Source organism: Carica papaya, chromosome 8 (genome assembly GCF_054855325.1).
Source record: "Carica papaya isolate Zhongbai chromosome 8, ASM5485532v1, whole genome shotgun sequence".
Lineage (NCBI taxonomy): Eukaryota > Viridiplantae > Streptophyta > Magnoliopsida > Brassicales > Caricaceae > Carica > Carica papaya.
In genome coordinates this window covers 27,808,897-27,862,538 of record NC_142316.1, presented here as the reverse complement: position 1 = coordinate 27,862,538, position 53,642 = coordinate 27,808,897, and the positions used below count along the sequence as shown (strand labels likewise).

Genomic DNA, 53,642 nt, shown 5'->3' with positions numbered 1-53,642 from the left:
TTATTGTTTTTTCTTATATTGTTTCATAAATTCCACCGAGGTAAGTGGATGGTAAAGGGTTTTATTACTGATAAATGAGTTTATTGTGAATTATGCTCCATTGGTCTTTTTGTGTTTTCTACCCACCTTTACCTCCGTGACGGTGAGATATCGTGATGTTCTTACTGGGCTAGTGTAGCTCACTCCTTATTTAACCATTTCAGATCAGGAAGACATGGTTCCCGAGCCCGTTCCGCAAGAGGACGACGAAAGGGATGCCTAGAGACTCTGTAGTCATACTCATAACTTTATTTTCGAGTTTCTCTTTTAGTTAGTTTAATCTTTTATATTTTAAGCACGTTTTTGGTTTTCGTGTAAGGGATGTTAAATGAAATTTTGATCTCGCTTCCGCATTTGATATATTTAAATACTCATTTCATTTTAATATTTCCGGGGTCGTTACACAATCTCTTGTATTGCTTTAATTGGGAGGCACCGAAAGGCATGAAGAACTATGATATTAGTTTGGACGAACAAAGAGGTATTACTCTCTTTAAGAAATACCTTTTGAACTTGTGCTTGTTACTCATCCTTACTGTTGAGCTTCACTGTGAAAGAGTAATTAGTTTTCTATTTATTCCCTGAGATTATAACGCTACCATATATATGTGTGTGTACATATCTATATATATATTTGTGTGTATTATCTATGTAAAAATTTTATTGTAGATTTTTTTTATGGTAAATTATGAAATAAAAACTCTAGTTGCTCACTGTCACTAAAAAAATAGTCCTTTTCTATTCAGCATGCTTCAACTACTCTTTTACTTGAATTCAATTCTTACCAATTAATTAATGCCAAGAAACTTGGTTAGTTAATTAATTTGTTATGTGAATTTAGTTATTATTAATTTTATTTTATTATATTTAATAATTTATAACTTAAAAAGGACTTAAAATCATAGACACTGTTAAATATCATATCCAATAAATAGATAATACAATTCAATGCACATAACATACCATTATGCGATTAATTTCTCATATTTATTTTTCTGAAAAAAGAATTGTCTTTGTCATGAATACAGTACAAATTTATTAATTATTTAAAAAGGAAATTTATTTATGAGCCTTAAAAATGAAATAATTTATTTAATTAAATTATAACTATCATATAATTACTTATATTAATTAATTATTATCTCAAAAATGTGACCTTTGTTTTTTAATTACTAAATAAATTAATAAATCCATATAGAGGAAAAATGCTTGTGAATAACGTCATAAAATATATTATATATAAGAAATTAAATTATACTATTTCTGTATAGAAAATAATATATTTATGAAATATATTATATTTAATATAATATATTTATGAAATATATTATATTTAATATAATATGATGAATATGATATTGTATGTTTAGCTGTTTGAAATGAGACAATATGATGAATATCATATCTATATGCACTTTTCATTATGTGTTTAGCAATAAACGACCGAATATTATTTTTATAATTTAATATCTAAATTTATAAAATTTTATTAAACAAGAATTAGGATTCACAGTTGACAAAAATCCAACAAACTGTTTCTTATAATCATCTCAATAACACTTAGGTTTTAGTAGAAATAGAAAATAAAAAGAAAAATGAAGTCTATACTACGATTAAACAATATATATATATATATATACCAGTCACATTGATTTATTGCATATTAAAATATAAATTCTATGTTACACTTAAAAAAGATATATATGCGCATCTACAAAGCTTCAAAAATTCAAAACTTTAAATAATTAAATAATTTTTTTATGGCAAAACAGAATATAAAAAAAAAAAACTAGTACATAATAACTAGAAGGATATTCAAAATCAATTAAATTAAATAGTACAGTTATGAATATCTACAGAATCAACAAAAAAGTGGTAACCAAGCTCTGGCGGCCTAATCTCGAGCCAAATTCACTTAAAGATTGAGGAAAATGGTGACTTACATAAATAACCTCAAATTTTTCTATCCAGTCCTTATTAATCTCATGAGCTAAATTGGAATCTTAGGCTAAGTTTAAGTTGAGTTTAATGAATTTAAGTTTAGTGGAATTGCGATTTGGGTTTATGTTAATTGTATAGAGATGGATTGGATTTATTGATTTTATGAATTTAGTTTTAGGGCTCTGAATGAAAATATAAGTTTACTTAACTGATGATCTAAACTAAAGTTTTATTCACTTAGTTATTTTTAAAAAATTATATTTTATGTAAATTAATTAAAAATTTTAACCTAATTATTTTTCAGAAGTAAATAGTGGTTGAGAATTGTGATGTATAATAGTATTTAGCTGTGAAGTGGAAATAAAAATATAGCATTTAATTACTCAAAATGTGACATAAGGAATATAATTAAAGAGATTATTTAAAATAATATTTAAGTCGAATCTTGGATATCATATTTTTATTTAAATAATGATAAATCTTTTAAAACTTCACTAAACGATGGTTAATCACTCAGTGTAGTAAAGTAATATTCATTGAAAATTAGAGTATATCATTTGTTATTTAAACTTAACTATAAAAAGAATTAAAAAAAGGGATAAGATTCTAATTTGGATGTAAAAGCAATGTTGGGTACTGCACTGCAAACCCAAAATAAGAATAGAAAAGAGAGAGAGAGAGAGAGAGAGAGAGAGAGAAGATTTCAGATATGATCAAGTAAACTAATAGTTTCAGAAGGGGAAAAAAACAGAAAAAAAATGGATCCCACTTAACTTTTTCCTTTTAATATATTCCTCATGTGAGTGAACCTGAAAAAGAAACATGGGTACGACTTATATATATGTGTGTGTGTGTGTGTAATGGCAGGCAGCTTCTATCAATTCGATCACTTCATGGGCTATGTCTTAACAAATATGAGCCTGTCATTCTTGTAAAATTCTGCTCTCTCCTTATATCTTCTAAGTCATTCTTGTAAAATAATGACAAATGTATTATCTTATGCATTTGTTAAAATTTTTAGATGTGATATAAGACGAATAACTAATAATATATTTTATAATTAACATAAAGCAAAGCACTAATTTTGTAAGTTAAAAAGAATTTGATGCTGTAAATATTTATTTTGATATACTATCTACGATATATAAAAATATAATTTTACCTAAACTAGTTATTTTGAATATATCTTTATTTTGATAAAGAAAAGAAAACTGGAAACACAGAAACAAAAAAAAGTGGATGGTATCAAAAGCATGAAGTGAAGAAGTTTAGGTAGCTATGGATTCTGTTTGGTTTCCTCTTTTCCCCCTTGCTCTCCTCCTTATTGTTAACAAGACCTGACTGGAAGGTACCACCAAGACCTTTTAAGGTTCCCATAATAAGAAACTTACACTAATTTATTAACTTGTCTTACTAATCTTTATGAGATTTTTCCATAATATATGAGCCTTTCATGTTTATCAAAATTGCTTTCTACCCATTTTTATAGCCTCTTCTGCTGAAATTACAAAAGAAGTTTTTAGGATCTACAATCTTTAAATTTATAGCAGACCCAAGTTGATAAATAATCATAAATTTTCTTACAATTTATTAACATCGCTTATCCCCATATTCAGATTATTGGAGAGAGGTAAGAGAATTAATTGTTCTCAAAATTTTGTAACATCAAGAGAGTGCAATGGTTTTGATTCATTAGAGATAACGAAATTGGTCTTCTTTTAGATGTCATCTTGCAAGCAGCATCTTCTACAAATCCAATCAATCTTTCACTTCAAATATTTGCTTATAATGCTAGCATAATATTCATGATGGCTTTGGGCCACAGTTTTTGTGCCATTGATCATAACAAAGGTAGTTTTATTGTTTATTTCATGATATTAGTGCAAAAAATTACATTCCATACGTGGGTTGAATAATCGATAGAGTTAATGACAATCGCAAAAAGCTTGAAAGAATCTTTTCTAAACTAGACATTATCTTCCAAAACGTCATTTATGCCCATCTTCATCTAGAGAGGAACGACAAACAAAATAAAGATATTATTCATGTGATGATGAAATTAGACAAGGATAATGAAGATTGCTTAGCCAACCCATCCCTTCAAAATGATCATATGAAAGAATGCTCATGGGTTGTTGCATGTTCAATTATTATACCTTTCTTTATCATGCAGATTACTTTTACGTAAGGGGTTTTGTTATCTGTTAGTGTTGATTTTTATTGAACTCTACAGTGCAAATTAATTTACATGTCTTGATGTTGGTGTAATAGAATATTTTTCAACCATAGTTAATCGAATAAAGCAAGATGAGGAGAAGTTAATGAGAAGAATTTACAGTGCTGAAATTTGTTAAAATTGGTGTGATTCAAACGCGTCCAAATTTATGGAATCAAATCAGTAGAAATAATTATCAACTAATAAGTATATCAATAATAGTGTTAAATTTGATAAAATCTTTTGAATAGGATTCAATGGATTAATTGAAAACAAAGATATATCTCAAATTTGATGTAAAAATAATTATATCAATTTTTGAAGATAAAAATTTGTTCCAACTAATTTGTATATTAAACCTTTATATATAATATAATACAGCCACATATGACAAGTCTCAAAATGTTGAAATGGTTTTAAACAAAAAGAAAAAAAGTTGAACTGACAATAAAATTCTAATCAAATGTTAAAACGAGTAATTTCTTTTAACTAAAAGTAGGAGTTTTAATCAAGTTAGAATTTCGAAAAAAAAAAAAAAAGATTGTGTTATAGGAAATAAATAATATTTTTAGTGAATATATTTATTGTGTAACTAAAAAATACATTCTATATTACACTTAAAATACAAACCGAAGGGAAACCAGAAGTAATAAGTTACAAAATACATATATATTTGTGTTGAAAATCTGATATATAAAATTAAGTGGAGATATGTGGGAAGATTCTCTATATAATTTTTCAAGAACTCACGAAACTGTAAATAATTTTCTTTTCCAGCATTTATAAAGAAGTAACTCTCTTTTAGTTGTGCTTCTATATGAAAGTACTAATTATAAAATGCATGCCCGATATGAACTACTTGATAGATATATTAAATAAGAATTAGGATTCATAATTGACAAAGAATCCAGGAAAAAATATTTCTTACAGTCATCCTATAACTTCTGGGTTTAATAGAAATAGAAAATGAAAATATATATGTAAGTCAAAGAGGAAACAAAAAACTCAAATTTTAACATATTTAAAAGAAAACTAATTTAAAGTTGTAACTTTAATTACAAAATTGTAACAAAAAATAATTTTTAGACTCAATTTTTAGTAATTTTTTCGAAATTAACAAGCTTATAATTACTAAATTTGTAAGTAAATATATATATATATATATATATTTTATAGATGCGAATAGAAAATCAATGAAATATAAATAGTAGTAATTACCTCTAGTCGAGAACCCATGTTATGAACGCACTTAAGTTTTCAAGTTCCAGCTCTAGTTCTTATAAAATTCAATCCATGCTTTACTAATATAATTATAATTTTTTTAATTTAATGTAACTATTACTGTTAAAATCATTTTTTATTATTAAATCTATACTTCTTTATTGTGTAACAGACAAAAATGAAGTTTGTACTATACTTAAAAGATAAATATACGAGTCATATTGATTTATTGTATATCTAAAGAATAAATTCTATATCACAATTAAAAAGATATATATATATTGTAACACCCAAATTTTTTTTTTAATTATATTATTATTATATGAATATAATTATTATTTATGTAATTTTATATTGAATTTAATTTAGTTCATTTTTTTAATAAAAATAATAATAGTAATAATAATAATAAGGGATAAAAATTATTTAGAGATTTAATTGAAAACAATTTTGAAAAAAATAGGTAAAAATTTAGGTTCTGGAGGTATTTTTGAAGAACAAAATAAGAAACCGGTGGTCAAAACGTAATTTAGAAAAATTGTGCCACGTTAGCTGCCCGGTCAGCAGCCCCGGCCAACAGGGATACGCCAGGTGGATGACACGTTAACGCGAGAGGCCACGCGGAAGGGAGCCACGTGGGCGATCCGCGTGCGTGCGATCGAACGGTTGAGATCCGTTCCCGCGTGCACGGACGACCCAGATTGTATCGTGCACGGACAGCAAAGATTGAATCGCGCACGGACGGCCCAGGTTCATTCTCTATTTAATCGCGATCGGATGGTACAGATTAAAAGCGATGGACGGCTGAGATAAAAAATGGATGGGTATAAATAACGTCATCCGCACCCAAACCCTCACCCTAGTCGCCAGAGCCCCATGCCAGAGAAGACAGCCCAGCCACCGAGGAGCCGACCGCCGTACCGGAGCAATTTCTAGCTGCCAAACGAGGTAAAAATTCTATCCTTTGCTCAAAATTTGATTCTAAACCCACCTATGGTCAAATCGGAGCGAAATCACCGGCCAATTGGTCGGAAAACGCCGCTAAAGCCCAACGACGCCACCGCGGGGTGTCTCGATTTTTGCCTCCGATGAGGCCCTTCTCGATTCCCGTTCGATGTGATTTTTGTACCCTTGTGATCACCGTTTTCTCCTCTACAGGTTGACCGAAGAAAAACACCCAACCGCGACGTGAGCTGGAGGAGCCGCCGCACCGGAAAGCCCCACCGCCAGTAAGTTTCGATTTTTTGTATTTTTTCGGCCCACCGATGGCCCTAAGTGTGTTTTCTCATAGGAACCGATGCAAGTTTGGCCGAATTCGGTCGGAAACTGTCGAAAACAGCCAACCCGAGGTGGAGCCGCTGTGCCGAAATTCTGAAATTGGCCGAGTAGGCCCTGGGTATGATTTTTGAGTTATTTGGGACATGTGTAGGTACCGTAAGCGCGTTTCAGTTCCCAAAAAAAATTTAGGGAACTTAGGAACTGCCCGTAGGCGTAGTGAGAATCTAGTTTTCGACGTCAAATCAAGTATGACCCCTCACCCTATTTCCTATCATGGAATTGAAGTCTGAATAAATGATAATACTGTATTTTGTACAAATTAAGTAGATATGCATAATTAATTACGGTTGCTAATGGAGCCCAAACCGGACATATTTCTCTGTCAATTCTTATTTGATTTATTTTACAGTTTAAATGAATTGTGGTATCCGGTTTATTTATTTTATGATTTTGTATGCATGTATCACTGCTTACTTTACTACTATTTGATTTTGGGAATCTAAGATATGTTTGCTTTGTTGGATGCACGTTACTTGTGTATGTATTCATGTTTGAGTTGGTAACGAAGACTAAGGACAAAATGGAATGGGATGGGATTTGATAAATAGATAAGATGATAGCCTCACTAGATATCTTGGGAGATGGTGGACGGACCGAGTTCATAGGGAACCCTACCGTGAACGTTGTCTCATACTGGACGGGGTATGGAGACTTGGTCATTTTGCGCCTATACTGGACGGGGTATGGAGACTTGATCATTTGGCGCCTATACCGGACAGGGTATGGAGACAACCCACTTCACCCTTATACCAGACGGGGTATTGAGGTTTATTATTTTGGCGCTCATACCGGACGGGGTATGGGGACGGCACTGAAATTAAACTTGTTAAGGGGAATGGTTCACGTGTAGTGAGGACCCCTATGGATCTCCATGGATACTAGTAGGTTGATAAAAAGGGGCAATTGTTGTTTGATGATTTGAATATAAAAGTATGATATGTGCTATGTTACAGATTATATATGAATTCATAATATTTATAATGTTATTATTTTCGTATGTAGTTTTTATGAATCTCACTGCGGTAAGTGGACAGTAAATAGTTTAATTATTGATAAATGAATTTGTTTAAAATTTGTGCTCCATTAGTTGTTTTTGGTTTTCTACCAACTTTTGCTTCTGTGACGGTGATATAGTGTGATGTCCTTACTGGGTTAGTGTAACTCATTCCTTATTTAACCATTTCAGATCAGGAGGACCTGGTTCCCGAGCCCAATCCACAAGAAGACGGCGAGTAAATACTAGATACTTTATAGTTTCCTTTATTTTTCTTATTTATTGTATTTTCTCAAGAGAACTTATTCTGTGATATTGTTTAGTACTTTTAAGTTATTGTGTAAGAGATGTTAATCTTAATCTTTTATTTCACTTCCGCACTCAGATTATTATATGTATTTTCTTTTTAATTTTCGGAGCCGTTACATATATATATATATATATAGTCTATAAAGCTTCAAAAGTTCAGAATTTTAAATGATTTTCTTATAACAAACAAGAATACAACAGAGGAAAAGAAAAAAAAAATTAACACACATTAACTACAACAACATTCAAAATCAATTGAATTAACTAGTATAGTTACGAACGTGCCAAATCTACTTAAAGATGAAGAAAATTAATCTCGAGTTCATATATTTGACTTCAGAAATAACCTCAAATTTTTCTATGTACTCGTTACTAATCTCATGAACTAAATTGGTTTGTAGATAAAAGAAACGACTCCATTTGATAAGATTATATATATGTATATATTATATGTACTTATTATTATTATTTAATTAACTAAATCAAGTTTAATTTCTAACATTAAAAAAACTAATAGTTTCAGAAGAAAAAAAAAACAGAAAAAAATGGATCCAACTTATCTTTTCTTTTTAACGTATACCTCATGTGATTATATTCCTTTTCAAATTGATATGAAAATCTTCATAAATATGCTATGTGAGTGAAACTCGAAAAGAAACATGGACACGACTTGTATACATATATATATATATATATGTATGTATGTAATGTATAGTACGGAGTTAATTGGCTGGCAGCTTTTATCAATCCGATCACTTCGTGGGGCAATGTCTTTAGAAATATTTGCCTCTCATTCCTGTAAAAATCTTGCTCTCTGCTTATATCGAGTTCAAGAAACACGAACACTATATATATATATATATATATATATATATATATATATGTAATGTACAGTATGGAGTTAATCGGCAGGCACCTTTTGTCAATCCAATCACTCTGTGGGCCAATGTCTTGACAAATATGCGTCTTGACAAATATGCGCCTCTCATTCTTGTAAAAATCTTGCTCTCTGCTAATATCGAGTTCAAGAATCATGGATACAACTTGCACATATATATATATATATATGTATGTAATGTATAGTACGGAGTTAATCGACTGGCACCTTTTATCAATCCGATCACTTCGAGGGGCAATGTCTTGACAAATATGCGCCTCTCATTCTTGTAAAAGTCTTGCTCTCTGCTTAAAACGACAAGTCTTCTCTATTACCTCATGCATTTATCAAAGTTTTAAGATGTGATAGCAGGCATTAATTAGTAATATGTTTTATAATTAAAATAAAACAAATAACTAATATTGTAGATTAAAAAGAATTTAATATTTTAGATATTTATTTTTACATATTATCTACTTTATATAAAAATACAATTTTACTTAAACTAATACTTTTGAATTTTTTTTTTCTTTTGAAAAACCTCCAAACATGGAAATAAAAAGGATGCTTGGTAGCAAGAATACCATCTCAGAAGCAGAAAGTGAAAAAGTTATGTAGCTATGAACCTTGTTTTGTTTCCTATTTTCCTCTTTGCTCTCCTACTTATGGTATTGTTAACAAGGCCACAAAAGAGGAAGGTACCACCAGGCCCTTATAAACTTCCCATAATAGGAAACTTACACCAATTTGGCGATTTGCCTCACCGATTTTTGTGGGATCTCTCCATCAAATATGGGCCTCTAATGTTTATCAAAATTGGCTCTTTATCCACTTTTGTAGTCTCCTCTACTGAAGTTGCAAAAGAAATTTTAAAGGTACATGATCTTCACACTTGTAGTAGACCCAAATTGGTTAACACTCGAAGACTCTCTTATAATTTCTTCGATATTGGCTTCTCTCCATATTCAGATTACTGGAGAGAGTTAAAAAAACTAGTTGTTCATGAGATTTTTAGTATAAAGAAAGTGCAATCATTTCGATTCATTAGGGAAGATGAAGTTGGTTTTCTTTTGGATGTCATCTCCCAAGCAGCATCTTCTGCTGACCGAGTGAATCTCACACATCAAGCATTTGCTTATAGTGCTAGCATAATATTTAGGATGGCTCTAGGCTACAACTTTCGTGGCAGTGATCATGACAATGGTAGTTTTCATCGCTTGCTTAATGATGTTTCTAACTTGATGGGTGAATTCAGTGCAGAAGATTGCATACCATACGTGGGTTGGATCATCGATAGAGTTAATGGTCATCACAAAAAACTTGAAAGAGTATTTCATGAACTAGATACTATCTTCCAAAATGCCATTCATGTCCATCTTCATTCAGAGAAAAACCAGCAAAACAAAAACATTATCAATGTAATGCTAGAATTAGACAAAGATAATCAAGATCGCTCAACTGAACCATTCCTCGAAAGTGATCATATCAAAGCAGTGCTCATGGTATGTTGCTTGTTCAACTATTATATTTTTCTTTATCAAGCATATAACTTTTACATAAGGGGCTTTCTCACTTGTCAATGCTGATTTTTATAAACTATCTATCTTCTATAGTGTCAATCAATTTATATGTTTATGATAATTTTCTAACAGGACATCTTTTTTGGTGGAATTGACACTAGTGCAAATATTATAATATGGGCAATGACAGAACTTATTCGTAATCCCAGAGTGATGAATATCGCACAAAATGAAGTTAGAAGTTGCATTGAAAAGAAAGAAAGAGTTTCAGAAGATGATTTAGAGAAACTTCAATATCTCAAGTTAGTAATAGAAGAGACTATGAGAATTCACTTTTTAGTTCCTTTATTGACCCCAAGAGAAGTCATTTCTCATTTTCAGATAAATGGGTATGACATTTTTCCTAAAGACTTGATAATTATTAATGCTTGGGGTATTGCAAGAGATCCTAATTACTGGGATAAATCTGAAGAGTTTTTTCCAGAAAGATTTATAGATAATCCCGTTGATTATAAAGGACAATATTTTGAATTTCTTCCATTTGGATCTGGTCGAAGAATTTGTCCAGGAATGAATATGGGGTTAGCAATTATTGAGCTTGCACTTGCCAATCTCTTACATTGTTTTAATTGGGAGCCACCAAAGGGCATAAAGAACCATGATATTAGCTTGGATGAAGAAGGAGGTATTACTCTCTTCAAGAAGATGCCACTTGAACTTGTACCAATTGCCTATCCTCACTCATGAACTTCAATGTAGAAGAGTATCCTTGTGGCTATAATATTGCCATATATGTATTTGTACAAATACACGTGTGCTCATATGTATTTTCTAATGTTAAAATAAAAAAAAAAACTATTATTGTAGATGATTTGTTTTTATGATATATTATGAATTAAGAACTCTGGTTGCTCACTTTCACTTAAAAATGAAGTAATTTTTTTTCTCAGCAATGCAGCTACTTCAACTACTCTTTTATTTCAATTCAATTCTTACTAATTAATTAATATATAAAAAAACAAATCATACTTAATCTTAAAATAAATAAATGAATGATAAAGAAGCAACCCTACTGTGTACAGCAGTGACGTTGCATGCTTTGCTGGAAATGAGGCAATATGTTGAACAATTATATCCATATGCACTCTTCACTGTGTATTTAGCAACACATTAGTGGATATTAAAAGAATAATATATTTAGATAATAAGTCTTATTTTTTTCTATGGACAAGATTGAAGAATGCTAGATATATATATATATATATATATATTTTTTTTTTTTTTTCTTTTTCAGGTTTTTGAAAAGTATTTTTCATTATGTGGAGAATTTTGTATCGGCAATATATATATATATATATTGAATATACAACAATGAATATATCGTCACTTTTAGTGATAATATATCAAACTGCTAACTTTCAAATATACTTTTATTTTTTGAGACAAGACTTTCAATTCTTATTACTTCAATTATCTTTTGTCAGTTTACATTTATCACTCTAATCGCATGCATATCGAAAAATAATATAATTGCCTAACTTTTGAAACTTTTTCTAAAGAAAAGACTTGCAATAATTGGTTTAATTTTTGGAAGCCCCGAATAATAGAACTTGGCGTCAAGAGATCAATAAAACTTTTTAATTTACCACATAAAGGAGTACATTATTGTGTGTATCAATATATATATATATATGATATTATTTGAAGTCTTTCATCTTTTTTATTTTGTGGTAAGAATTAAATCATCCTAACTATATTTTTTTATTCCTCAAAATATTGTACAATAAAAATTCATAACTAATGTATTTCTCTCTAAATACTTAAAAAAGTCTTTTTAATCATATACGAACAAATACAAGCAAGATGATAAGAAATCACAAACTTTTGAAGATCATAATGACAATTATAATTGTCAAAATGAATGTAATAAGGTAAGTAATAAACATATCAAACACCCATTTGTGTTAAAAATCTAATTTTGTTTGTCACCATCATTAACCCCAAGTTTTGACATTCCCATTTTTTTTTACTGGAGGTTCAAAGTTAGAAATTTATTTGTTTATATAAAAGTAACTATTTTATTAATAATGAGTAATTTTTTTCACTTTATGTGAGTTCAAATTTTCTTAATTATTTTATCAAAAATTAGCTCTCAAGTTAAATTTTATCCTACTTTACTTAAAAGAAATCTACCTTATTCTTTTTTAGAAACTGACAGTTATCATATTATTATGAAATATGTTATACTTATACAATTTAGAAGCTAAATAATTAAGTACACTATTTTTTATCATATTATATTTTTCTAGTCATTAATCCAATCAATTATTTAAAATAGTGTTTAAATTCTTTTGAAATTTGATAGATCATGCTTAATCACTCAGTCATGTAGAGTAATACAAATTAAAAGTTAAAGATTATATAAACCTAATTATAGTAAAATTAAACCCTAAATAATTTGGATGTAAAGCAAAATAAGGAGATAAGAGAGAGAGAAGGTTTCATATATGATCAAGTAAACCAAAAATTTCCGATAAAAAAAAAAAAGAAAAAATGGATCCAAGTTATCCTTTTCTTTTTTATGTACTCCTCATGTGATTAGATTCGTTTTCAAATTCTTATAAATCTGCTACGTTATGGGACCTAAAAAAGAAACATGGATACGACTAATATATATATACATAATGTATATGTATGTAATGTATAAAATGGAGTTAATTGGCAGGCAGCATCTAACAATTCGATCACTTCGTGGGGCTCTCTCTTGACAAATATACGCCTCTCATTCTCGTAAGAATCTTGCTCTCTACTCATATAGTTAAGTCTCCTGTACTACCTTATGGATTTACCATAAGGATTTAATGTTTTATATATTTATTTTTATATACTATCTACTTTATATAAAAATAAAATTTTACTTAAACTAATAATTTTGAATATTTCTTTTTTCTTAAAAAAAAATCCAAGCATTGGAATAAAAAGGATGCATGGTTGTTAGTACATGTTTATCAAAAGTGGGAAGTGAAAAAGTTAGGTAGTTATGGATTATGTTTGGTTTCCTTTTTTCCTCCTTGCTTTCATACTCATCATCTTGTTAACGAGACCACAAAAGAAGAAGGTACCACCAGGCCCTTCTAAGCTTCCCATAATAGGAAATTTACCCCAATTAGGTGACTTGCCTCACCGATCTCTATGTGATTTCTCCTTCAAATATGGGTCTCTTATGTTTATCAAAATCGGTTTTCTATCTACCTTTGTAGTCTCTTTTGCTGAAACTGCAAAAGAGATTTTTAAGACCTATGATCTTCATACTTGTAGTAGATCTAAGTTTATTAGCACTAGGAGATTCTCTTATAATTTTCTCAATATTGCGTTTGTCCATATTCAAATTACTGGAGAGAGTTAAAGAAATTAGTTGTTTGCGAGATTTTTAGTATCAAGAGAATACAGTCATTTCAATTCATTTGGGAAGATGAAGTTAGTCTTCTTTTGGATGTCATCTCCCAAGCAGCATCTTCTTCGAACCCAATCAATCTCACACATCAAATATTTACTTACAATGCTAGCATAATATTCAGGATGGCTCTAGGCTATAACTTTCGTGGTAGTGATCATGACAAAAGTAGTTTTCATCGTTTGCTTCACAATATTTCTAGCTTGTTGGGTGAATTCAGTGCAGAAGATTATCTACCAAACTTGGGTTGGATCATTGATAGAGTTAACAGCCACCATGAAAAGCTTGAAAGAGTCTTTCATGAACTAGACACCATCTTCCAAAATGCCATTTATGGACATCTTCATCTAGAGAGGAACGACCAACAAAATAAGGACATTATCGATGTGATGATGGAATTAGATAAGGATAATCAATATCACTCAAATAAATCATCCCTTCAAAGTGATAATATAAAAGGATTACTCATGGTATATTATTTGTTCAAGTATTTGTACTTTTCTTTATCATGTATATAAGGGGTTTTGTCACTTTTCTGTGTTGATTTTTATTAAAATATCTATCTTCAACAATGTTAATCAATTTATATCTCTTTGATATTTGTGTAACAGAACATCTTCTTTGGTGGAATTGACACTAGTGCAAATACTGTGATGTGGGCAATGACAGAGCTTATTCGCAACCCAAGGGTAATGAAGATTGCATAAGATGAAGTTAGAAGTTGTATTGGGAAGAAAAAAAGAGTCTCAGAAGATGATTTAGATCAACTTCATTATCTCAAGTTTGTAATAAAAGAGACTATGAGAGTTCATCCTGTGGCTCCTTTATTGGCTCCAAGAGAAGTCATATCTCATTTTCAGATAAATGGATATGATATTTTTCCTAAGGACTTGATAATTGTTAATGTTTGGGCAATTACAAGAGATCCTAACTATTGGGACAAATCTGAAGAATTTTTTCCAGAAAGATTTATAAATAATTCAATTGATTTCAAAAGACAACATTTTGAATTTCTTTCATTTGGATCTGGTCGAAGATTCTGCCCAGAAATGAATATGGGACTAGCAATTGTAGAGCTTGCACTCTCCAATCTCTTGCATTGTTTTTATTGGGAGCCACCAAAGGGCATGAAAAATTATGATATTAGTGTAGACGAACAACGAGGTATTACTCTCTTTAAAAAGATACCTCTTGAACTTATACCTATTAATTATCCTGACTCATGAGCTTTAAGGAAGAGTAAGTAGTTTTTTATTTATTACTTGTTTTGTAATGCTCTGTGTGTGTGTGTGTGTGTATTATTTGAAATTAAAATATGCAAGAATTCTGTTGTAATAAATTACTTTTATGATATGATAGAATAAAAATTCTCTTTTTTGTTCGTATTAAAAGGAAAAAAAAAAGATATTTTTCACTCTTCTTTTAGTTCAATTCAATGATTATTAATTTTGTTTTATTTTATGTAGTAATTTATAACTTAAAAATTAAAATTATAGACACTACTAAATACCATATCTAATTTAGAATTAGCAAATAGATAATACAATTCATCGCGCATAACAAAATCATGTGCAAATTATATCATAAGTAATTTTTTATATTTATTTTTTCAAAAAAAAAAATTGTCCTTGACATGAATAGAGTACAAATCTATTAATTATTTTAAAAAGAAAAATTAATCATGAGCCTTAAACATGACTTTATAAATATCATATAATTACTTATACTAATTAATTTTATATCTCAAATTGTCATTTGCTTTTGAATTACTAAATAAATTAATAAATCTACATAGAGAAAAGTGCTTATGAAAAGGTCATACACTACAGTAAATGATAAAATATGTACGAAATTAAAATCACACTGACTTTATATGGAAAATAATATATAAAAGAAACATATATTATATTTAATTTTAAAATAAATAAATGAATAATACAAAGAAGTAGAGCAGTGAGGTTGCATACTTGGCCGTTTGAAATGAGACAGCACGTTGAATATCATATCCATGTGCACTTTTCGTTGTGTGTATTTTAGCAACACAAAACTGGGTACTAATTGCATCTTACTTGGATTCTATTTTGTCAGTTTGCATTTATCACTCCAATCGCACGCATATCGAAAAAGAATTGTTCAACTTTTGAAGCTTTTCTAAGGAAGGACTTGCAATAATAGAACTTGGCCTCAAGGGATCAATACAACAAAAGTTCAGCCACTTTCCATTCTCCATTTACTGTATCAAGTAATACAATTATTACGTTGGATACCCAACTAATATCTGATAATTTGTATTATTTATTCTTAGTTTATGATTAAGATTAATATAAATGATATCTGGTTCGCGTGCTTATTTGCATGTTATGAAAGTATTTCGGTTGAGAAAAAAAAATATTTCAAAACTGTAATTATGTAATTGATGTAGCAATTATATTTTATTTTTTATTTCTTTAAATTATTAAGTTATCGTTAAAAAAATTATAATATGTAGGATTATAAAATAATCTATTTGATATATTTGTATTTTAAAAATTAAATTTAAAATATATTTAACAGTTAATTTTTAAATTAAAATTATTTAAAAATATGAATATTATATGTGTATCTATACCAAAATTAACATTTGTTAATCAATTTTTTTATCAACAGAATGTATAAATAAATTAAATAATATTTATATTAAAATTTTTTTAAATTCCCTCAAAAGTTTTCTCTTTTGGTGTGCGGCTAGTCTTTTTTTCTCTTCTCCTCTTCACTAATAATTATTTTTGCAATCCCCACTCATATATATATATAGCCACTATGGGTGGTCATGAAGTCCTTTTTGACTTCTTCCTGTAGAGGTTCAAATCAATTTGGTATTATCTCCCTTTTTTATTTTCTTTTTCTTTTTAACACCCAATTATATACATATATATCTCATATATATATGTTGTCTTTTCTAATTATTATTATTTAATAAAATAATTTTACAAATTAATTCAATTTCAAATTAAATTTTATAATACACATATTATATTATTATATTAATAATATAATAACAAAAAATATAAATATTAATTTTTTATTTCAAAAATAGAAAAATTTAATTTGTCTCTAATACTAATTATATCCTCAGTACTATCAAATAATATAATAATATTTCATTTAGACCAAAAATATTTGTTTCTTGAACCTCAACCATTGGAGATTACAACTTCTTGTCATCTTCAAAACATCTAGTTCTTAAAGATATCCATCCAAAATCATCTCCAGATCAACTTCATCTGTTATTTCCTCCCCACCACACTCATCTGTACTGACTCACATTTGCGATGTTATCTCCTCCAGATTGTCTATCTCCAGCAGACTTCATCTTTATCTCAATAACTCAAGTATATTTATCTTATCTTACTTTCTAACTTCAATATTATCCAACAATGTACTATTTAAACAACAATATCTTCAATGAGAATATAACACAATTTCTACTTTATTTCTGGGTTCATAACATAGTATTAGAGCCATCATAGAACACAGAAAAACAATGGCTTCTTCCGATCAACTCTTCATCTCTGCTTCCTTAAACAACACTCCCATAACCACTCACCATTCCTTATCTATCAAATTAAATCCTAAAAACTACTTGGCATAGAAAACTCAGTTCATGCCTATCCTAAACTATCAAAATCTCAAAGGCCTTGTTGATGGAAGTGAATCGGCACTGCTCGAATTGCTAGTCACTAATGAACCTCCCACCACCACTGATAATCCTACATATCTTGCATGGTTTCAGAAAGATCAAATGCTCCTTTCGTGGCTTCTATCTTCCTTATCAAAAGAAATTTTTTTATACATTATTGGTCTCACTTCCTCATTTTTTGTTTGGAATGCCTTAGCAACTGCATTCGACTCTGTATCTCAGAACTGCCAACTTCAATTATATATTGAGCTGCAGGACCTAAAGCGGAATGACCTATCAATTTCACAGTTTCTCTACAAAGCTCAAGCCTTGGCTGATAAACTTGCATCCACTAGTCGTCAACTTTCTTCTGCAAAGTTCAAGCAGAGTTCAACGCGATTATTTCAGGAATTTCATGGAATCATCACTGCACTTAATATGAAACCTGAACCAATATCATTCCATGAGCTTTATGGGCAGCTACTTGCTCACAAAATTATAATAAAAAGCACTTAGGACGCACCGATTGCCAATATTGTTTACACCGCCAGCTCTCACAAAGTTGATAAAGAACCATCTCAATCGTCCTTTAACTACAACATGTCTGTTCAATCCAAACGGATGGGACCGTGCCGGATTTGCGGCTACCGAAATCACACTGCTGATAGATGTTGAAAAAGGTATCATCCACGACATCCTGCTTTAGCACAAGCCCACTGCACTTATGGTAATCCTGGATTAATTTCAAGCATTCCCCATCACAACCCCCAACCATACCAAGGTGCTCAGTATCTGTCGTGGAATTCAGACACAGCAGCCTCCCACCATATAACTCTGGACATTACTTTCCTCCATATTGCCAATAATTATAATGGTGATAATCAGCTCAAACTTGGTAATGGCCAAGATATGCAAATTGCTCACTCTAATTTTGCTACTTACTACTCTTTTTCCCATGCCTTTTACCTCAAAAATGTTCTCCATGTACCCAAAATTACACAATCTCTACTGTCCTTCAAAAATTTACACATGATAACAATTGTTTCTTCGAGTTTTAGCCCTCACATTTTCTTGTTAAGGATCAGGTAACCAAGAAAGTTCTTCTCTACAGACCCAGTAATAATGGTATTTATGAACTGCAACCACCAAGGAAGCAAGCATATGTCAGCATCACTTCCACCTTCATTGATTGACACTCCTGGCTTAGTCATCCTCATCATAGTATTGTCTCCTCTATCCTCAAGTCTCACAAGCTACCAAGTTCTCACTTCTCCACTTCCAACTCTAGTCAGTCTTATCCTATAAAAAAAATTATCTTGTTTAACTTTACATTCCATTGTCCACAAGAGTCTGGTGCCCTTTGAGTTAATCTATTCCGATGTATGGGGTCCGACACCATCTCTTTCGAGTCAAGATTATAGGTATTTTGCCATTTTCGTTGATGATTTTACACATTATACGTGGATGTACTTTTTAAAAAATAAAAGTGAGCTTTTATCAAAAATTTTTGAGTTCAATGCCTATGTTGAATATCAATTCAATTCCAAAATTCAATCACTACAATTAGACTTTAGGGGTGAATATCAAAAGGTAAACCAATTCTGTAAAATAAAGGGAATCACTCATCGTTTAGCTTGTCCTCATACGCATGAACACAACGGTTTATCAGAAAGAAAATTTGGTCATATTACTGATATGGGTCTCACTCTCCTTGGTGACTCAAATTTTGCCCTTCGATTTTGGAAATTTGCATTTGAGACTGCAGTTTCTTTAATCTATATACTACCTATCAATGTGTTAAATGATTCCTGTCCATTCACCATGCTTTTTGGTTTTGCTCCTCTTTACCAAAACCTAAAAATCTTCACGTGTCTCATCTTTCCTCTCCTCAGACTATATAATTGTCATAAGTTTTCATATAGGTCCAGTCTTTGTGTTTACTTAGGCAATTCCCCCTCCGATTCTAGTTTCTGTTGTCTTGATCCTTCATCCAATCGTCTATATATATGTCGCTATGTTAAATTTAATGAAATAGTCTTTTCATTTAAAATCTCTTCATCCTCTATTCCTTCCACCTCTCTAGGTGCTGCAGATGCTTCCTCTCCTTGGTTAACAATTCACACAAGTAACTCCCCTACACTTACCCCCCATATGTATCCCTTCCCTCTGATCTCTCCCCTAACCATTCCTCACCAACTAGACATCCTCTCTCTGATTCATTCCTCCACCTCACCCACTACCATGCCTCCCATTCCCCTTACAGTTGATCTCACCTAATACAATTCAAATACAAATCCCCCTACTTCTCCCCGGCATACCCACCCTATGAAACTTCGCCCTTCTATCATGATCCGTAAACATATCGCCTACCTTGCCAAACACTTTCTTAAACCAAACTCTCTTCAGACTGAGCCTCAAACTTATCAACAGGCCTCTCGTTACACAGAATGGAATGTTTCCATGAAGTCTGAGTTTGATGCATTGCAATCTACCAACACTTAGTCACTAGTACCCAGACCCACCTACAAACATGTCATTGGAAGCAAATGGGTGTTTCGCATTAAAAGAAAATCTGATGGCAGTATTGATCGTTACAAGGCCTAGTTAGTCGCACAAGGTTTCTCCTAGTAACCTAGCCTTGACTACAAGGAGACATTCAATCCTGCTGTAAAAGCTTCCACCATCAGAATTCTGTTATCTCTTGCCTCTACTTTCAAATGGGACATTCAACAACTGGACGTCTCGAATGCATTTCTCTATGGTACCTTGGAAGATGAAATTTATACAGAGCAACCTTTGGGTTTTGAATCTACTGCTCATCCTTATGTTTACAAATTACAGAAGTCACTCTACGGTTTGAAGCAAGCCTCGCCGGCATAGTTTACTAGGCTAAGTCAGTTCTTAATCTCGATTAGCTTTCATGTCTCCAAGGCTGATACCTTCTTATTCATCTATCATCATGGCACTGATAAACTCTTTCTCCTAGCATATGTTGATGACTTAGTTATCACCAGCAACAATTATAATGTCATTCGCCATATCATTACATCCTTCAAGTCTGAATTTTCCATACGCAATCTTGGACGACTAAATTACTTCTTGGGTATTAAAGTTAACTATGAGCATAATGGGCTGCTCCTCACTCAAACCAAATATATATATGATCTCCTCTCAATAACAGGCCTTGAAGATGCAAAACCGTGTCCAACACCAATGATTGGCTCTCCTATACTATCTAAATCTATGGGAACTTTACGTTTGGATGGCTTTATGTATTGTTAGGTAGTTCGGGCCCTTTAGTATGCAATCATCACCAGGCCAAACATTAGCTACTCAGTTATTAAATTATGCCAGTTTATGCATACTTCAACATATATACACTAGAAAACCATTAAACGAGTCCTGCAGTATCTCAAGTACACAGCCTCCCTTGGTTTACTTCTCTCATGTGACACATCTTTTGATTTCCATTGCTTCGTGATAGTGATTGGGGTGGGTGCCCGGGTGATCAGCATTATACCTGTGGATGTACAATTTATCTTGGCAAAAATCTTATATCTTGAGTTGCTAAAAAGCAACCGACAATAGCTCGTTCTTTCACTAAAAACAAATACAAAGCTATTGTTAATGCCACTTTGAAGCTCCTGTGGCTTCAGAGTCTGATGCATGAACTTGGATTTCCTTCCCTCAACAAGTCAACCTTATGGTGCGACAATATTGGTGTCATCTACCTATCTGCAAATCATGTCCTTCATGCTCGCACTAAGCACATTGAACTTGATTACCATTTTGTTTGAAAAAAGGTAGCAAACGACAATCTTCTTGTTTGTTTTCTGACAACTAAATATCAAATCACAGATGTCTTCACCAAGCCCCTACTTCGAGATCGGCTTTTATTTATTAGAGATAAACTTCACCTACAATCCTTGAAGGATGGGCTTGCCAGGGGGTGTTAAAGATATCTATATGAAATCATCTTTAAATCAACCTCATATGCTATTTCTTCTCCAACACACTCATCTGTACCAGCTCACGTCTGCGATGCTATCTCCTCCAGATTGTCTATCTCCTCAAGACTTCATCTTTATCTTAATAACTCCAATATATTTATCTTATCTACTCTACACATATCTCATCCTATTTTCTAGCTTCAATATTATCCAATAATGTACTATTTAAACAACAATATCTTCAATAAGAATATAACACAATTTCTACTTCATTTCTGGATTCATAACACTAGTAAAGGTTGTTCAACTTGTTTCTCATTATCATCTTGTTGTATTGATTCATTAGTTTTTTTAAAATTCATCAAGTTCAATTCTTTCACCATGATTTCTTTCTAAAAGAAATTTTCTTTTCAAAAAGGTTACTCTTATGGCCACAAACAATTTATGATCAGATGGGTGATAAAAATAATATCTCATTGTTTCTTTAGGATACTCAATGAATCTGCACTTATCAGATCTTGAGTCAAGCTTATCAATTTGCAATCTCTTAACATAAGTTGGATAACCTCTAACTTTAACATGCTTAAGGTTCGGTTTACGTTCTTTCCATATCTCATATGGTGTTGTAGAGACTGATTTAGTGGGTACTTTATTTAGCAAATATGTTGTAGTTTTCAAAGTATATCCTCATAAATTAATTTAAAGATCTATAAACCCATCATTGTTCTCACCATATTAAGAAGGTTCGATTTCTTCTTTCGGACACACCATTGTGTTGTGGTATTTTAGGAGGGATCCACTATGAGAGAATCTCATTCTCTTTGAGATATCCAATAAAATCATCACTAAGATATTCTCCTATTCTATTAGACCTTAGCACTTTAATACTTTTGCAATCTGTTTCTCAACTTCACTACGGAATCTTTTGAACATTTAAAAAAACTTAATATTTCGTAAAATACACAAATCTATATCTTGACATATCATTAGTGAATGTGATAAAATAAGAATATCCTCTCCTGGCTTGAATTTTCATGGGGCCACAAAGATCAATATGAATTAGTCTTAATAATTCAGAAGTTCTTTCTCCACTTTCAATAAATGGAGATTTGGTCATTTTTGCTTTAAAACAAGATGCACAAGTTAGATATGATTCATAATCGTATTTGTCAAGGTAACCTTCTTTGTACAACTTGCTTATTATTTTATCTTCAATATTACCAAGACTACAATGTCAAAGATATGTATGATTTACTTGATCATCTCTTTTTTTTCTTAAGACTAAAAACATATAAAATTAAATTTTTATTCGTAAAGACCCGGAACTTAAAAGGAAATAAAGTCATAAATTAAATACGGAAGCGAAATAATAGAGTTTATGGTTTACATTCCTTACACAATAATTTAGAATGCCCAATAGAATTACGTAAATATCTCTTCTAAAAGAATAAAAGAAAATCAAATAAATAAACAAAATACAATATACTGAGCATTCTAGGACAACTTTCACTAGTTTTTGAAGGGAGTCCAGATTGTGAACTATTCACAACACTCTTATTGATCGGGATCTGGGTCTTGATCCTCTTAATCTCAAATAGTTAATGAAACGGTGAGTTATACTAATCCAGTTAGAATATCACACTACTCACCAATACAGAAACTCAAGGTTGGTAAAAATCATAAAAATAACCAATGGAGCTCTTGATTTAAGTAAATTCATTTATTATAAAAAAAATTATTTATTGCATATATTCACCATTGCGAGATTTACAAAATCGACTTATAGAGATAATAACTCAAATAACATTCTAATATCATATTCAAATAAGTAAGAATAATAACTTTTCCTTTTTATTTGCCTATTGGTATCCTTGGGGGCCCATAAAAATGTTCCGTTACGCGTGAACTAATATCCAACATTATCAACTAACCAGCCGTCCTCATACCCTATCCAATATGAGCGCCAAAAATACCATCCCTCGTATGAGGGTAAATCAGGCCATCCCCATACCCCATCCGGTATGAGCACCAAAAATACTATTCCTCGATACCCCGTCCGATATGAGGCAACGTTCACAATAGAGTTTCCTATGTACCCAGTCCGTCCACTATCTCCCAGGATATCTAGTAAAACTACCATTCATTAATTCACATGACCAAATAATTTTTTGTTTGCATATTAATTTTCAATTTCACAAATCAACCTTAAATCACACACGACAAGCAATATATATATATATATATATATATATCAAGGAAGCACAATTGAATCATTTAACCATTACAGTATATCATCATGTATTTGAAGCTGTAAATTCACCAATCAATTAAATATGACAAATAAATAGCTAACCGATTCCTGCTCTATTAGTAACTACTAATTATTCTCAAAGTTTTTAAAATTACACAAAATACTATATTATCGATTATTAAACTTCAATTCCATAACAGAGAATAAGGTGAGAGATTCTTACCCGAATCGGTGTTGGAAACATCAAACTTTCTATTACGCCTACTGGCAATTCCTAGGTTTTCTGAATTTTTCTGTAGAGATTAAAACATGCTTCACGTACCTAAAAATATCCTAAAAATGTAAAATCGGTGTTAAAAACTTTTTCCGACCAATTTTGAGATTCCGACACAGCGGCACCACTGCCACAGCAGTGGTTTACCTCGGCCTGGTCATTTTTAGCCTGTTTTGTTTTGTTTCGGCCGATTTTATATGGGATTGTATGGGATAGATAAATCAATCTTCCAACTAATCTTTAATACATTTCTTTATTTATTAGCATATCTTTCTCCACTATTCCTAATTTGTGATTAGGATCAACAAGAGTGTTAACTTGTTTGCATGTTAGCATGCTAGTGTTTTTTAACAAGTTATTAATGTATTTCTGTTGAGAACTTAAAAAATTCAAATTTACAGTAGACAACTTCAATTTTTAAAAAATACTTCAATTTACTTAGTTTTTTTATTTTAAATTCTTTTGGTAGATATTATTTTAGTTTTCATTATTTCTTCTCATTATTTTCTATTAGAATAATGTCATCAACGTATACTAGGAGAGTTATAACTCCTCTTATCTTTGAGTATTTGATGAAAAAAGTGTGGTCTCCTTGAGCATATTTAAATTCCATATTTATTATTACCCTTGTTAACCTATCAAAACATGTTGTTGGTGATTGCTTAAGTTCATATAAAGCCTCATTTAGTTTATATATCTTATTTGGTCATACTCTTCTATCAAAGCTTGGTAAAATATCCATGTAAATTTCTTTTTCTAATTCTCTATGCAAGAAGACCTCGTTTACATCAAACTATTGTAATTGCAAGCCAAAGTGGGTTGCTAATGACAATAAGATTCACATAGTATTCATCTTGATTATTTGTGCAACTATCTCATAATAGTTTATTTAATATATTTGTGTATACTCTTTTTCTACCAATCTCATTTTATTTCTCTTGATTATATCAAATGTTTTATTTTTTAATTAAAAACTAATTTGGATTCCACTTGTTTCTTACATTTTTGGTAAATCCATCATTTCCTAAGTTTGATTCTTTTTAAGTAATTGCATCTCTATACTTATAACATTTTATTTCATTTTTTATAGGATAATGCCTCAAATATTGTGTTAACGATATACTCATTATTTAAATTTTTAAAAAAGAATTATATAAGTTAATGAGTACTTATCAAATGATACAAATTATGAAATAAAATACAGAAAATATTTAGTGCATTCTCTTGTACTTTTATGACGTGCAATATATGTATCATTATTGGATAATTATATAAGTTTTACAGGACTTAATCTCAGTTTCAAGATCAATGTCAAATTCTTGGACTTGCTTTATCTCAGTATTCAACACCTTCCTTTTCATATACACATGAGAAAACCTAGAGTCTAATATGATCTATTAAGATGATGGATTTTGAAGGGTTCCTTGTGGTAGTGAGTTTTTGCTAGGTTTTGAATGTTCTCTTATGGTGGTAGGTTAAAATCCATTCTAAATTTTATATCCTTATCTTATAATACAAACTCCTCCTAATAATAAGATTAGATAAAATAGAATTTTTGTTCAATAAATGCGACACCATAGATATATAGAATTTTTAAGTGGGTGGATGATAACATTTGTACCTATTTTGAAATAAGGAATATACCATAAATAGACGTTTCAAAATCGAGGGATCAAGTTTCCATCTTTGGTGAGAATAAATATGAACAAAGGCAACATATCCAATATATCTGATGGATTAGATGATTTGTGATACTTACTGCTTGATAAAATTATTGAAATGTTTTAACTTTTGAAATAAAAAACAATCGTAGGCAGACGATTAAAAATATAGGTGACAATAAAGACGAGTTCAACACAATGTTGTTATGAGACAATAATTTAGAAAAGAAAAGCTTTGGTAGTGGTTAAAATATTACTATTTTTTTGTCTTTTGTTGTAGGTATGGACATAAGATTATTCATGAAAGATTCGTTCTTGATAGAAGAATGATGAAAGTGTATAATTAAAAACATATTTGGCACTCTCGATAGGAAATTTCATTATGGATGTTCCATATTGTGTCTTTATCATTTATAGAACTGAAATATGATATGGGTAACATCATATTTGGCTTTTAGTAAGAAATAGTACAATCATCAATAAACGGCACAAACCATCGAGTCTAAAAAATAATATGTATGTGAACTAGTCCCCAACTATCATTGTAGATTAATGAAAACAAAACTAAAATTCGTTTGTTACTAATGGAAAATGTCATACACTTAGATTTTATAAACTCACATATATCACCGTATAAATTTTTGTATTCCAAATTCTTAAATAATGAGGAAACTATCACCTTTAAGATGGAGAATGATGGGTTCTCAAGTCTTTCATGGTAAAGCTAAATCTTGTATTTGAGGTCAATGCTAATAGCCAAATCTTATATTTTGTAAATTCACATATGTCGCAGTATAAATTTTAATATTTCATATTCTTAGAAAATGAAGGAAACATCATCTTTAAAATGGAGAATGATGAGTGTTTAGGTCTTTTATGGTCAAACCAATCTTGTGCACGAGTTCGATAATAATAGCAAAGAATGATCCCCAGGTGCCTTCAAGAAGTAGAAAATGATCCCCGAATTGCAGTCCTAAAGTCACAATGAGAAAAACAAAATATTATTTGACAATTTAAGTTGTGTGATAATTTACTTACTAATACAAGATTAGTACGTCATTTGAAGATATTTAATATATTTTTCATTATAATGGTAGGACTAAATTTGATATCGTCCTTGCCTCCAAAAGTATTAAGGAAACCATCTCAAAATAACAACCTTTTTATTATTTGGATATGAATGTTTTACATAAAAATATTTATAATTATTAATTTTATGATTTGTAACTCTTGAGTCTATAATTTAAGAGTTTTTAAAGGATTTATCTAGAACATTTAGTATCTGAAGTAAATTTAGAGTCTAACTCTTGATTGAAAGACAGATTCAATTTAAGCCTAGAAAAATAAACAAAGTACTGATTTATTAGTACATTCAAAGCCAAATCTCACATGAACTCAATAAGCCAAACTGCAATATATTATGTTTTTTTATACAGTTTTACGTTGGTTCAGAACTAGCATTTTTATTTTTAAATTATAAATTTAGTATCTAAAATTATAAAATTATTTCGTAATATGATTTTTTTTAAAATAATTTTTATTTTTAGAAACAGTTATTTGGGTGAGAAAAAAAAATTATTTAAGAAGATACAGAGTTTCAATTAAACGCAATTAGGATTCATTATTGAAATAATCCATAAACTTAAAAATAACATTTTAAGTTTAAGTACTAAGGAAAAAATTTTAGACTTAATTATGATATGAGGTTATAAGATTATAATACAAGAACTAAAATAATATTCTTTAAAAAAAAAATTAGCAAATGTATCATTTGGAAGTCAGTAGTTTTCTTTTATGTTTTATTAATATGGCAACAAAGAATCCATTTAAAATAAACAGTAATAGCTATCCTCTTACAACTATCACAAAACAATCATCTATCCATCTCTAATCTAGAACCCATGATAAGGAAGCAGACAGGTTCTGTAGTTCTTGTAGTAGAATTCAACCCATGGTCTTACTAACATTCTTAGAGCTCTTCTCAAACCTAATGTCACTCTCATTGTTATAACAATCTTTTATGATCAGACTCATACTTGTTACTATAATTAAAAAATGAATTTTAAGCAATATGTATGATACAATAAAATTGATTACTCATTTAAGAGCATTTACATATATATATAGAGTAAAGGAGAAAACCAAAAGACGACACTTAAGTATCTATAACTACGTCCAAAACTAATGGAATTAATGAGTAATGTTAGCAACTTATAAGAAAAAATCAACCAAAAAGCTGCAGCCAGGTGCCAGAACCCTAATTACATTATCAGTTTAACTAGAAACTGACAACATTATTCTCTTATATGTAGATGTCTCCATTGACTCCTTTATTTCTATCATGAACCAAATTGCTTTGTGGATGAAAAAAGCAACTCCTTTTACAATAAGATTCATTGCTACGAAGGAGTCTACATTACAGGATGATATGAAAATAACCATTTGATATCGGTTGAAAAATGCCCAACTCAATGTGTATGTGTGTGTACAACTTGTAGGACATCATATTGGTAAATTGGTAACAAAACCGATGACCAAGTGTCATGCATATCCCTTAAAAACAACTCTGTTGCAGCACGTCTTCTATCCTTAATAACACTAGCACATGCGTTCTCAATTGTATACGCTTCATTGTCCGTAGATTTTATCATTTTGTTGCTATTACTATCAGTCAGAGTCTACTTTCAACCGGTAACATGTTAAAGAGACATAAGTGGATCCTAGGAACTTTTTGGGCATGAAGCTGCAGTGTAAACTGCCTTGAAAAGAATGGATTTTGTAAGTTTCACGAGGTATAAACCCCTATTAACGAGGGTTGACTTCTTCACAGGTTTTTCCAGAACATTTGTTTTCTCTAGGACTTGCTTTGATGAAGAATGATTCTTTTTCAATCTTCTCTTTTTAGTGACAGGAATTGAACTATCCTCGTGATTATTGAGGCTGAATTGTTGATAGATTATTTTATTTAGGATGTTCTGACTTTTTCCTAGAAGAATATCTATCACATTACTTTCTGTTAACGAGGAAATTGCTCCATTTAAAGTATCTAAAGACCCACACATAATGGTTGTAAAAGTGGGAAGAAGATGGGCATTCCTGTCATTGATCAAGGTCATCTTGGATATGGTCTCCTCTTCAAGTGCAATGATTCCCTTCTAATATTAGTCCATGATCTGGTCATTCAACTTAAAACATTTCCTAACAAGATGGCTGAACAAACAATGGTACCTCCAGTAGTTCGGATCATTGTTTTTGTTTGTTTACTACAGAGGCTTCATTTCATACAATTTAATGAGCCCAACATTATGGAGATAATCGACATTTGAGATACATCAAAATAAGCAAACTGCTATTACTTCTCCCGTTTTTCATTCAAGAAAATATTTTTGCATTATTTGTCCCTTTTTCAGAGTTTTTTAATTTATCATTGTCCTTCCACTCTTGAATAAATATGTTTTGATTCCCAACTAACGGGAACACTTAAACTTCATGACATGAGCTCCAGGAGGTGGGTTCTAGAAGTTGTTGAATTTTCTCTCTTTGAGATATAGCTCAAGCTTTAGTGCCATTTATTGGATGTACTAACTCTTAAGTGCGGAGATTTCTAAAAGGTGTTCCTTAAAGTTAAGGCTTTATGTTTCTCCATCTATGGCTGTAAACAATGACATACTCGTCTTCCGCTATTGGACATTAGTGAATTCAATGATGCTGACAATTTAACTTTCCATTTTTGTCATAATTATATCATAGATTGTTAATATGGAAATATATTTTTGCCATTTTTTAATAAATTCCGACCTTACTCTCTTCAATCAAACTGAAATCTCTATTTAAGTTTTTAATATCATTAACCCTCAATTCAAGAATTGATTAGAACCGTTATTTTACTACACTATTTTCTTCTACATTATTTTACAAATCCATACGTTAGTTTCTTGAAGTAGCATAGTGGAAGAGAAAGGGGGTTAACCATTTAGGAGGATATTGATAGTTATCATCCGAGACAATTCTAGGAGAAAGAAATTATAATATTTCTAATACTATTCTTTTGAGCCTTGTATATTCCTAACATGATTGCCTAAACGCAAAAATCTCTATTAGTTGTGATCTCCTAGTTGCAGTTCGATAATAAAATACAAATCCACATTTTACATGCATTGGTTTTCTCATTGATGAGGTCCAATTTTCATCAGTATTTCATGGTGTATTTACATGATTGTTGTGCATTAATCAGAATTTATTTGTGGCCGGAGTTGATACCAGTTCAATCACCGGGATATGAATTATGCAGAGCTCTCCAAGAAGCCAGGACTAGGGGAACAAAACCCCAAAAGTGGAGTTAGACGAGAGAGAAGAAAGGTGGCACCCAAGATGATATTAATCACCTCACTTCGGTACCTTCAAGCCCCAAATTCTACTCCCAAAAGAATTATGTCCCACTATAAGATCAACTATTACATTTATGCAAAAATTAATTATTCACGTTAATGCTTTTGGAAATTTTGAGAAAACCTAGTTCCTGAGAAAACTCAGAAGGTTTCCTTCTGAGAGAAAAGTCCCATTGGTTTTACAGGGCAGCATCTTGTTATTGCCACTCGATACTGGTGGTAGAAGCTACATAAGGATATACATGGGGACAAGATAGAATCTTGCACTAGCAAACAAATCTCTTATGCTACTTTGACTGAAAATCATCGAGTGGAGCAAAGGAGGGAGGTGGAAACATGGAAGAGATAATTGGTTCTACAGCTACCATCTCTAAGAAAACTGCCCTCCAGCAAATACAACTGAACACATCCAGTGATCAACAGTGAGCTCATGCGTAATGCCAGCCTTACCTTTTTAGGAAGATCGGCTCTTTCATAAATCCTATATTTCTCTTGATTAGTGAAATCCTCTATTTATCTTAATTAGTAAGATATCACCTAGCCCACGTTTTTTTGGGCAATGCAAAAGCTGAAATCTGAAGTGTACCCATACCTTTGTCATGCTTTTTCTTGTAAACAGCATCATGAACAAAATCCTGCCATCTGTCCTGTTCTCGCTTTCCCAGGAAGAATCTTCTTGCCTGTACAAGTATACAGCTATCAATCTGTAGACAATAAGTTCATGTTAGTTACCAAGTTGTGGAATTTAATTCACCTCCTACTTAAAAAAATAATCTAAACCGTATAACCCACTTGCATTCTTGCCGGAAGCACCAACCATTTTTGTACAGAGTTAAATATCTCTGCCTTCATCTTCAGCTTTACACTTACCAGATAATGCAGCACTTTGTAACTGAAATCTTAAAATAATAAAAGAAAAGCACTTTGCTCTGTAATAAGGCATAATTTCTGAGATTAAAAACAAGACTGTTCAAAGGAGGGATTGGGGGTCGAAAAGGGAGCAAGGGTATCATATAAACTATTACATTCAGCAGCTCATACTATCAAAACTGTAAACAAATGCCCTTAAGCTTATATCCTAAACCGCATTACTAATAGAGAAAGGATATTAACCAGAGGAGCCAAAGCCCAAAATAAAACAAAGATGTAACATTCTATTTGATAAAACTATCCTAAAACATCAACTTCTTATCATGAAGGGTTTACAAAATTGACTCACTTTCTCCAAAAAAAGTGCCATGTGGAATAGTATGGAGAGAATTCACAATAGAACCATTGTTGAAAATATGAAGACACTATAAGGTGGCATTTCTTAAATGTTATGTATCAAAGGTTCACATTAAATACAAAAAAAGGGGGGAAAAAAAATGTGTAGTATAATCAGATAAGTGGCTCAGAAAGCTCCATTTCATTTGAAATTTGCTGCTGTGTTTCCGACCTCTGGAATCCCACAAAGTCCAGCCCAAGCCATTGCCAAGGCCAGCACACATATCTAGATCTGTTAAGTCCCCTCGTATCTCCCCGGGATTCAAGTTCTTCAAGCTGATGGCTGAGCTCCTCCACTCTGTCCCTCAGTCTTGACGCCCTTATATCTGCTAATCTCAAAGATTTCTCAGCTGCATCTCTAGCAGCCATGGCTGCAGCTGCAGTTTCTTCCTTAAATTTTACCTTCTTCTCTGATTCCAACATAGCTTGCTTTGTTTCTTCAAGCTCCTGTCTAAGTGCTGACAACTATTTACCAAAAATTGAGTCAGGCTAAGCTCATAATTATTTTGGGTAAAAATAGCAAGCAGCATCATGTACGTAAAGACCAAAAGTGTATTATTTCAGATGCTTGTATTCCAGGTAATATCTGAATCCAACACCCCCAATGGTGAATATTAGGAAGAACTGTCAAGTAATTAGGATTACACTATATTTGGAACAAATCCAAGATTTTGTAAACTTCATCTGTAAACTCACACTTGATCCAATTATGAAATAAATTAATTGTATTAGGATGACAAAAAATTAAAATTAAATGAAATTTCATGTGACCAGGAATGACAAATTCCAATTTTTTATCAATGTTAATCATTTAAGGAAGAATTTAACTATCTTATAATTGAACTAAGAGTAAATTTGTAAATAAATTCCACAAAATTCCTATATATTTGTTTCAAACATAGCCTTAATTCTATCATAGACTTTTGCAATATCATCTAAACGCTTCCGATTCCTTTAGATGATGCTTCCCATAGCTTATTTTTTGGTCACAGGGAGATTATAACTCTTAAAAAGCTTAGAATATTTGGTAATCAATGAAGAACTTAGCTTATAAGCTCTTGCAGAGTTGATGAGTTGGCTTTTTCTAAGAGTTTATCTTTAATAAGCAGGTGCAGAATAAGGAAATGATACCCTCAGTTTTGAATAGAGATAATACTTCAAATGCCTCTGTACTATTTGAAAATGTCCAGATTGACCTCCGTACATTTTTTCAGTTGAAATGCAACCTAAAGTTCTAAATTTGGTCTAGATTGGACCTCACATTTAATGGAGTTTGTAACCCTGTTAGACAGATGCCCGCGAGGCAATCGATGTGTCCACGTGGGCATTACATGTGAAAAAAAGGCCAGTATGGCAGATATGTGGCTGCCACACTGGCATCCACTTCTTCCCCTTTCTTCTTACCTTCTGCTCCTTCCTTATTTCCCTTTCTTCATCCATATTGTCAACCATTGGCAGCTGATCTTTGACTGGATGTGGCTGCAGCTCATCTTGTTTCAGCAGCGGTGCAGCTCCTCCACCTCCACGACCTGCCATGCTTCTCTCTATTTTTTCTTATTTCTTCTTCCTTCCATAGAGACCATCTAGACACCTCACTTAATCCTCACACAGAAACAACAAAAATTGTTAATCTCAAAAGATCCAACTTCTGCAAATCTCTAAAACTAAAAAACCCAGAATATAAAGAAAAAGGCAGCTTCTGCAAGTCCATCTTGGACAACGCCCCAAGGTCCACTGGTGCGTAAACACAGCAGGTGGAGATAGGCAGATTCATCATGCTAATCGTGTGCAAGAATACAGGATCCAAGATAGCTCCAAAACTGTCTTTTCCAGCTCAAATTTTTTCACTATTATTCTCTGTTTTCTTCAGCAAAATGGATTTCAATATGTTAAAGAAATCTTTTTACCCAAGCCTTCATTCATCTTTTTCTTTTGCTACTTTTTGGTTCGGTCCTGCTTCTTACATGAGTCGTGACTCAGCAATTGCAGAACATGCAGATTCTACTTCTCGTTGCTGATTTTTATCTACCCAACTGAATAAATATACTTCCTTTAAAATTGGTTGTAGTTGTGTAGATCAGTTCTTTATGATGAAAGTTTGTTCTTTTAATCACACAATCTTATCCCAGTTGGGTGATGGGTTATAGTTGTTAAAATGGCTATGTCTAGTGCGAAGTTAGTGATGTGAGGTCTTAGCTGAATGTCATTGATTTAGGAAGAGAAGGCTGTCTTCTTCTCCAAGATTTGGCTGGCTGCCACAACTAGATCAATACTTCTTCAATGAAATTCCCTTCTTAATGGTTTTTTCCATTTTTACTAGATGTAGGTGCCTTCTATTTTGGGAAGTGATTATCTTCTTCTTGTCAGCTTTGCTAAAGGATTTGTAAGTCGGAATTGGCAGTGATTCTCTTTGGAGTGCAGTCAAGGTTCAATAATGAGAAGGGAGAAGAAAGGGGAAGAAAACAGGAAGAAGAGAGATTAAAGGGGAATAAGCGTGAAGGAAAGCTGCATTGCTAGACACAGTGTTAGGGAGGAAGAAGAGAGAAGAAAGGGGAAGAAGACAGAAAAAAGAGGAGGAAGTGGGATGTCAACATGGCAACCACATGTCTCCCACACTAGCTTTTCCTTAAACATGATATCCATGTGAACATGCTGTTTGCCACATGAATATTTCTCTAGCGGTGTTAGGAATGTCATTAAATGTTAGGGCAATCTAGACTAAATTAAAACTTTAGGTTGTATTTCAAGCAAAAAAAGTACAGAAGCCAATCTGGACATTTTTGAATAGTAAGGGATCTTTTGGAGTACATATCCTATTTTGAATACTTCACATTTATAACATTTTAGGTAAACTTTTGACTTTCTATTTAATTAGATAATAGTATAGAAGTTATATTTTAACCAAAAAATCTATCAGAGCTTGCTCTTCACTTGATAAGCTTTCTTGGTTTTTAATCACTTTTTTTAGTCAATAAGCTTTCTCTATTTTATTATAAGCCAAACATCCCATTAATATTTTCCCTAACCAAATGAATGCAAAAGTTTGACTTTTGAATTATAATCAGATTTTACACATTTCTTTGGCACATAGGACATGTACAAGACATCGATGAGCCACATAGAAAGATACCCACCTTCCTTTGGCTTTCAATCCCAATGTGAATAACATTATATTCTAAACCTCTTAAAGTAGAAGTTATATAGCTAGTTGGCTCCTACAGATAATTTTCATATAAATCATTCAATATCAGAGACTTAAGTAAACTAAATTGAATTTAACACAATGTTTCCTGAAAGGTTTTACACACATCTGACTTGAAAGCATGTGATTCCTCCCCCACCCCTTGATCCCTTCTAAGCAATTAAAATATATTGGTGAATGTTTCTCCTCATAACAATGCGGTAAAAATGAGACTAGCCACATTTATAGCAAAGTAATTTCCCGCAGACACCATCTGAAGAATACATTGGCCAACCTGATTTGCATACCTGTGACACATACTCCTGTTCAACTGCTCGACCAGCAGCTGCTTCCTGCTCAGCTGCTACTTTCCACCTTGTAATTTCTTCTTCAGCAGCAGCAATGTCCATCATAAGCCCTTCAACCTTTCAAAACAAGTAGACCAAGTTAGAACTCAATGATGCAATTAGGCAGAAAAAGTCCTCTGATGTATGACAAATCATGGACAAATTATGAATACTTTCAGCATTCCCTCATTTTTTGGGTTGAGTGATGCAATTAAACCTTAACTGTCATGCTCAAGGCTTCTTAAGTGTGAAATTTAAGAACCTGAAGTGCCTAAGTTTTTTTCCAGAGACAGATCAATTCTAATTTGTCCTACATTACCTGTACATGGAAGAACTAAGATTCAAATTTATATGTTCACGACATTTTATTCATTACTGTGAAATGGTTTAGAAGGTTAAGGTTCACTTGGAAACTTTTTTCTGGAGGAAAAGAAGTATTATCAACAAGGCACCAAGGGGTGCCACCCAATATAAAAGAACACTTACAAGCCTAGACTAGAAATCAAAATCTCAATGAGGTTCCCCAGATCCTCTTCATAACTAAGAAGCTGACTATTAACCAAAAAATGCTAGCAAAAGATAGCCATAAAAAATCTTATTCTTCCTTTTTGTCTAAACAAACCAAGAGATAACCTAAGGGACTAGGGAGATGAACTTTTTCAGGAACTCGCACGCCCCAATAGCTTCCCAAGCCAATAATTCCTTTTCAATCGAGCCACTGGCTATAAAAAGCACATTTAGTAAGGACAAAGTTGGAGATCTCATAAACTTCTAGCCTAAACACACCAAATAAGCAAATAGTTAAGGAATTCACTTGCTTAATAATACATAGGACACCTCTTGACAATGAACATTCCCTGCTTCCTCATACTGTCTAATTTAAGAAGTTTTCCTCATGTGGCCTCCCAAGCAAAGAACGCATAAGAAGGAAGGCTTTTTTCTTCCAAATCTGCTTCTAGGGGAATCTAGGGACAACAGCACTTTGAGGAAGAAGACTGAAGTGAAAGGATTTGACAGACAACAATCATTCTTTGAGTGAGCTCACACGTGAAGATCTCTGGCAGTAGGGTCAAAATGACAGGAGCAAATGGAATTCAGGAGATAAATCATGTAATCAATTTCCCAATTATTAAGATTCTGTCACAGCTTGATGGCCCATAGCAAAGGAGATTCACCATTGATGACCAGAATGTCCCTAACAAAAGCATCATTATCTCTAGCAATAGCAAAAATGCTATAAACCTATCTTTAAGAGGACTATCACCGCACCACTGGTCTGTCCAAAGACTTAATGTCTAACCATTCCCAAGCCTAAACAACAATAAACCAAGGAGTTCTGTTCCTTACTAATCCACTTCCAGAGGTTAGTAGCATAACTGTGAGTAATCATGGCTGTCTTCCGGTCTCTTCTTTCTAGCCCATCTTTTGCAACAATTACCTCTCTCCATTAGTCTTGTATACATGAACTTTCATAGCCACCCTCTTTCATGGCAGTCAAAATCTAATGCCAAGACCCCCAAAGTCAAAGGTCTTTTCATGTCATCCCATGGAACAAAGGGGTGATGCCTCATATCTTCAGAATCCTCCTAAAGGAACTGACAGTGCAGAGATGTCAACCTCTTGGCAATGCTAACAGGGATAGAAAATAATGAAGTATCATAGATGGCAAATTGGAGAGGATACTTTTGATCACAGTTAGTTTACCATTTTCAGAAAGATATTTAGTAGTTCTTTTTCTAGGAGTAGTAGTTTATTCTAGCACAAATAGTTGCTATCAAAGGTTCCAATAACTTTACGTGTTTTATTTTCTGTATGGTTGATGCCTATATAAAGGACACCAATAGCCTAGCTTGAGATCAGACTTCTATTATTATTATGCTTAAGTTGGTCCGTGCTAATTTTTTTGTTAAATTTCTTTCAAAGCTCCATTTCCTACATACTCCACATCAACAGAAAGACAACTGATATGGTTTCCACTTTGCTAATTCATGTAGCTGTGTGCTACAATTTCTTCTCCTTTTACAATCAAGTTAATCAAATAAAACTGAATTGATCAGGGTGAATAATTTAAATTGTTCAATTAACTGTCAATTAAATATAAATAACTCACATTTTCATTAGCTACTCTCTCCTTCTCTTCAAGTTTCTCTATTCGATGCATTCTATGGCTGAGCTCCTTTGACTGTGCCTCTATATGCTCTTTAAGTAAACTTGACTCTGCCCTTAACACAGTAATAAGATGCAAACAAAAGAATAAATGGTCAATACAAGACAGATAAAATATGAGAATTGTGAAACTTTGATTCTGGAAGGTAACATACTCACCCAAACACATATAAAATCAGAATATAAGGACTGAAATCACAAAAAGAGATGCTAAAAGAACCATATATTAACTTCAGTACCATCATCTCATAATCTGATTAAGCTTCCTAGGATTGGGGTTTAATTGGAAATAAAGAAATCCCACAGATTATGCCACCATTTGGGCCAGAAGAAAGTATTATTTTGTATCCAAATCAATACATACATATGTACATGCATATATAATTGCAGTTTCCTTATAGAAAATAATTGTAAATACCTCAATTGCTCCACAGAATGCTGCAGCTCAATGATTTCAAGTTGTGATGCCTTAACAATATTCTCCAAAGCACCAGCCTGTGTATGATAAAAAACTAAACTAAGGAAGTGAAAATTAGGACTGGAGCACAACTCACATTGTAAACCACATTATCATCGATTAACAGAGGAGAAGACTTACCAAGGTATATATTTCATCCTCCTCTGTACCAGGCAAATTGGCCTTTTCTTGGGAGGACAAAACCTTCCCCTCCCCAAGAAGCTTACTAAATTTGAAATCAATTCCAGCCTCCTTTAAACCATTCTCTGCTGCTTGAAACAAATCACTTGTTTTAGATGATCGATCGAATACCATCTTCTTTGATAAAGCACTCCTAAGCAAAGAACCAATTTGCTCCTTCTCTCTAACCAACTGAGCCACAGTTTCGTTCAACCTTTTAACTTCACGACTCTTCTCGTCTGCTAAAGCTCTTGACTTTTCAACAAGAACTCCGGCCAACTCATGGATAGATTCCATCCCAGCCAAAGAAGCACGTATATTCTCATCCAAACCAGTCTCTTGAGGCATAAACAAGGACTCCGATAACTCAGATTGGTCCAAATTATCACCATCAACAATCTTAATAACTTCGTAAATCCGGTCATGAATCCTGCTTACGAGATTCAACTGATCAATCAGTAATGGCTGCTGCGAATCAATCTTTGATTCCAAACTCCTAAACTTGTCATCATACTCACCAATCAACTGCCTCAGCTCAAGAGATTCACTCTCCACCGAATGCACTTTACCAGACATCTCTCTCTCCATCTCAGCAATCTTCTCATCCCTGTCAACGATGCCTTTCTCCAACTCCTCTATGACAGAGCTTTTCTTGGAAACCTCTTCTCTCAAGCCACCGATGGTGGCTTCCAGCTGAGAAACCTCAATGGCGATCTCGTAATTCCTCTGATCCATCTGTTCCCTCACATCGTTCCTAGTCTTGGCTGTGGAATCAATCTGCCTAAGGAGCTCCTCGACGATCTCATTCGTCCTCTTGATCACTCCGTAAGCTACTGCTGCCAGTCCTGTGTACTTATGTGACTTAGGCAACCCGGGGCTCGTGAAATTCTTGAAGTTGCTTACTTTGCCGGATATCTTCTCGATTCCGGAAACCAACATGTGCGCCAAATTATCTATCTCCGACCTCAATGCGTCCTTTGCTCTGACAGCGTCATCCAGCTGCTTGGCCAACTCCTCGCGTTGCCTGGCCAACTCGTCCCTGCTCCTACTGGCTTCCTCCAATTCCTTAGACGTGCTCTCTTTCTCACGGACGGCCTCGTCCCGCTGCCTGGCGCATTCGTCGCGCTTCCTAATGGCCTCCTGCGCGAACGCTTTCAATCGGTTGAATTGTGTTTGCAGTTCGGATTTGGAATTCTCCGCGGCCTCGCGCGCCAGCCTCTCGCGATCCAGCTCGGCGAGCAGCTCCCTAAATCTCTCCGCCGACACTTCCTCTTCCCTAATCACGAGGGGAACCGGCTCGTCAGCTTCCACGTCGCTGAGCACCGAATCGGGATCGTCATCGCCAGCACTCGCCATTTCGTTTTATACCGCAGAAAATAAAATTCAATTGTTATTGACAAAAGATCTCCGCAATTATCAAAATGGTTGTTTGTATTGGTCGAGGAAAAAAAGCACAAAAACCCTAGAAATAGAAGCAGATGGCTGAAATTTAGTCAACCACTAGCGAACAGGAGGAAACAAAACGACGAGAGAAGATCGAACAAATGTTAGACAAGTGCAGTATTAATTCAGTTGGAGTATTTGCTGAGGTTTGCAGATAGCTTCAGACCGTTAATTTGTCGCTGGTTGAAGGGGGATTGACTAACGGTCAGAAGATCGTACCTGAAGGAAGACGGAAGCGGAGAACACAACAATTCGCTACCAACCGGCCATCAGTCTCCCTCTCCTTTTCTCGTGCATTTGTTTTTCGTTTCTGTTCTGAAAATGTATCTGAGGGATTCAGTAGTTTCTGGTACAGCCAAGACGAATACACCAAGGTTCTAGATCTTCGCCACGTGGTGAAAAGCTGACTAAGGATCTCATCTAACGGTAAAGGAAGGAAGCCTCCACTTTGGGTGCAACGGGTACTCACAGAGGATTTATAATCAGGATCTGGCCATGGAGCAGTTAGAAATTCCATGGCTAAATTTTGCAAGGAGAGTCAATTTTTTGTCAACGACGACCATAAACACAATCTTGCTAGATAAATTGGTATTTTATTTTCTTTATATGAAAAAGTTAAATGTTAAAACTAAATTTTGTATTTTTTTCTTAAGAGTTAATAGTATAGTATTAGATATTTATTAAAAATTTTATAAATATAATTAAATCAATGTAGTATTGTGAAAATTGAGAAATTAAGGACAGGGGAGGATTGGTCCGTCTTCATTCTCTTTATCTTTTGAGTTAATTTATTTTTGTATTAAGTTACTTAGATTGTTTATTTCTCTTACTCTTACTCAGTTTGATTTTCTTTTTCTTTTTTTCTTTTTTTAACAATATCTTGCTCTTTGATTTTATAGTGCTTTTTCTTTTGTGCATTATTGGCTTCCAATACCCCTTTTTGGTTTATAGTATGATTTCCCATGGTTTCAAACTCACACTTCAAGCTTTTCTTAACCATCTTTCATGTTTGCACATTTGACTCACCTTAACGGAGTTTGTGGGGTTCTAAATGACAATGTCTAACTTCACTGTAATATTTTCTTTTTGAATTTGCATTAAATTTTAGACTGAACGCAAAATATTTATACATGTTCTGTAACACCCTAATATTAATTTTTATTATTATTATTGAAATTATTATAATTTTGATTTATTTTAATGTCTAAATGCAGTGTAGTATCTAATTTCTTTATTTTGTGGCTTCGTATGCATGATTCACTATTTAATTTATTATGGTTTGATTATTGTGAACCCGATGTTATGTTTGTCTGGTTTGGTATTCGTTATTGGTTTACGTATTCATGTTTGATTGGGTAATTGAGACTAACAACAAATAAAAATGGGATTGAGTTGATAAATGGATAGGTTAACAGCCTCACTAGACATCCTGGGAGATGGTGGACGGACCGGATCCATAGGAGACCCTACCGAGAATGTTGTCTCTCATACCGGACGGGGTATTGAGTTTTATTATTTTGACGCCCATACCGGACGGGGTATGGGGATGGCCCTGGAATTAAGTTGTTAAAATGAATGGTTCACGTGTGGCAGGAACCACTATAGATCCTCATGGATACTGGTAGGCTGGTGAAAGAGGAAATTTGTTACTTGATGATTGAAATATTAAAATATTAAAATATATGACATGTGTTATGTTACAAAGTGCATATGATTTCATGATATTATAATGTTATTATTTCCATAAGTTGTTTTCATGAATCTCACCGAGGTAAGTGGACAGTAAAGGGTTTTATTATTGATAAATGAATTTATTATAAATTATACTCCATTAGTCTTTTTTTTTTTTACCAATCTTTACTTCTGTGACAGTGAGATAGTGTGACATTCTTTACTGGGCTAGTGTAGCTCATTCCTTACTTAACAATTTCATATCAGGAAGACTTAGTTCCCGAACCCGTTCCGCAAGAAGACGGCGAATAGATGCCTAAAGATTTTATATTTTTCCTTATAGTATTCATTTCTAGTATTCACTTTAGTTAGCTTATTCTTTCATACGTTTAATACATTTTGGTTATTATGTAAGGGATGTTAATCATAATATTTTATTTAATTTCCGCACTTAGAATTTTATATATGGCATTTCCTTTTAATTTCCGGGGCCGTTACAGTTGGTATCAGAGCCGCGTTCCTCGGACTCGTCCCTTACACAATAATATTTAGACAAATACCAACCGATTAATCGTTACTCAACCCTTTCTTGTGAAATGCAGGTGCAGAGAGATGAGGAGAGGAAGATCTCCACTAAACTGAGTAACCCGAGATGATTCGTTTCGAGAAGATGTGGACAGAATATTTGAGATGCTAGAAAGGATCATTGCTGCCCAGCAAGGCCGAGAGGAGAGAAGGGAGTTACCTGACCCTCCTCTACTACCACAGGTTGAGCCACCGCTATAGCGAGCGAATCCCGAGCCACCCCGGCATGAGCCTCCTCCTCCACAGTACCCCCTGGCGCTACCGCTGCAGTATAATCTGGTGCCCCAGCCACAGTACTGCCCGGCACCGCCACAGTACAATCTAGTGCCCCCATTATATCAGTAGGTGCCACCACAGGGCCCCCTAGTCTACCCTCAGCCCGAACCAGTCCCTCTTCCACGGGACCTAATTCCTTCCCTGATTGACTCGGGCTACGTAGAGAGGTACAGAAGACTGGACCCTTCCACTTTTGCAGGGGAGTCCTCTTTCGAAGATGCTCAGTACTGGTTGGCGAAGACAGAAAAGGCTTTCAAGACCTTAGGAGTGGTTCCCGAGCAGAGGGTTACCCTTGCTTCCTACATGCTGGTGGGGGAAGTAGGTCATTGGTGGGAGCTCAAGCAAACCATCCTGCCTACACCAGTCACTTGGGAACAGTTCTTAGCAGTCTTTCATGTGGAGTACCTCCCCGAGCACATCCGACATCTGAAGGAGATGGAGTTTGTCCAGCTGGTCTAGGGAAATATGACGGTATCGGAATATGCTCGTAAGTTCCTAGAGCTAGGCCGATACTCCCCTGAGACATTGATAGATGAGGGCAAGAAGACTATGAGGTTCCAGTGGGGCCTCCGTCCAGAGATCAAGCAGCACTTATTGGTACTAGAGCTCAAGACATATTCAGCCGTTTTGGTAAAGACGCAGATCGTGGAGAGGAGTTTCAACACCCTTCCTCAGTCAGCAGGGAGTCACAAACCCTCAGCTCCACCCTGCAGACCAACACCTACTGCGCCTGTCCAACAAAATAAGAGGCCCAGATCGGCGATCTAGGCTCCCCCTCAGGCTCTAGGGGCAGCACGTGGCAAGATCTGCAGCACTGCAGCAGGGACCACGGGGACCGACCATGCTATCGCCTCAACAACACCTGTTGTATATGTGGTAGTGCTCAGCACTATGCGAGAGAGTGCCCGAGGAACCAGAATCAATGAAGACCTCCTATTTAGGGCAGGGTTTACAACCTCACACAGCAGGATGCCGATGCCGACCCGGACGTGGTACAGAGTATGTACACTATCTGTAACCATATTGCTCATATTTTATTTGACACTGGTGCATCGCATTCATTTGTTTTACGTGTTTTTGCATCCAAACTTAATGTATCACCTGATAAACTTGATTCAATGTTATTTGTGTCTATTGCAGGGGGTAAATACAGGGATTGTGCTATAAAGATAGCAAATAGAAAACTGAGTGTAGACCTAATAGGGTTAGACACGGGAGATTTTGATGTAATTTTAAGGATAGATTGGCTAGCGGCGTATCACGCCAGCATAGATTGCTTTAACGAGAAGGTTGTATTTAATCCTCCTAATAAGGAGCCATTTACAAATTAATAAAATCATTTGGTACTTATTTCTTGATGGCAAGTCTTCTTAATTTTTAAGTACTTTAACCTTACTATTTTCTCTAACTAGGCAAGCCTAAGAAGAAAATTTGTATCCAAGAGATTACGATAGTCCGAGACTTTTCAGATGTGTTTCTGGACGAATTACTCGGATTGCCAGTGGATAGGAAAGTTGAGTTCACTATAGATGTATAACCAGACACCCAGCCCATTTCGGTTGTTCCTTACCGCATGAGCCGCATTGAGATGGAAGAGCTGAAGAAACAGATCACTGAATTGCAAGACAGTGGTTTCATTAGACACAGTGTACCTCCTTGGGGTGCCGAAGTCACTTTTGCTATGAAGAGAGATGGAACGTTGAGACTGTGTATTAATTACAAATTATTGAACAAGGTCACAATGAAGAACAAATATCCCCTTCCCAGAATTGATGACCTCTTCGATCAGCTGCAGGATGCGTAGGTCTTCTCCAAAATAGATCTGCGATCAGGTTATCATCAAGTGAAAATTAGAACAGAAGATATTCCCAAAACGGCCTTTCAAACCCAGTACAGATACTATGAGTTCCTAGTCATGCCATTTGGGTTAACCAACACCCCGACCATCTTTATGGATCTGATGAACAGGGTCTTCAGAGAATTCTTGGATCAATTTGTTATCGTGTTCATCGATGACATCTTGGTCTACTTAAAAAGCAAAGAAGAGCATGCTCACCATCTAGCCTAAGTTTTGCAGGTCCTCAGAAAAAAGAAGCTATATGCAAAGTTGAGTAAGTGTGGATTCTGGCTTGAGCAGACCGCCTTCCTAAGACATATCATATCGAATGAAGGAGTATCAGTGAATCCCGAAAAGGTTAAAGTGGTACTTGGCTGGGAAAAGTTGACATCAGTTAAGAAAATCCGTAACTTCCTGGGAATGGCAAGTTATTACCGCAAGTTTGTCGAAGGATTCTCTAGTCTAGCAGCTCCCTTAACCCGACTCACAAGAAGAATGCCAAGTTTGAGCAAAATGAGGACTGTGAGAGAAGTTTTTCAGAATTAAAAGAATGGCTGACCACTGCACCCGTGCTATCTTTACCGAGTGGATCAAGGTGATATACAGTTTATAGTGATGTCTCCTATCTAGGACTGGGTTGTGTCCTAATACAGCATGGGAATGTCATAGCTTATGGGTCCAGACAGTTAAAGAATCATGAGAAGAATTATCTCACCCATGACTTGGAACTTGCCGCAATCATATACACTTTGAAAACCTGGCACCATTCTTTATACAGAGAGACCTTTCAGATCTATACCGATCATAAGAGTTTGAAACACATATTCACTCAAAAGGATCTCAACATGCGTCAGAAAAAGTGGATGGAACTCCTTAAGGACTATGATTGTGATATCTTGTATCATCCGGGTAAGGGCAACGTGGTGGCAGATGCTCTAAGCAGGAAAAGTGCAGGTATCTTAACCCATTTGATGATTTCAGAATGCAGGCAAATTGGGGCCACACAACAAGTTCGGCTTCAGGACCTGAAGAGAGTCGCATGTTTGGGCCGTCTGACCATCCAGCCCGAGTTAATACAGAGAATAAAGGAAGCCCAGTCAGTCGACCCCGCCCTAGTAGCTCGCAAGAATGATGCAGAACAGGGAGTGAGCTCAGAATTTCGAGTCTCTCCCGATGGGTTACTCCAGTTTCAGGACAGGGTGTGTGTCCCAGATGACAGTGAGTTAAAGAGAGACATCATGACAGAGTCTCATAGCTCGAAGTTTGCGATGCATCCCGGAGATACCAAAATATACCAAAGCATGCGACCCCGGTTTTGGTGGAATAGGATGAAGAGAGACATAACTAACTTTATATCTAAATGCTTGGTATGTCAGCAGGTCAAGGTAGAGCATCAACGCCCAGATGGGTTACTTCAACCTTTACCGATCCCGGAGTGAAAGTGGGAACATATCATCATGGACTTCATAACGAAATTACCCAAGGCACGTTCAGGACATGACGCCATTTGGGTAATTGTTGACCGGCTTACCAAGTCTTCCCACTTCCTAGCAATCAGGATGATCGATCCCTTGTACAAGTTGACAAGAATGTATATCCAGGAAATAGTCAGATTGTATGGAGTTCCAGTGACAGTGGTATCCGACAGGGACCCCAGGTTCACTTCTCGGTTTTGGAGTAGCCTTCAGTAGGCCATGGGAACAAAGCTGTCTCTCAATACTGCCTTCCATCCTCAGATTGATGGACAGTCAGAAAGGACAATCCGTACACTTGAGGATATGCTCTGAGCTTATGTCCTTGATTCTAGGGGCCATTGGGACGACCATCTACCCCTGATAGAATTTGCTTACAACAACAGCTACTAAGCGAGCATGGCATGGCTCCGTATAAGATGTTATATGGGCGCCCATGCAGATCACCGATTTGTTGGAAAGAAGTGGGCGACATAAAATTGTTTGGCCCAGAGTTGGTGGAGGAGACCACGTCTAAAATAGTTAAAATAAGAAAGAACATTCAGACAGCTCAGAGCAGGCAGAAGAGTTATGCGGACACCCGAAGGAGAGATTTAGCATTTGAGAAAGGTGACTGGGTATTCCTTAAGGTCACTCCTTTCAAGGGAATTAGTGGGTTCGACAGGAGAAGAAAACTGAACTCCCGATTTATTGGACCATTTGAAGTCTTGGACAGGATTGGTACTGCCGCCTACAGACTAGCACTGCTTTCAGAGCTCTCCAAGGTCCACAATGTGTTCCATGTGTTCATGTTATGTAAGTACAACCCGAACCCCTCTCATGTCTTGGCTCATGAACCGCTTCCACTCCAAAAGAACTTGTCTTATGAGGAAGTACTAGTCGGTATCACAGACCGAAAGAACAGAATACTCCGCAACTGAGAAATATCATTTGTAAAGGTCGTGTGGCAGAACCACACGCCAAGGGAGGCTACCTAGGAGTTAGAGTCAGACTTTAGAGCCCAATATCCTCATTTGTTCGACCAGAAGTAAGAGGCAAATTTGGGGGACCAAATTTCTTTAAGGGGGGTAGAGTTGTAACACCCTAATTTTAATTATTATTATTATTATTAGAATTATTATAATTTTGATTTTTTTTAATTTTTTTAATTGATTTATTTAAGTAATAATATAATTATTTTAATTTAGTTTATTTTAAGTTAATAGAAATAAAAATAATAATAATGATAAATATTAGTAAAATTATTTTCGGAGTTTAATTGAAAATAATTTTGGAAAAAAGGGGTGAAAATTCAGATTCTGGGGGTATTTTTGAAAAAAAATCGAAAATCGGGGGTCAAAATACAATTTAAAAAAATTACGCCACGTCAGCAGCGCGGTCAGCGACTCCAGCCAACCAAAACACGCCGCGTGGCAGAGACACTGACGCAGGAAGGCCACGCGGAACGGGCCACATGGGCGATCCGCGTGCTCGCGATCGGATGGCCAAGATCCGTTCCCGCGCTCATGGACGACCTAGATCAAATGCGCGCGCGGACGGTTCAGATTGCACGAGTGCAGACGGCACCGATTGAATCACGCATGGACGGTCCAGATCTCATCGCATGGACGGTCCAGATTCATTTCTAATTTAATCGCGATCGGATGATCCAGATTAAATCGTGATGGATGGCTCAGATTAAAAGGGAAAGGTTATAAATAATCTCATCCACACCCAACCCCAAACCCTAACCGCCAGAGTCCTTCCCGGAGAAGACAGCCTAGCCACCAGAGGAACCGACCGCCGCCGCACCAGAGCACTTTTCGGCCACCAAACGAGGTAAAATTTCTCTCCTTAGCTCGGATTTCGATACTGAACCCCCCTGTAGCCAAATCGAAGCTAAACCACCGGTCAATTGGCCGAAAAATACTGCCGCAGGTTTTTTTTCAATTTTTGCCTCCGATGAGGCCCTTTCTGATTCCCATTCAATGTAATTTTTACACCACTGTGACCACCGTCCTTTCCTCTACAGGTTGACCGGAGCAAAACGCTAAATCGCGACTCGCACCGGAGGAGCTGTCGCACCCGAGAGCTCCGCCGCCAGTAAGTCTCAGTTTTTTAAATTTTTTTGGCCCACCGCGGGCCTTACGTGTGTTTTATCACAGGAACCAATGCAAGTTTGGCCGAATTCGGCCGGAAATGGCCAACCCAAGGCGCTTGCGGCGGCGGCATCACTGGAGCACGGCAGAGCCGCCGTGCCGGAATTTTAAAATTGGCCGAGGAGGCCCTGGGTCTGATTTGGAGTTTTTTGGGGACATATGCAGGTACCAGAAATGTGTTTCAGTTTCTGGATAAAAATTCAGGGAATCTAGGGTCTGTCCGTAGACACAGTGAAAAAATCGATTTTAGACTTCGAATCAAGTAAATATCTCTCACTTTATTTCCTACATGGTATTAAAGTCTAATATATGATAAAACAGTATTTTATGAATTCATGGATACGTATAATTAATTAAGGTTGCTAATAGAGCCCGAACTTGATATGTTTTTCGGTCAGTTCCTGTTTGATTTATTTTATAGTCTAAATGCAGTGTAGTATCTGATTTGTTTATTCTGTGGCTTCGTATGCATGATTCATTGTTTAATTTATTATGGTTTGATTATTGTCAACCCGATGTTATGTTTGCCTGTTTTAGTGTTCGTTACTAGTTTACGTATTCATGTTTGATTGAGTAATTAAGACTAACAACAAATAGGAATGAGATTGAGTCGATAAATGGATAGGTTAACAACCTCACTAGACATCCTGGGAGATAGTGGACGGACCGAGTCCATAGGGGACCCTACCAGGAACGTTGTCTCTCATGCCGGACAGGGTATGGAGACTTTAAATATTTTGGCACTCATATCGAACAGGGTATGGGGACGACCCGCTTCACTCTCATACTGGACGGGGTATTGAGGTTTATTGTTTTGCCACCCATACCGGATGGGGTATAAAGACGACCCTAGAATTAAGTTGTTAAAATGAATGGTTCCCGTGTGGCAGGAACCCCTATGGATCCCCATGGATATTGGTAGGCTGGTGAAAGAGGAAATTTGTTGCTTGATGATTGAAATATTAAAATGTATGACATGTGTTATGTTATAGAGTGTGTATGATTTCATGATATTATAATGTTATTATTTTCATAAGTTGTTTTCATGAATCTTACCGAGGTAAGTGGACAGTAAAATGTTTTATTATTGATAAATGAATTTGTTATAAATTATGCTCCATTTGTAATTTTTGTTTTCTACCAATCTTTACTTCTGTGACAGTGAGATAGTGTGACATTCTTTACTGGGTTAGTGTACCTCATTCCTTACTTAACAATTTCAAATTAGGAAGACTTGGTTCCCGAACCCGTTCCGCAGGAAGACGGCGAGTAGATGCCTAAAGATTTTATATTTTTCTTTATAGTATTCATTTCTAGTATTCACTTTAGTTAGCTTATTCTTTCATACGTTTAATACGTTTTGGTTATTGTGTAAGGAATGTTAATCATAATATTTTATTTTATTTTTGCACTTAGAATTTTATATATGGCGTTTCCTTTTAATTTTTAGGGTCGTTACATGTTCATTGTATTTTGTGTATTTAAAACATTAAAAATATTAATTACCTTTTTTTTGAAGTTATACTATTGTCTGGTTTGTGTGATTAATTAAAGAGGTATCATTTTTTCTTAATGGCTATTTGATGAGAAGGGAAATTACAGGATAAATTTTTTTAAGTTTTCGGCTCCCTTAGAGCACGAATATACAACCTGAAAGGTAAACAAAGACAAACAATTTTGTGAAGAGATAATAGAAGAAAAATAAAATATATCATATCAATAAAATTTATTTTTTTGTTAATATTAATAAGTGAAGAATGTCTATGTGTCGTTTTTTTTTTCTTTATTTGATGCATTATTCTTCTATGTTTGTAAAACGGTGCGTATTTAGCTAGTTTGTTACGGTTGTTATTTGTTATTTTTTCTGTTACAGCCTTTTTGGCTCTTTGTGCCTGACTTGAGCAGCAGCTTCTCTCTATATGTAAGAAGCATGCTGCAGCCGTATTTTACATAATGAGAAGATTTTATGAAACCATCTTTCTCTCCATGGTTTTAACTATGCTCAATAAGATATCAATTTATATTTAATTTAATAAAACAGTATAGTAATATAATTAGCGATCATGGGATAGAATATTTAATAGTTTGGAGAGTATGGTTTTCTAAAATTTAATAAAACAAATATAATTTTCTCTAATGTTAAATGCAATTACTATTAAAATATAAATGATTTTGATTCACTCTCAAGAAAGAATTTAACCATACTTATCACTCATTTCGTTTGCAAAGAAATGATACGAACTAAATTCACTTGTTGGTTAATAATTATCAAGAAAATTTCCTAAATTTGTTTCAGTCAAAAAAAAATTAAAGCAAATAATATCTCAGAAATTAAATTTAATTATTATTATTATTATTATACAATTAGTTCGTACATAAATTTATAAAAATAAATGTAATTTTATAAGAATTAGATACTAAAACAACTAAATAACCTAATAAAATAGCTTAGTGTTCAAATTAACAATCAATACTAGATAAGATATACTAAAAACATTTTCAGTAAGAGCACATATGTATCTTTGGAAAAAATGTGAATTTATGTCCAAATAACTGATGACTTTTAACAAATTATTAAAATATAAACTCATAAACATTATTAACGTCAGATGAAGATATTATTAGTAAATAAAATGTCGTTGATAATATAAATATCATTCTTCTTAAACACAAAAAGTATGAAGTATTAGTAGCGAAATTGGTTTTTTGTCGGTAAATTTTTTATGGGTCTTTTTTTCTCCCATCATTTATACCTGCAATATATATATATATCAGCATGGAACTCGTGTATGTGTGTATATGTATCAAACAAAAGAATCCGAATGGAATTGACAGACTTCCAAACCTCTAGACGTGGCTGTAATCATCATCGTAAGTAATTTCACAACCCACTAAAATAAAATAAACACGTTTACATTTCGCTACGAAATGTGTCACCACCCCGAACCTAACCATTATACTTTTTTGTAATTTAAATAATTACACTGTTATAATTAGTTTAAGTGAATAAAACTGGAAATTCAACTTTAGCAATTATATCTCACCAATCATTTTTTACTTAAATAATATTTTTTATTTTTCTTTATACAATTATAAATCTGAATCAGATTATACTTTCATATAATATTAATTGTATTAATTACTTATTAAAATTTAGTTATATTATTATTAATATATATAAATGTTATTCAATTATTAAAATATGTAAATTTTATATTAAAAAAATTGTATCTCCACTATACATATATAACATGACATATTAATCAGTTGAAGGTAAAAGCTTGAGACAACTCTATTGTTTTTTATTTCTTTTCTTAATTTATCATGGTGCTTTTAAAGTATATTTGAAGTTGCTAATTTTGTTAGTAGAATAAACTTTATCACTTTTTTTTTTATATTTTATAATTCAAATAATTAAATTGTATATTTATTTATACATTTTATCTCTATAGACTGAGAAAAAAGGAAGCTCAGCGAGAATAGGGTTGTACCATAGAAGTAAGGAGGTCTAACCTCTTTCAAATATACAACATGGATTATGGCAATGCAATGTAGTTGGATTTTTATGTTGATCCGAATGAATCATCTTTTTCGCAGAGAATGGCGAGTTACAAATTCTGTTTCGTTAGGACATGTATTTCTATTACTATGAAAATTTATAAATGAAATAGTTAATCGTGGGGTTACCACTATCTATTGTTTTTATTTATTTTTTTAATTTATCATAATGCTTTTAAAGTATATTTGAGATTGCTAATTTTGTTAGTAGAATAAACTTTGTCACTTTTTTTTTATATTTTAAATATACATTTATAATTTAAATAATTAAATTCTATATGTATTTATACATTTTGTCTCTGTAGACCGAGAAAAAAGTAAACTCAGTGGAAAGAGGATTGTACCATAGAAGTAAGGAGGTCAACCTTTTTTAAATATACAAAATGGATTCTGGCAATGTAATGTAGTTGAATTTTCATGTTGATCCGAACGAATTATTTTTTCTACGGAAAATAGCAAGTTACAAATTTTGTTTCGATAGAACATGTATTTCTATTACTATAAAATTTATAAATAAAATAGTTAATCGTGAGGTTACCATTATCTATTGTTTTTTGTTTCTTTTCTTAATTTATAATAGTACTTTTAAAGTATATTTGATGTTGTTACTTTTGTTAGTAGAGTAAACTTTCATATTTTAAATATACATTTATAATTCAAATAATTAAATCCCATATATATATTTATACAAAAAAAGTTAATATTTATATTAAATTTATATTAGTAAGTTTAATATATAATTTTTATTAGAAAACAGAGAATGATTTCAGAGAATGAATAATCTGCTGATTTTTTCATTGATGAATGATGTAATGAAAAATATACATAATTGTACAAAAGAGCAAAAAGACAAAAATGGTTATAACAGAATGTACAACCAAAGATATCACAAATTCTAATTCTGATTTTAATACTCCCCCTCAAGATGAAGAGTACATATTGATTGTACCCATCTTACTCAGAAGATTATGAAACTGTGTAGAAGGAAGAGCTTTTGTCATTAAATCCGCTAACTGATTATGTGAGGAAATGTGCATGGTCCTCAATGTTCCATCTTGAATTTTCTCCCTGACAAAGTGACAATCTAATTCAATATGTTTTATTTGCTCGTGATATATTGGATTGGCAGTTATGTGTAGTGCAGCTTGATTATTACAATATAACAGTGCTGATCCTTGGTGTTTCACTTTCAGATCCCGTAACAGATTTAAGATCCATACTATTTCACATGAAGTATTGATCATTGACCAATATTCTGCCTCCACGGATGATCTAGACATAATCTGTTGTTTCTTTGATTTCCACGAAATGAGGGATGATCCAAGAAAAATGCAGTAATCAGTCAAGGATCTCCTTGTGTTATGGCAAGTACCCCAATCAGCATCCGAGAAGGCTTTAACTTGAATGACTGATGATGAAGGAAAGTGAAGACCTTGTTTAGGTATTTTATTGACATACTGTAAGATGCGTAGTGCAGCTTGAAGTTGATTTGTCCAAGAAGCAGCCAAAAACTAACTTAACCTATTGACAGAGTAGCAAATATCAGGACGAGTGATAGTTAAATACAGTAATTTACTAATTAATTTCCTGTAACTTGTGACATCTTCAAGAATTTCTCCATCATCTTTTGACATTTTAAGATTGGGTTCCATAGGAGTTGAAGAAGGTCTGCATCCCAAATATCCAGTTTCAGTTAACAAATTGAGAGCATATTTTCTTTGACAGAGTGTGATACCATCATTGTTTCTTGCAACTTCTAGTCCAAGAAAATATCTGAGAGGCTCTAGATCTTTCATTTTGAATTTCTATCTCAAGGTGGATTTCAAATTATTGACGGCTCCTTCATTATTGCTAGCTATCACAATGTCGTCAACATATACCAGAAAAGCCAGGAAAGTACCTTCTTGATTTTTAATGAATAGTGAATGATCATATTGTGACTGATGAAATCCTTCTTGACTCAAAACGGTGGAGAACTTATGGAACCATTGTCGTGAAGCTTGTCTTAAACCGTAGATGGATTTATGCAATCGACAAACAGCATGTTGTGGAAAAATCTCCCCCTCTCGAGGAAAATATCCTGGAGGAATGGATATGTAAACTTCTTCGTCGAGATCTCCATGAAGAAAAGCATTAGTAACATCAAGCTGAGTAAGACTCCAATTAAATACAGCAGCAAGAGACAGCAAAATTTTCACAGTAACCAATTTTACAACAGGAGAAAAAGTTTCAGTAAAGTCTATTCTAAACTGTTGTGTAAAACCTTTGGCAACAAGGCGTGCCTTGTGCTGTTCAATGGATCCATCAGCCTTATATTTGATCTTGTACACCCATTTACAGTCAATTGATTTCTTGCCTGGCAGAAGAGAAACGACAGTCCAGGTATGATTGTTCTCTAAAGCACGTAACTCCATGTTCATGGTATCTCGCGATACTGGTGTCTGGAGTGCCTTAGCAAAGGTTTCTGGCTCAGTGTGGGAAGAAAAAGCAAATATGTAATTAAGGTAATGAGGCTTGATTTTACTATATGTGAAGAAGGAAGATAAGGGATGATAGGTCTTGGTGGTCGCAGTGTGGTAGCAGTGATAGTCAGACAAGTGGGACGGTGGTCTAGTGACACACTGAGGACAAGATGTAGTAATGGGAAGAGTGGGGGGTAGTGTTGATCAATGGGCCGTGAAATCTCATTGTCAAAAGGAGTAGGAAGAACTCTATCATGAAAGATGTCATTGTGGGTGTCAGTGTGTGGTAGAGAAGAAAAAGGGAAGATATCCTCATGAAATATGACGTGCCGTGAGATGTGGATTTGATTGCTTTCAAGATCAAGGAGCTTGTATCCTTTATAGCCAAAGGGGTAGCCAAGAAAAACACAAGCACGAGAGCTGGGTGAAAATTTATGTCTGTGGCTCTCGAGTGTGGAACTGTAGCATAAACAACCGAAAGTGTGTAAATGGTCATATGAAGGTTTCTTGTTA

General features: G+C 33.8%; 4 protein-coding genes and 1 pseudogene across 4 annotated transcripts; 3 read left to right on the top strand and 2 right to left on the bottom strand.

Moving 5' to 3' along the window:
• Positions 1 to 9,474: 9,474 nt before the first annotated feature.
• On the top strand, positions 9,475 to 11,356 carry LOC110817188 (cytochrome P450 71B2-like). Its single transcript, XM_022045622.2, has 2 exons — positions 9,475 to 10,436; positions 10,587 to 11,356. The coding sequence occupies exons 1-2, from the start codon at positions 9,555 to 9,557 to the stop codon at positions 11,199 to 11,201; spliced, it is 1,497 nt and encodes a 498-aa protein (XP_021901314.2). The 5' UTR covers positions 9,475 to 9,554; the 3' UTR covers positions 11,202 to 11,356.
• A 2,565-nt stretch (positions 11,357 to 13,921) lies between these two features.
• On the top strand, positions 13,922 to 15,134 carry LOC110817065 (cytochrome P450 71B36 pseudogene; annotated as a pseudogene).
• A 2,417-nt stretch (positions 15,135 to 17,551) lies between these two features.
• On the top strand, positions 17,552 to 18,082 carry LOC148252766 (uncharacterized). Its single transcript, XM_088210366.1, has one exon. It carries the CDS (start codon positions 17,552 to 17,554, stop codon positions 18,080 to 18,082), a length of 531 nt encoding a protein of 176 aa, XP_088066492.1.
• Positions 18,083 to 26,418: 8,336 nt separating this feature from the next.
• On the bottom strand, positions 26,419 to 31,070 carry LOC110817066 (uncharacterized). The gene is made up of 3 exons (XM_022045462.2): positions 30,883 to 31,070; positions 30,683 to 30,794; positions 26,419 to 26,675 (listed from the first exon to the last, which is right to left on the bottom strand). Exons 1-3 carry the CDS (start codon positions 30,940 to 30,942, stop codon positions 26,545 to 26,547), a joined length of 303 nt encoding a protein of 100 aa, XP_021901154.1. The 5' UTR covers positions 30,943 to 31,070; the 3' UTR covers positions 26,419 to 26,544.
• Positions 31,071 to 31,224: 154 nt separating this feature from the next.
• LOC110817067 (paramyosin) lies at positions 31,225 to 39,556 on the bottom strand. The gene is made up of 5 exons (XM_088209204.1): positions 37,649 to 39,556; positions 37,469 to 37,545; positions 36,995 to 37,106; positions 34,846 to 34,962; positions 31,225 to 31,821 (listed from the first exon to the last, which is right to left on the bottom strand). Exons 1-5 carry the CDS (start codon positions 39,041 to 39,043, stop codon positions 31,471 to 31,473), a joined length of 2,052 nt encoding a protein of 683 aa, XP_088065330.1. The 5' UTR covers positions 39,044 to 39,556; the 3' UTR covers positions 31,225 to 31,470.
• Between the last annotated feature and the right edge of the window lie 14,086 nt (positions 39,557 to 53,642).

Coding starts and splice junctions, on each gene's coding strand:
- LOC110817188 (XM_022045622.2), top strand. CDS start 9,555: ATGAACCTTGTTTTGTTTCCTATTTTCCTCTTTGCTCTCCTACTTATG. Junction 10,437..10,586: donor ATATCAAAGCAGTGCTCATG/GTATGTTGCTTG, acceptor ATTTTCTAACAG/GACATCTTTTTTGGTGGAAT.
- LOC148252766 (XM_088210366.1), top strand. CDS start 17,552: ATGCCTATCCTAAACTATCAAAATCTCAAAGGCCTTGTTGATGGAAGT.
- LOC110817066 (XM_022045462.2), bottom strand. CDS start 30,942: ATGAAGGCAGAGATATTTAACTCTGTACAAAAATGGTTGGTGCTTCCG. Junction 30,795..30,882: donor TGCTTCCGGCAAGAATGCAA/GTGGGTTATACG, acceptor TATTGTCTACAG/ATTGATAGCTGTATACTTGT. Junction 26,676..30,682: donor CAAGAAAAAGCATGACAAAG/GTATGGGTACAC, acceptor TTGTGACTTTAG/GACTGCAATTCGGGGATCAT.
- LOC110817067 (XM_088209204.1), bottom strand. CDS start 39,043: ATGGCGAGTGCTGGCGATGACGATCCCGATTCGGTGCTCAGCGACGTG. Junction 34,963..36,994: donor AGAGAGTAGCTAATGAAAAT/GTGAGTTATTTA, acceptor TTGTTTTGAAAG/GTTGAAGGGCTTATGATGGA. Junction 31,822..34,845: donor AACAGGAGTATGTGTCACAG/GTATGCAAATCA, acceptor TTTGGTAAATAG/TTGTCAGCACTTAGACAGGA.